The sequence below is a fragment of the Helianthus annuus genome, chromosome 2 (genome assembly GCF_002127325.2).
Source record: "Helianthus annuus cultivar XRQ/B chromosome 2, HanXRQr2.0-SUNRISE, whole genome shotgun sequence".
Taxonomy (NCBI): domain Eukaryota; kingdom Viridiplantae; phylum Streptophyta; class Magnoliopsida; order Asterales; family Asteraceae; genus Helianthus; species Helianthus annuus.
Window position 1 is genome coordinate 110,875,395 of NC_035434.2, and position 72,089 is coordinate 110,947,483.

Here is a 72,089-nt window from a genome sequence, read left to right on the forward strand (position 1 = left end):
TTTGCAAATTGCTTTACGGCTGTTTAAATACTTAAAGTTATCCCTGTGTAAAGGGGTTATGTTTAAAAAGCCAAGTGTGTTTAGTGTAAAAGGATATGTTGATTCTGACTGGGCTAAATGTTTAGCTACAAGAAAGTCAGTTACGGGTTTTGGTATATTTCTAGGAAACTCTTTAGTTTCCTGGAAAAGTAAAAAGCAGAGCATTGTGTCTCGATCCATAGCAGAGGCAGGGTATAGAGCTATGTGCTCTGCCACATGTGAAATAATGTGGATCTTGAACATTTTAAAGGAATTGAAAGTTAACTATGAATTGCCTGTTAAGTTATTTTGTGACAGTCAATCAGCTATTTCTATCGCTTTGAATCCAGTTTTTCATGAGCGAACTAAGCATTTTGAAATTGATCTTCATTTTTTGCGAGAAAAAATAGCTGATGGTATTGTTACACCTGAGAAAATTGCCACTGATCTTCAGTTGGCAGACTTGTTTACGAAAGGTCTGAGTTGTGTTCAACATGATTTGTTGTGTTCAGAGTTAGGGTTGGTTGACGTGTTCGCTGTTTGAATCAAGGGGGAATGTTAAAATAATGTGTTCAAACACGTACATGTCATCTGGGCTTTATGTTGTCTAGACTTATTCATTCTCAGTATTGGGCTGGTTATATGTAGGCTTATTGACAAGTGGCCCAGTTTTGTATTCTGATTAGTTTCAAAGTTGTTATGTTGTTACAGGTTGTTCAAGAGTTGTTAACTTCAAGGGGGCTATATGTAAATATACAAGGAGTGCGATCTTCTTGTGGAAGAGTTTTGGGCTTAAGTGTAAATCTAGATTCTTATCATATAAAAGAGTGACTTATGCGCAGATCTTTCTACACACACACAGATCTTTCTCTCACTTCTCTCTGGTAGTTTGGGCGAAACTAGGGTTTCGTAGTTGATATTGTTTTTGTATTGTTTGAAGATCATTCTGTTGAATCTCTCAGTTATTGTTTGAGAGATTGTTCTTCATGAGTTGATGATCATCAGCCGATGATCATCTAGGTATTTGTCTGTATTGTATCTTGTATAATTTCAGATCTCACATTTTGTGAGATCTAGGGTTTGGGGGGTGTTTTTCCGGTTTGGGTTAATAATGAAATTTTTGTCACCGGTTTTGTCGCTTCTTTGTTGTTCTGTGTTGTTGTTCGTTTCTGTATCCGATTCTGCATACCATTTTTACAATTTGGTTCTTTTTCTTAGCCTGATTCTAGGGGATATATTTGTTTTGGTACAACTCATTGCCAATTTTTCTTTCCTTCTTGCTTCTCGTAGATTGTGTTCCTCCTTGCTATCTACGTTTAACGATGAACTATATATACTATTCTTTCCTCTTTTCTAAAGCATCACTTATCAATTGCTCATGAGAGTCCTGTTGCCTTTGTAAACGAATCAAACGAATTGTTCATGAACACAATTTTTTGTTCATTTATTAAACGAATGAACATGAACACACGTTTTGTTCGTTCATTTATGTTCGTGAACGTCCCGTTTGTGTTCATTTATTTACATTGGTTTATGTTCATTTCAATTTAAATACATAAGTAGTTATATTTATATAAATATCAAACATAAAAGGAACTTTCTACCTACTTATATAAATATATAACTAATTGGTAATTAGGCTTTATAGTAATAAAAATGGGTTTTCCAATGGAATTTATCGTAACTAATCACTAATTTATATAAACAATTACCTTATGTGCGTTTATGTTTAGTAAATTATCTTCATTTGTGTTCATGTATGTTTTCTCAATTGTGTTCATTAGTGTTGTTTGTTAAATTATGGTGGTTGAGGTTTGTTTGTTTATGTTCGTTTATGTTCGTGAGAAACTCATTTAGGTTTGTTAAATTATATGTTCGTGTTTGATAAAAGTTAAATTAACGAACACTAACATGTATTCGTCAGTTTATTTACAAGCCTAAACGTTGGTTGACATCCATATTATAATAATTTTTTTCAATAATCTGACTATGTCGATTTATATTTGAAATCGAATTCTTCATTATCTAGTTACCACAAAAGTTGACATTATTTCAAGGGCATGGGCTCATTTGGATTCTACTCACCTTTGTAGATTCCAAGCGTTGTATTTTTTTTTTCTAGTTTTCCATCACTATCAAAATCATGATTTCGAAAAACTAGGTTTTTCCGCTATGTAATCTGGTTCTTCCAGTCTTTGTTGGAAATTTCGAATTAAAAGAGTTTCCTTTGCGTGCAAGACAAGGAACTATGGAGTGGATAATTATTAGAATATTTAAACGTGTTTGGGTTTAATTATTTAGTGATAATTATCATGTCCAAAATAGGTTTATTATCAATCCTAGTTATAGTCTAATAGGAGTGTTTAGATTATAAATACCATGCTTTGGGTATTAGTGATTGTAATTCAAGTTTTGAGTCAGTTTCTTGAATAATAATAAACGTTTGGGTGTTAGCCAAATACTTTGCAATTTCCGATTTCAATTTCCGTTCGATACCGATTCATCTTGAATTGGTATTAGAGCAAAACCTGGGATCTCTTATACCTGCGATCGAGTTAGGGGTCGGAGGAACCTTTCGCCGGTGGCCAGAACGAAGTGTCGGCAGGTTGGAAGCAACTTGAAGATTGCAGATTGTCCTCCTGTTTCGTTCACACAAGGCAGGAGCCGACGGGAAGTATTGAGTAGAATCGGAGTTGTAACCTTGTGAGTTTGGAGATATTTGTTGGACAGAAAAGGGAACAGCGGGTGAAGAAGCTGCTGTTGTTTTTGTCGACTGAACCAAAAAAGGAGGTAGCGACAAAGGGTTTTGTTTTGGACGTGTTCTAACTGGACCAGTTCCTGGATCAGATAGATTGTATTGGCCCAATTCAGAAATTTTGTTTCTGCTATTCTCGAAAAAGGCAACAAAGAGATATTTTTGATTAATCAAAAAGTCAACTACTTATATTATCTTGTTTTGAGAACAGTACAGTACACAAACAAAAGTTTTTTGTTTTGGATTTTTTAAGTTCAAGACAAATACAGCTTTATGTTTTCCGGGTTCGTGTTTGAAGTGGAACTAGGGAATTAAACGCGTAGACTGGAAGAAACTGAACCAGTTACACCGGGTTCATTTAATCTTACGTATAGTAGACGGAAGAAAAATATGGTTGGAAGCGATGGCGGTAGCGGCTCGAATACCGAGAAATCGGTTCCAAATTCAACAGCGCTTCAATGCCCGATGTTGAATAAGGTTAATTATACAATTTGGGCGTTGCGTATCCACGCGATTTATAACGTTCATGGCGTGTGGGAGGCCATTGAACCCGCAACTGAAACCGACGTGAAGAAAAACAATATGGCGATTGCCTTGTTGTTTCAATCCATACCGGAAGAACAGATCTTGCAAGTTGGTAATATGAAGACGACAAAAGAGATGTGGGATGCACTGAAAGCGCGCCATCTGGGGGCCCATCGGGTACGTGAAGCAAGACTACAGACACTCATGTCAGAATTTGAGGCGTTAAAGATGAAGGACTCTAGGACAGTTGATGAGTTTTCTAGCCAGTTAACAGGAATGTCCTCAAAAGCGGCGTCTCTCGGTTCTATAATAGAGGAACAAAGGATCGTGAAAAAGTTTCTCAGTGGTTTACCAAGGCGGTTCATCCATATGGTAGCCTTAGTTGAGCAACTTGTGGATCTAAAAACAGTTACATTCGATGATGTTGTGTTAGTGCACTACATCTGTTGATTGCGTCTAGGTGTCTAGGATCAGGTCTTACATTGTATTGTATAGCATAGGGCACGAAATACGAGAAAACAGGAGTCTGTATAGGTTTTATATGCTAGGTTCGCTCATAGGGACATGAGGATTATGGTTCGCTTATTTGGCATGATGGTCCGCTTATGTGGACTTGCCTGGTCCACTCTTATGGTCATGTGACACATAAGCGGACCCAACTGTCTATATATAGGGTAGTTTGAGCGATCCTCAGTAGTAGTTGTTGAAATTCCACGCCGAAGCTTTGCAGGTGTGACGATTGCTCTGTAAAACGTTTCAAATCAATAAAACAAGCAGTTAGAAGGAAGAATAAGCTATATCTACTTGCATTTCTTATTATTCCGCATCTGAAACGCAAGAGACAACCTCTGAACGACTCGTTCGGGTCAGCAAACGATCCTACAAGTGGTATCAGAGCTTGGGAGGAGGTTTTCTGCAGATTATAGCCGGATTTCATCATTTCTTCTCACTTCTACACCTTCTTTTCTCATTTTCGGGAGATTTCACGGTCGAATTTCGTTCAAAAGCTCACAGATTGTGTATAATCATACTTAGACAAACCCTTGAAAGTTTCAGGCAGAAATACAGCTTAAAAACAGGTCAAATCATGTTCGTTTTATGGTTCGCTCGTACTGACGTCATCATGAACCGCTCATAGATCACTGTCTGGTTTGCTCATTTGTACAACTTTGAGTCTGGTTCGCTCGAGTGTACACTTTTGCTTCTGGTTCGCTCAAGATTACACTTCAGGTCCGCTTTTTTGTCAACACTGGTTCGCTCCAAGGAAGTCTTCTGGGTTCGCTCCAAAGTACATGGTCGGTTTGCTTTTGTGACCAAATTTAGGTTCGCTCCAAAGTATGGTTCGCCCTTGTGAACATCTGGTTCGCTTATCTGATAGTTCGCTTTTCTGTCACTTGCTTTGAAAAACGTGCCGAGTCAATATGGATTCCGAGTTTTACAACGCGTTTGCATCATCGACTACTCCAGCCGCAATTGCTCAAGCTATGAATTTAGAAAACGAGACGGGAACGACTCAAAAGCCCCCTAGATTGATGAGCATTGAGGAGTATTATGGGTGGAAGGATCGTTTTGAAAACTGGGTTCAAGCAAACCATCTCAGATCGTGGGAGTGCATATTGAAGAAGTACACTTTGCCTCGAACAGATTTGCAAGTTATTAAAGAGATATCCGAGTTCACTGATCAAGAACGAGCGATGTATAGAGCCGAGAAAATGATGATCAGTTTGTTGCAGCAGGCTATAAAGGAAGATATATTCATCTTGTTACAGCACGACAAAACTGCTAAGTCGATATGGGATGCTCTTAAAGTTAAATTCGAGGGAAGTGAAAAAATGATCAAGAGCAAGAAAGCACTGTTAAAGAAAGAATTCGATTTGTTTAGCAGTTTGCCAGGAGAGGATACTAAAAAGCTAATCGAGAGATATTGTCACTTGGTGCGATCACTATCGATGTTGGGAGTTGAAAAAGGTCGTGAGGAATGGGTGGATAAATTAGCTGACGCGTCACCTCAGAAAGAGTGGGGAACGTATTTGATGATTTTAAAGAATACTGGTGTGTATGACGGGCTGACAATTTCACCGTTCATTGAGAAAATTGAGAGTCAGGATCTTGAGCAGCAAAAGATCGCAAGAATGAACAGTCCGAGTGGTCAACAGGACGTGAAGATGTACTACCGGGGTAGTGTTCCAGTCACTGAGTCTGAAAGAAGTCCGAAGATTCAAACTGCGTTCAGTGCTGGTGATTCATCTGAGAAAGCTGATCAGGGTTCGAACAAGAGTAGCAGCGGGTTTTCATCATTTCCGAGTGTGAATCCGAAAGAGACTAACACAAGTTTTCAGTCTCAGAGTACAAAAACCGGAAATAGATACATAATTCAATGTAACATAGCTCTTAATCTTCCAGAAGGTCAAAGCTTCTCTGAAGACACTGCAAAAGACCACATGGCACTTCTTGGTTCCGTACTGTTATCTTATGAGGGTCTTGTTGCTGGTCGGATCGGAAATCCTATGCTTACCAAAGAGGATTACGATCAGATAGACGCCGAAGAGATGGAACTCATGGATATCAAATGGTGTCTCGCAAGTGTTCTTCGAAGAGCTGAGAAATTCAAAACCATTACCGGGAGAAATGACTTTCTTGATGCACATGTCTCTACTTTAGGTTTTGATAAATCTAAAGTTACTTGTTTTCGATGCAGGGAGAAAGGCCATTTCAAGCGGGAATGCAAAGGAAGAGAAGCTAGCGGAGCACAGAATCCATTCGGGAAAGATGATTATTATCGCAAAGCTATCTATCAGCAAGTTGGTCAATCCCAAGAACCGCAGACAGCTCACGGGAGAAAGATTGAAGATTCGAAAAGAGCATGTTTGGTAGATTTCAGCTGGAGTAATTACATATCATCTGAAGCCACAGCAGCACATATTATCGATCAAGATGATGAGAAACTACCAGAAGGTTTCAGTTGGGATATGTTTGTGGATGAGAAGGGAGTGTTTAAAGCTTTCATTGCCAAAATCGTCCGAGAGCCAGATTTGTTTGCTACTTGGATGAAATTTATTGGAGAGACTGTGAAAAGTGAAGATGAAAAGTCTGTGTCATCTGATGAAAGTTCAGATAGTACTGATAAACTTTCAGAACATTCTGGAGAAGTATCAGAAAGTTCAGATGAAAGTTTACAGGGTTTAAATGAAGATTTACAGAGTCCTGATAAAAGTGTACAAAATGAAAATGTTCAAGAAAAAGAAGTTGTTTTTGATAAAACACCATCTGACTCCGATGTATCATATGGTGATTCTGATAAGTCTGTAAAGTTTGATCAATCACTGATCATAGCAGCAGCGATGATGAGGAAGAAAACCATATAAATATTGCAAAAACTCATCTATCTCCTGAAAGTTTTCATTTTTATTTTTGCAGAAAGAATGGAGAAACTGAAGGAGAAACGAGCTGCTAAAGAACAACAAGCTGAATCTGAAGGTGATATTCAAAACGCTGAGAATGTTGCTGAGAAGATTACTGAGGTTGTGAAAGAAGAAGAAAAGGTGATTGAAGTAGAAAAAGTGGTTGAAGTAGTTAAAACAATCGAAGTTGAGAAGATTGTTGAAGTCGTCAAGCCGTGTGAGAAGTGCTTGGAAGCTTGCAAGAATCGTGCATCCAAAGACGACATCATAGCTGAGTACGAAAAGAAAAAGGAGCAGTTACTGTTCAATCTCAATTATGTGAAAGAATCATACGATGTCTTGAACAAAACGGTAACTGGTCTTCAAAAGACAAACTCAGAGAGAGAACAAGCACTGACGATGTTGAATGCAGTTTTAATGACAAAACAAAAAGCAATAAACTTTTACATCGAAGAGAGTGCTAAGTGGAAGCAAGAGTTGGAGACGGAAAAGATAGAGAATGAGAGAATTAGACGCTTATTGCAAAGTTATTCTAGTTCTGATTATCTCATTGATCGTATTTACCCAACTGTTGCAGGTATGGAAGCTTTCAAAGATGAGAAGCTAAAAGACAAGAAAGACTGTGGTAAGAAATCGACTGTTAGTTACAACAAATGTCCGCCTCCGATTTGGGATGGTTATTCACCTAGGAGACCAAATGAGGAGCAATTGGAAAAGGCAGTCAATATAAAGCTTAAAACCGACACAACTGACGTTTTACCAGATAACATAGATGTCACGTATACCTCATCCGATACTGATCATGAGTCTGAATTAATCAAAAAGGTGGTGGATCAGGTGTTGGATACTGATGAAGAGTCTGAGTCGAAATCTGGGTCTGAAAAGTCAAAGTCGTCTGTCAACAGTCAAAATTCGTCAGATAAACGGTTTTATAGTAAAGAATTTTTATTGTCAAAGGCAGATTTGAATGATGAAACATTCGAAGTTGTGTATACTTTGAATGGTTCGGACAAATTATATTACAATAAAGAGTTCCCAATAATGAGTATTAAAACGGAACTAATAAACAAAACTTTCAAACTAATATAAGTTAATATTCCAGAATTAAAAATTTTGAAAAGTTTTGAAAAATCTAAAAAATATACTTCTAGAGTTCAGCAACGTTTAAATAAGAAAAAGGGCAACAATCCTGGTTCTGGTTTTCAAAAGAAACCTAACCAGAATCGTAGCTACAAAAAGAAAGGTCTTGGTTTTGTTCCACCAGAAAATGATAAAAATATGAAAAATTCTAAAACAAAATCTGAATTTGTGTCAGGTGGAAGTGCTGAGGAGGAACAGCAAAAACCGTTCTGGAGACAGTCTAATAAAGAGTTTCTTGCTGAGAGAAAGAAGAATGGAGATGATATATGTTATCTAAGAGAGACTAGAACCTGTTATAGATGCAATGAAGATGGTCACATTGCATGGAATTGCTCAAAAAGTGTCCAATCAAAACAGGGAGTTTCTCAGAAATTGAAAGAGAAAGTTGTTGATGTTGAAACACCAACCAATAGACCTAAAATTTTTGAGAATTCAAAATTTGAGGTTGGTGAGTGTTCGGAAAAGAATTTTTTACAAAAAGAAAGGAAAAGACAACCAGATGTGGGTTGCGAAGAAAGGTGAAGTGAATGTCGACGATGAATCTGGTTCCACAAAGCCAGAAGAGCCACAGGTTGAGAAGAAGATTTCAGTGAATGATGAGGAGTTTCCATCATTGAAGTTTGAGGAAGTAAAGGAGAAAGTGGGAAAAACTGAGATTTCTAATCAGTTTTATAAAGAAAAAGATGAATTTGATGTCGAGAAAACATTCAACGGGAATGTTAAGAAGATATTTGGGAAAATGTTGAGTGGGAGAGCTAAGGGGGTAAAAGATTTTTACGCGACTAAAAAGGAAACATACAACCCTACGGCTCAAGAGCTGAAAGCCTTCAAGTCTGAAAAGACTTGGATGGAAGTCTGCTTCCCATGATAGTCGAAGGACTACACCGGAGATCCCAAGTTTATATCGTGGATCAGGAATCGGCATCTTTCTAGTGTTTGAACAGTTTGTTTTGAAAGATCTTGAATAGTGTTTTTAATGTTTTGCAGGATGAAGGACTACGCCGGAGCTTCCAGGTTAGTAAGTGCGAAGCAGGAATCGGCATCCTGATTGGTAAAATGGTGATGTAGACGTAACATTCCTACAAGTGGTAACCTTGATCTTACAAGTGGTATTTGTGATTATATTTTGAGATGTTTGTATTTTTACAAGTGGTACAGAAGGTTCTAAAATGCAAATGGTAAATCAGGGACATTAAATTGTACTTGATTTACTATTCATGGCAAAAGATAGACAAGATGATGAACCACATCCCCGTTTTTAAAATGATAGACCTACAAGTGGTTTTTATCAACACAAACTCATTTTCCGGAAAAATCATTTTGATTAAAACAAACTTAAGTGTTTTGAAATCTAAATGAGAAAATGGTTTGTGATAAGGGGAGTTCTGATTGTTTATGCTGAGTGAATGGCGATTTGAGGTGATTCGATGTCAGTTGTCAAGTTTCTGTACAGTTTGTGTTGTTTTCTATGTTTTCAAGTGGGTTAAGAGTCTAGTAGTTTTCAAATTTTCTTTGAAATGTGTTTGCATTTTAGGGGGGGTAGGGAAATTTTTAGAAAATCCAAAAACATTTGAAAATTTGAAAAAGCCAAAAACATGATAAAATTCAAAAATGAGTTTTGTTGTGAAAAGAGGAAATGATAGTACATCAGTGGATTATCACGGCACGCTAAAGAAATGTAAAGTAAACATGTGATAAACAATCTTACTGCGGATGTGTCAGTAGATTTTCGCACATTTAGTAAGTTGAAACGAGATATAAACCTAAATTCAAACTTGCTTGATTCGTGGGTAACTATTCTTGAATATATGGGTAACCCCCGAAATCTTGTTTGAAAGGTCCCATATTCTGAGATACTAGGTCTTTATGCTCAGTGATATCTGGGGTATTATCCCGGGACTTCTGCTGAATGGAAGTTCTGACCTAGTCCCCGGATAATACTTTCTGCTAAAGCTTTGAAACATAAGCTTCGCCCTCAGCATGCTGATGAAACAATAAAATTGATAGTCGCTGCTGTTGTAATCAAAAGATCCTCTAAAGGGGACCCACCAAAAGTCGAGCCGTCATCTCTCTGCTGAACGGAAGTTCTGACCTGAGCTCTCACGGTTTCGCACCTAACCCCTTTACAGATATCAGCTGTGGTATACTCACCTGTAAGACTGAATATTTGGGATCTGGACACGGGAGTATATTCAAGTGGAGTGATACACAATTAAGTTTAAGTCTCTAAAACATTAATATCATATCTCGAATCAATTGAAATTTGTGTTGAGAATTTAAGAGGATAAACATACTGACAATCTAGGTAAATTGTTTAAAGCTTAAAATGTAATCAAGCTTAACGGTGTTGGTGATTTGTCTCATAAACTGATATGATCCTCTTATACGAACTCACAAAAATATTGTTTGTAAATATTACATTTCTGTATGTTTGTGTTTACTAGTAGTGTCAGATAATATCTCTCAGAAAAATCCAAAAAGATTTTAGTGTGTTTTAGCTAAATTTTGAAAAAGTCAAAAAGATTTTCGACAGCTGACGTTGGAAAACTGATTTTCAAAATTCCAAGTGCTAAACATGATGAGCAGCATTTGAGGGGGAGTGTTTGTGTAAATCTAACTGTTGTCGTTAAATCTAACCTTCTTCAAGTGGTTCATCATAGATATTTGAGAGAAAGTCTGAGTTAATGTGATTATATGTTTGTTTAGTGGATATGAGAGTCAAATGTTGGTGCAGAGTTATTTGAAACATTTGTGAAAGAAATTTATTTCAGGGTTGAGATTGTGCAGGTAGCCAGGTTTCGATTCCTGAAGATCTCTGATGGAAGAGAGCCAAGTTTCGATCCTGGAAATCAATTCTGAAAGAATGAGTAGAGTCAGATTCTGATCCTGAAGATCACGTCTATCGTTGATGCTGATGAACTTAAGGAATCAAGAGATCTGATCAAGAGAATTAAAGTGTTTTAAAGCCAGACAACGATCCTGAAGATGTTACTGAAGAACAAAAGAATGCCAGTAAATCGAGAGGAGGAGTCTGAAGATAAAGAGAAAGAAAAGCCCAGAGACTGATCTAGACTAAAGAGTTGAAGACACAGTTTTGCTGTCAGGGTGTATTGGCGACTCCATCAACATCTGAGGGGGAGTCTGTTAGTGCACTACATCTGTTGATTGCGTCTAGGTGTCTAGGATCAGGTCTTACATTGTATTGTATAGCATAGGGCACGAAATACGAGAAAACAGGAGTCTGTATAGGTTTTATATGCTAGGTTCGCTCATAGGGACATGAGGATTATGGTTCGCTTATTTGGCATGATGGTCCGCTTATATGGACTTGCCTGGTCCGCTCTTATGGTCATGTGACACATAAGCGGACCCAACTGTCTATATATAGGGTAGTTTGAGCAATCCTCAGTAGTAGTTGTTGAAATTCCACGCCGAAGCTCTGCCGGTGTGACGATTGCTCTGTAAAACGTTTCAAATCAATAAAACAAGCAGTTAGAAGGAAGAACAAGCTATATCTACTTGCATTTCTTATTATTCCGCATCTGAAACGCAAGAGACAACCTCTGAACGACTCGTTCGGGTCAGCAAACGATCCTACAAGTGGTATCAGAGCTTGGGAGGAGGTTTTCTGCAGATTATAGCCGGATTTCATCATTTCTTCTCACTTCTACACCTTCTTTTCTCATTTTTGGGAGATTTCACGGTCGAATTTCGTTCAAAAGCTCACAGATTGTGTATAATCATACTTAGACAAACCCTTGAAAGTTTCAGGCAGAAATACAGCTTAAAAACAGGTCAAATCATGTTCGTTTTATGGTTCGCTCGTACTGACGAATAAAGGCGTATGAAGAACGCATAAAGGATCCTACATGTTGTTGGTCGAATAAAGGCGTATGAAGAACGCATAAAAGATGAAGAATTGCAGTCGGATAATCAAGGTACTCAAACGAAACTAATGTTTAATAATTCTAATGCCTCTTCAAGTTCTAGACAGACTTCACGCGATTCGAGTAAGGGACGCGGGAAAGGCTCGAACCGTGGACGTGGTGGTGGACGCGGTCGAAACCAATTTGGTCAAAATCGCGGGTCACAAAACGGGTCCAACGAAGGGGATAAACAACAAGGAAAGAAGGATTATTCGAAGGTTCAATGCTTTCGATGCGACAAGTTCGGTCACTTTGTTTCGAGATGTCCAGAGCGAAAGAAAGAGAAACAAGCAAACTTGATCGATGCGGAAGAAATTGGCCCGTCTTTGTTTACGGTGCAAGATGTTCAAGAAATCGTTTACTTGAATGAAGAAAAGGTCATTCCAAAAAATTACGAGAGCGGTTCGGAAGAAAAAGACTTGTGGTATTTGGATAATGGCGCGAGTAACCATATGACGGGTAATATATCTTTTTTCTCTGAATTAAATAAGTGTGTTGGTGGCAAAGTTAAATTCGGGGATGGGTCTCAAGTCGAAATATGCGGGAAAAGGTCTATATTACTATTGGGTAAAACGGGGGAGCAAAGGTTAATGACCGATATTTATTATATTCCTAGTTTACGTAGTAATATAATTAGTCTCGGTCAAGCAATGGAGTGTGGATGTGATATTCGTATGAAAGACGATTATTTATTAATGCATGACGCTCAAGGCAAGGTATTAATGAATGTTACTCGATCTAAAAAATCGTCTTTATACGATTAAATTAAAAGTTGGAAAACCCGTTTGTTTGAAAGCTCGGATTGATAATGAAAACTGGTTATGGCACGCGAGACTTGGTCACCTAAATTTCGAGTCCATGAAACAAATGGTGAATAAAGATATGGTCATGGGGATGCCAAAAATCAATCATGAAAATCAAATATGTGATTCGTGCTTAGTCGGGAAGCATACGAGACAATCTTTTCCGAAGACGGCGTCGTTTCGGGCAACGCGTGCCTTGGAACTTATTCATGGAGACTTATGCGGTCCAATTTCTCCGAGCACAATAGCGGGAAATAGGTATGTATTTATCTTAGTTGATGATTTTTCACGTTTCATGTGACTTTTCTTTTGAAGGAAAAAAGTGATGCGTTTGAAACTTTCAAAAAGTTTAAAGTCATGGTGGAAGTGGAAGTTAGTAGAAAAATCAAGACTTTCGAACCGATCGAGGGGGAGAATTTACGTCTCAAGAGTTCAATCGGTTCTGTGAAAACGAAGGGATCATTCGACACTTAACCGCTCCATATTCACCTCAACAAAACAGGGTGGTGGAGAGGCGAAACCATACCTTAATGGAGATGACTCGAAGTATATTAAAAGCGCGACAAGTTCCTAATTTTATGTGGGGGAGGCGGTGAGGCACTCAACCAATTTAATAAATAAAACTCCAACACGAGCGTTACACGAAGACAAAACACCGTACGAGATGTTAAAAGGAAAGAAACCGGATCTTCAATTTCTTAAGGTTTTCGGATGTGAGGCTTATTTGAAAATTGTTGGCGGGCATCTTCCAAAATTAGACGATCGTTCGACTCGTTTAGTTTATCTTGGAAGCGAAAAAGGTTCGAGGGCGTATCGCTTATACAATCCAACGACTCGAAGAATTGTTGTGGGTCGAGACGGGGATACGGAGTTTGATGAAATGCGTGGTTGGAATTGGGGAAAAATATTGTTTTTAATAACGATGAGTCTCGCGAATCGGGTATGTTTTGGGTAGACTTTGGTGGCGTAATTAACACCGGAGATGGAACCGTAAATACAAAATTAAGGGGTCCACTTCTGAAATAAATGGTGACGCTGAAGATACAAGTCATGATAATATTGGTTCTTCGACCACTACTTCAAGTTCAACAAATAACTTTGAAGCTGCTTCATCTGGCCCACAAAGTAGAAGCCCAGTTGATGTGAATTATAAGGATTTGCCAAATCATGAAAAGGCTACTGTTATTCATGCTCAAAGCCATCAAACTCCAAAAAATGCAAGTATTATTTCACAAAAGTCAAATTTAAATGGTGGTCAAAACCAAACCCAAGATGGCGTGAACAGTAACAATGTTGAAAAAAATGTTTTTTGTTAGTCCTGAGCCGGTTTTACGAAGATCTAACCGTGCAACGGTTACCCCGGTACATTTTAACGGTTATGTTTTAAACTCGTGCACTATTGATGAAGATTATTTATTGCTTGCGGATGACGAACCGGCTTATTTTAATGATGCCAAAAATAAACCGGAGTGGATGAAAGCAATGCGCGCAGAAATTGAATCAATTAATAAAAATAATACTTGGTCGTTAACCGAGTTACCGCACGGTGCAAAAGCGATTGGTTTGAAGTGGGTTTTCAAGGTTAAGCGAAACGCGGATGGCTCACTAAATAAACGCAAGGCTAGACTTGTGGCGAAGGGTTATGTTCAGCAACCCGGAGTCGATTTTGACGAAGTGTTCGCGCCAGTTGCTCGACTTGAAACAGTTCGGTTACTTTTATCTCTCGCAGTGAATGAAGGGTGGGAATTACATCATCTAGATGTTAAATCCACATTCCTACATGGCGAATTAAAAGAAGAAGTTTATGTCGTTCAACCGGAAGGGTTCATTAAAAAAGGCGAAGAACATAAAGTCTATAAATTATTGAAGGCGTTATACGGGTTAAGGCAAGCTCCACGTGCGTGGAATACGAAATTAAATAATATTTTATTAGATATGAAATTTCACCGGTGCTTGCAAGAACAAGCCGTATACCGAAGAACCGTTGGAACAGACGTCTTATTAATCGGCGTGTACGTGGACGATTTAATTGTGACGGGTTCAAATTTGAAACTTATTATGGAGTTTAAGCGCGGGATAGCTAAAAACTTTGAAATGTCGGATTTGGGTTACTTATTATCTTGGAATTGAAGTGTCGCAGAGCAAGAACGGGATAAAAATTAAGCAAGAGGCGTATGCAAAGAAAATACTGACCGAAGCCGGTATGATTAACTGCAATCCTACTAGTGTTCCCATAGACCTGAACGTGGAAGTTTCTAAATTTGAAGACAAAGAAGATTTTGATGCAACGAGATATCGAAAGATTGTCGGGTGTCTCCGGTACCTTTTAAAGACTCGACCAGATTTGGCGTTTTCGGTCGGAGTAGCCAGTCGGTACATGCAAAGCCCGAAGCAATCTCTTGCAGCTCTCATCAAGCAAATTCTTAGCTACTTAAAAGGTTCTTTTAGTTATGGAATTACCTATACTCGAGGAGAAAATATGTTGGTCGGTTACAGCGATAGTAGTCACAACATAAATCCGGACGATGGAAGAAGTACTACGGGACACGTGTTTTATTTTGGGTCTTCCCCAATTACTTGGTGTTCTCAAAAGCAAAGTACAGTTGCTTTATCATCGTGTGAAGCAGAGTATATGGCGGAAAGTGCAGCCGCGTGTCAGGCGGTTTGGCTAAAAGAATTAATTGGTGAATTACTCGACAAGAAAATTCAAGCGGCGGTGTTACATGTTGATAATACATCGGCAATAGCTCTCGTGAGGAACCCAGTTTTCCATGGAAGAAGCAAACACATAAAATCCCGGTTTCACTACATTCGGGAATGTGTTGATCGTGAAGATATCGTGGTCGAGCATGTTAGTGGCATTGATCAAAAGGCGGATATTTTGATGAAGGCTCTTGGGAAGATCAAGTTTAAGGAGATGACTGAAAACCTTGGAGTTGAAGACTTGTCAGATACGAGTTCGAAATTCTGGGGGTGATTGTTGGAAATTTCGAATTAAAAGAGTTTCCTTTGCGTGCAAGGCAAGGAACTATGGAGTGGATAATTATTAGAATATTTAAACGTGTTTGGGTTTAATTATTTAGTGATAATTATCATGTCCAAAATAATAGGTTTATTAGCAATCCTAGTTATAGTCTAATAGGAGTGTTTAGATTATAAATACCATGCTTTGGGTGCAAGGCAAGGAACTATGGAGTGGATAATTATTAGAATATTTAAACGTGTTTGGGTTTAATTATTTAGTGATAATTATCATGTCCAAAATAATAGGTTTATTAGCAATCCTAGTTATAGTCTAATAGGAGTGTTTAGATTATAAATACCATGCTTTGGATATTAGTGATTATAATTCAAATTTTGAGTCAGTTTCTTGAATAATAATAAACGTTTGGATGTTAGCCAAATACTTTGCAATTTCCGATTTAAATTTCCGTTCGATACCGATTCATCTTGAGTCTTATGGTTAAAACTATATTCATTCGGATTAGGATTAATTGGTTGAATAAGTAATAACCAACTTTGAAGAATTCCTTGGGCGGAAGCTTCTAGATGATCAAGTTAAGCATCGGACTTTTGGTTTTTACCTAAGATGACTAACGTCTAAGTTGTTTAAGTAGAACTAGAGCACTCGCTAAGTAAAGATTTACCAAGTTGGCTGACACACGATCGACGTATAGGTGTCCACGTTAATGACTCCCAAAACCGACTAAGTGAAACTTCTCTAAGGTAACTAACATGCATTTATCTTCTACAAACTTTGAAAAATTTACTAAGTATGTACATCGACCAAAACGTAGTCAGTGTAACTAATATTTTCTAAAGTATACATAACTCATCATGAAATCTAATATAAACAAAGTTGGACTCACGTATATATTTCATAATCTCACATTGTTGGTTTGGTTTGGTTGGATTTTGACCTAAATCCTTGATGTATACGGTGGCTTGAATAAAAAAAATGTTTACCAAAGCATTATAATTAGGGACTAAGCATTATTTGGTTGATTAAAAGTCCCAAGAATCATATTAGAAAAAGTTGGAACTTTGAGTATGATTGTATAAAAGTTGGAAGCGTTTGAGACGAATTAGGGGTGTTTGGACCCAAAAAGAAGAGTGAAAAGAGGTAATTGACCTGTGACCTTGAAATTGCCATAAAGAGGTCCAAAGTTATGGACCCAATGATATTTTAATATTTTAGATTGGTTATCCGTTTTTGTTATGGACCCAAAATTTGAATATTTTATATTTAGATTTTTCCTTATAGATTATTATTGTAAGGGCCTTAAATGGTTTTAAGCTTTTTCCTTATAGAATATTATTGTAAGGGCCTTAAATGTAAGCTAATGCATGAAGTTTAACTGTTCAAGTATTATATATGCATTGTTCTATAGACACATGTTGACTTTAATATACATGATTAAGCATATCTTTGTGTTCTTTGTATAAAAGGGGGCCTACACAACAAGTAAAATGAAAACACGTAACTACATAAAAGTATAACATGTGCTTTATTTATCCATTCGATCGATGATTAAAAAAGATATGGCCATATAAGAATTTTCTTTGTCCACTCAATTAATGTGTGAGATACGCCCACAATCAAACCCGAGATATTATATTATTTTTTGAACGTTCAATAAATCTTTCAAATGGACTACTCGTGAAATTCATCACATCGGGATATACTCGCCTCCGAACCGAGGAACACCCTCACCTAGGACCGAAGCCGTGAACACTCGCTCGAAGGCACGACATTGCGGTGAGGTAAAACACGCTCATTTCAAGGATCGAACTAGCGATCTCCACCTATTCGCCTAGTCTCCCATCATCACCAAGTGCCGCAAAAAATAATGGGGAGGGCAGAAATCTAACATGAGTCCCTTAAAATACCAAGTATCTCCTTTACCACTCCACCACCTCCACCTAATTGGCGAGATATTATATTATTACTTCTATTTATCAGATTAAGGTAAGAATCAACTTACCCTCTTAAGGTTTGTGCCTTCAATCACTTGTCATATCTACACCAACATCAAACCTTTCTAGCAACAAAAAAGTGTTCACGATTCAAAAGTTTTTGGGTATAACTTTTGTACATGTTGAACGATAAAAACTAATTTTACTTGGTTGTTAAAGAGCTTTTGTACATTTTGGTTGTAAATATTTTGATTCTACTTTAAAATTGACATTTATTTAGTTTAATGAGATATTATTATAAAAAAAAAAATCATCTGCTGGACATTACATCTTATAAATTGAACAAATAACATATTCTTAATATTATGAATGACAATTATGGCAGTTAAGGCAAAGAGGAAATCGTATAAGCATGGGTTTGAACTTTAAAGTTCATAATAATCAAAACTAACATAAATGCTATCAACCTTAAAAGTCAAAGTTTGACATTCTCAATTCTCATTCTCATTGTCATTCTCAACATATACAATAGGAAGTTAGGGGAATAGTGCCACACACGTGCATGGCACTCCCCTATTGGACCACCGGTTTTATTATTTTATATTCGTTTAAAATTACGATTTCGTCCTTAATTTAAAATAAAATTATGTTTTCGCCCCCACTTCAAAATAAAATTACGTTTTTGTCACTCGCTCAAAATTACGATTTTGCCCTCCGTTCAAAATTATATTTTTTTTCCCCAGATTACAACTACAATTTTTGCCCAGTTCAAAATAAATTTTTGCTTTTGCCCAAACTAAAAATGATGATTTCGCATTTTCGCCCATTTCAAAAATTATTATTTCGCCTTAAGTTTAAAATTATGTTTTTGACTGGTTCAAAATAAAAGTATGCTTTTGCCCCCCAATTCAAATTACGATTTTGCCATCATTCCAAAATTTTGATTTTGCCCGAGTTAAAATTAAAAATATAGTTTTGTCCCCAGCTTAAAATTACGATTTTATCCTTAGTGCATAGTTATATTACGATTTTGTCTCCGGTTCAAATTTATAGTATTGCCATCACTTTAACTTTTCGCAAATTACGATTTTACCCAAGTCAACAAATACAACTTTGCCCTCAGTTCAAATTACAGTATTGCTATCGTTTTAGTTTTTTTAGCAAAACTATAAAAGTGTTTTTTTTAATTGGTTGACTGGATTTAATTTTTTCCCATGTCAAAGAGTTGCCTAACACTCGCTCATTATTCCTGACAAACTACAGTTTACCCCTTAGCTCTGAACTACGGTCTTGTCATCATTTTAGTTTTTTTTCCTAACAAAACTATAATAGTGTTTTTTTAATTGATTGAGAAGTATTCGGCCATCGCCCCGCAACGTGGGCGGGGCATCAACTAGTTTGTTGACAAATAGTAAAAAGTTCTACAGTAATTGAATTGGCACACACATAAGGACACAAAAATTCGACACAAGGTTGCTTTGTTGTTAAATAAATTATCGTTTCTTGCCCGCCTAATACATCAACAAGTGGTGATGACCCTTGGGGAGAGGCACGCTTGCAAGGATTCGAACTCGGGAGCTTGGGGATTTAACTAAAAGGTTTAACTGGTGATATATCCGTTCAAAAAAATCAACAAGCGGCGAAAAATATCGCTTGAATTGCCTTCTCATGATTGGGAGTTAAGCAAGATTGTTTGGTAATATCCAATATGATTAAGATATTGTCATATTTCTTATTGACATTTATTTAGCTTTATGGGACTTGGGATGTTATGGTCAAAAATAAATTAGCTGTTACAGTTTTTTTATTTTTAAATTTTTTTTTTCAATATATATTTGCAATAAATGGTTAGAACAAATTACAAATCATGGGTTGGTAGACGGGCAACAAGCTGCGCCGCCACCCCCTTTTGAATTGCAAATCCTACTCGGCTAAACACATAACTATGGCCTACAGACACTGTCGCATGCGCAAGTGCTGCCTTTTGAACCCGCTTCAAGAAACCGGACGCCACAGGGGCCAGACAACCAAAGGTATCGAACGCGAAAAGAAGGAAGGCATGTTGATTATCTATGCAGGCCTGCTCGTGCTTGGATATTTTCCCCGCCTCAGCCTTCCGCGTCGCTTGCCCTGGAACAAAACCAGAGCTTGTTTTTAAATAGAACTTGTTTTTAGTTTCTTTTATAAATCTTCATCGAATCATAATTTGTTGTCATTAACGTCTTCGATAGCAAACACCAGAGCTGTTCCTACGTTTTCGGAGGCCCTAATCGAACTACGAAGTGGTGGCCCTTTTGCAAAATTATCATTTTCAACATATTTAGTAACAAAACCCTCCTTCTTTATCCGGGCTTGGGACCGGCAATTATAAACTAAAAAGTTTATAATTGGCGTAGTTAAATTTTTTTTTGAAAGTCATATGTTTTCTATAATTATAGTATATGTTTAAATAAAATCTACTTTTCTAGCTTTAACCGAGGCAAATTGTTTGATGAAATTATCGTAATCAAGTTCTTCAAAAAAATATTTTTCAATTGACATAATAGCTAAACTGTTTAATCTTTCTTGTGACATTGTAGATCTTAAGTAATTTATTATTAGTTTTAATTTGGAAAAGCTACGTTCTGCAGTAGCAACGGTTACATGAATGGTTAACACAATTCTATAGGCGATATATGCATTTGGAAAAGAATTAAAATTTTTAATATAAGTTAATATATTAGTAAGTGTGCCAGATTCTACATGTATAATTTCTCTTAGCATTTTTAGTTCTTCAAATAAATCTAAACCATCAATATCAATATGATTATCATAGTTCCAAAACTTTTTCAGATAAATGCACTTCTCTTTTAAAATTTTTTGATCTAAAGATTTTAACTTTTTTATACTAAACAAAAAACCAAAAATTTGTTCGAACTCTTTAAACTGAGCAAATCTACTTCCGAATGAAACACTAGCTTGATCTACTATGTATAAAAAGTAATCCGTTCTAAAACAATCAATAGGAGTTTTCAAAGTCTCATTATCAACATTTTCATCAAATCTTCTATTTCTACGAATAACACGTTTTTCACGAAAACTAGGTTCAATGCCCATCTTTAAAGCAAGTTCTTTAGCCTCAATCATAGCATTTTCAAACCCTTCATCCCTAAAGTTTTTAAAATAAATAATAAGTCCATCTAGTTGTTTTATAGCAATATTAATACCCATATCTTTTGATTGTAAGTTTTTACTAACTACATTAATAGCATGTAAAACCTCATACCAAATAACCATCGCTAATAAAAATTCAAATTTTTCCAACTCATTTTCAACTAATGATTTAGCCTCGCTTTTAACATTAGCCTCAGTACTATCACGATACAAATCCATTAATGCATCTCTTAGTTTTGGAGCTTGAAACCTAATTGCTTTAACACTTTCTAATCGACTTTCCCAACGTGTTTGTGATAATGATTTAAGAGTTAAATATGGTATATTATCTTGTACAATTTTCCATATTTTAGTGGATGATGCAAAAATAGAATAAATACGTTGTATGGTTCCAAAAAAATCTTGAACTTTGTCACAAGCGCTAGCCATATCAGAAATAATTAAATTTAAACTATGACAACAACATAGAGCATAAAAGGCTCTAGGATTAACTTCTAACAATCTTTTTTGTACTCCCTTATGTTTTCCTTTCATATTTGAACCATTATCATAACATTGACCTCTAAGGTCATCCACATTAAGTCCTATTCTATTAAGTTCCTCACTAATAGAATTAAAAAGACCTTTAACAGTTGTATCATTCACTATTAAAAATTCTAAAAAGTATTCTTTAATTTCTATTGAAGTTGGCGAAATATCTAAACATCGTAAGATAATGGACATTTGTTCTTTGTGGCTTATATCGGGTGTGCAATCAAGAATAATTGAAAAATATTTAGCTTCTTTAACCTTTTTAATAATTTTTGTTTTGACCTCATTTGATAATAAATGTATTAGTTTATTTTGCATTCTGGGTCCAAGATAATGATTATGAATTTCTTTATTTTGTATGCGTCTAACATGTTCTTGCATTATCGGGTCAAATTCTGCAATCATCTCAATACCGGCTAAAAATAAACCATTGTTTTCTTCATACAATTGTTCATTTGTCCCACGAAATGCTAAATTATGTGTACCAAGACTCTTTACAAGGGCAATAATTCTTTTTAGCACATTTCTCCAATGTTCTTTTTCTTTATTTATTTAATTTTGATTTTGTTTATCGATTGTCTTATTTTTCGCCAATCTTATTTCTAATTCCATCCATGTTCTCATATTGTTAATATGTACTTTAATTTTTTCATGTTCTTTTAATTTACTACTAATATTTTTCCAATCGTTATTACCTTCTTTAACTAAGCTACTAATACATTGATTCACGTTAAACAATTTACAACAAAAACAAAATGCTCTATCTAAATCTATAGAATAAATCAACCATTTTCTTTCTAGCGTTTCACCATTTGGTAATGTTCGCATATAGTGAGATGTATTAAAGCTTCTTGAGTGTTCATCTTGTGGAAAATCGTAATCATGAATTTTAATCGGGCCTTTTTCTACGAGTATATCTCTTAGATCAATATTAATATTATTCCATTGACTTGGATCAACAAAATTTATAGGTATTTCATCGGTGTAAATTCATCATTTGTAGGTTTTTCGTCGTTTGTAGGTTCATTATTTGTAGGTGTATCACTATCGTTTGTAGGTTGACTTGTTGTAGGCATACAAAATTTTAGAAGTGCTCCCTTTTGTGATTCAATTAAAGCTTCTTGTTTACGTTTTTTTTTTTTTTTTTTTTTTTTTTTGCCTTTTTGAATGATCGGATTCAAAAGTTCGAATTCGATTTGACATTGCTAAAATATAAATCTATTTAAGAGATGGATAATGAGCCCTAATTCCCTAAACAACAACTTTTTCAGAAAATTCGCAAATTATGAAAGAAGAATAAGCCCTAATTCCCTAAACAACAACTTGATTCAGGAAAAAAGCAAATTATGAAAGAAGAATAAGCCCTAATTCCCTAAACAACAACTTGATTCAGGAAAAAAGTCAAATATCTAACCTGTGCCACTGACTTCCGAGTTCCGAGAATCTGAGTGTCTAAGACTCTATGCCACCGAGTTCCGAGAACTGATAATCCATGTCTGCCACAAATCAAGATTCCGAGAACGGATATCAATCGAGAACCGAGCACTGAGGGTTTGTAAGTTTGTTAATTTGTTTGATGACTGACAAAACTGAATGGAGAAGAATATATAGACGTTAATACCTGTAACCAATCGACGATTCAGGCGACGACATCGTGAATTCCAACCTGCAAAGCCGCCACCGTTCATTATGTCCTCTCTGTGCGACGTTTCAGGCGACGATTCGTGAATGTTGTGGGAGACCGAGACAGCAGCTACTTTCAATGTCTCAGAAGTTCAGGCGACGATTTGGGCCTTTTAGTTTCTTCTCAATAGCCGATTCAGGCCTTTTCTGTGAGCTTCTTATTTATGTTTAGTATAAAATAAAAAAAAATGGGCCTAGTATATAAAGAACCATCAAAAAATTTGGAGGCCTTTAATTTTGGGTGGCTCTAGGCCTGTGCCTAGGGTGGGAAGCCCATTGGGCCGGCTCTGGCAAACACACCCGTCAATAGTAACTCTCCATCAATAGCAAGTCTCTAAAAAGGGAACTAATCATTCTAGGAAGTAGACTTCAACCGTTTTTAATATCAATTCTAGCAATCAATGTCTCAACAGAATTTTTTTTTTGTCAAGAAGGATGAGCATACGTAAGACAGTTATCACTTAAGACTGAGTCGATCCAGTATTGATCGTTAACTTCAACTGGAGATCGACTTTTTGTCATTTCCTTCTGAACAAAATCTTCATTACAAATTCTAACTAACTGAAGCTTATCTAAGCTAACCAACACTTATACAACTTCTACTTTTTAGAAATAACATATAATGTGGCCTATAGATCATTTAAGTTAACTTTACCAATATGACATAACTGGTCCCTAATAATTACTTGATGGAAATAATTGTGAATGTTTATAAATTAAGGGACGATTATGATTTCCCTTTAGATGCTTTTAATATAGAGAATGCTAAGAGTTTTGAGTAACTTATAAATGGATAATCATCTTATGATTTCAGTGGTTCATTCATACTAAAACAGTCGTAAAACTCTTAAACCAACAAAATAATGAATTCTCTTTAAGTCTCCATCACTCAAATGCATCATAATGGGAATCATGACATCATCATCATCATCATCATTATCATCATCTGCGGAGAAGATAACCATTCCCACAAGTAAGTGCCTCTCATTTTATGTTTATGCTTTAACTTGATATACATGATTAGAGTTTTATGTATGTATGAGATATAATTAACATGTGGTATCAGAGCATCTCACTTTCACAATTTTGTTTGGTGATTCGTGATCGTCTCTTGCGTTTCATTATGACTGCTTGAACGAAACCACAAACAAAACTTTTTTTGGTTCACTCATTTCGTTCATAATACTTGAATTTTGGTCAAATCCAAAGCGAAGCCAAAATTCAGACAGAACATTAACTTGGTTTTTATTTATGTATGTTCATATCACATTAATTTTGGTCAGAGCCAAAGCGAAGCCAAAGTTCATGTAGAACAATAAGTTAATCGATTATGTATGTTCATAATACACGAATCTTGGTCAAAAGCTAAAGTGAAGCCAAAGTTTGTGTAGAGAAATAAGACAATCTGTTATTTATGTATCTTCATAATGGCTGAATTTTGGTCAAAGTCAAAGCGAAGCCAAAATTCATGTAAAACCTTAAGTTAGTATGTTATTTACTTATTTTGGTGTTATAGTAGACTATATCTTCAATATAATATTTTTTGTTTGCCTTACGTGATTACCCCATAATGTAAATCACTCCAAGTTTCTTCTTTAAGTTTGAATCCCATCTATTTCATCAATTCTAGTTTAAAAAACCTAAGATGTTTTGCTTACAAAGAGTTTCTACAAAATTTGCTCTTATTGGATTGTTGATAATCTTTTAAGACATGACAATCCTACTGCTCTTTTCTGATAAACATATTATGGAAGAAAATTAGTGTCACGGCCCCCGACCCAGTTTAACCCGTTTCAGGAGCCGCGGGACAAAAATCCCGTGATATTTGTTTATGTGATTTTAGCAGCGGAATTCTTTAACATCAAGATCGTTATAAAGCTAAAAACTTTTCCCGATTATTTTATTTCACAATTCGGGCTAAAACCCCGATAATTTACAATAATAAGATTTTTCTGATAAATCTTTATTTCAAAACATATTTCTTTATTTTATACTGAGCCACTATCTTAAGCTTGGAATGCTCTCCAGCACTTTTCCTGAATTACAGTAGATCACCTGAAACATGTTTGAAAAAGGTTTTTGTCAGCGGGGAAATACTGAGTGAATCATTCATTTTACTAAAAACGACACATTTGTTATAATTCACAGTATTAAGATCTTTTACATATGTTTCTGATATCAACCAATTACCCACAGTATTTGTCACTCGACCGGATCTGTGACAGTGGTCATATCACCATTGGCTGCCCCAATGAATGACGTATCACTAAATTTTAGGTTCGTCCACCTAAAGTGATAAAAACAGTAGTAATGTGCACAATACTCCGCATACTGGCTGTAATTTGGTGATTACATAAACTTAATCACTGTAATTATAACTTTGAAAATAATTTGGAGTATTGTAAAACAGTTGATAAAAAGAGAATGACTCACATTGCAGATTTAATACGGACAGAATATGATTTAGCCTGGTTAACCTAATTTCAATAATAATGCACACAAAACTGGGTTAGTGATCAATACAGCAGTCACGATAACTCACGAAATCAAATTCTCACAATGAACGACAAAGTGCAATACTTAAACATTCATCGATTTAACGACGAACGACAAAGTATAACCCAATGTGGGCAGCACTTAAACATTCTTTGGATATATTGATCTCGGAAAATGAATCGTAATAGCGATCGAGTGATTACCCTGTTTTGCGGCAGAAATTCTTTCTTAAATCTTGGTACATCTTATTGTTTCCTGGGTGTATAGTATACCTAGATTTATGAGCTTCCTCTAAAATCTTTGATCTTAAATTTCCCTGCTTAGGTACCCAAATTCTGCTTTTGTGGAACTTCCAAATTCCATCATTTCCTTGTTCCAATTCTTTTAAGTAACCTTTCATTCCTTCGGCATCGTCCTTGATTGCCGTTTCTTGAATTTCTTTCAATTGTTCCATTAAATCTACTTGTAGATTTATTCTAAGAGCACGGACTCGCCTTTGCTTCTCATGATACTTACGACTTAAGGCGTCTGCGACTACGTTTGCCTTTCCTTCGTGATATTGAATATCACAGTCGTAATCACTCAGGATTTCCATCCATCTTCTTTGCCTCATGTTTAACTCTTTTTGCCCAAATATATACCTTAAACTCTTATGATCTGTATAAACAGTAAACTTACTTCCATACAGATAATGTCTCCATATTTTAAGGGCAAAAACTATAGCTCCTAATTCTAAATCATGAGTCGTATAGTTTTCTTCGTGCTTTTTCAATTGTCTGGAAGCATACGCAATTACCTTCTTGCGTTGCATCAACACACATCCGTATCCTAATTTTGAAGCATCACAATATACCTCAAAATCTTCTGTTCCTTCTGGTAAGGCTAAGATTGGAGCATTGGTTAATTTCTGCTTTAAAATTCTGAAGGCCTTTTCTTGTTTAGGTCCCCACTCAAACTTAGTGGCTTTACAGGTTAGCTTAGTTAATGGTACAGCTATCTTGGAAAAATCCTTAATAAACCGTCTATAATACCCGGCTAAACCCATAAAACTTCTAATTTCCATTGCAGTTTGCGGAACCTTCCAATTGGTAATTGCTTCTATCTTAGCAGGATCTACGTGAATACCTTCGTGATTCACCATGTGTCCTAAAAATTGCACTTCTTGTAGCCAAAATTCACACTTCGAGAATTTGGCATATAACTTTTCTTTTCTTAACAAAGTTAAGAGTGCATGCAAGTGTTGACAATGTTCAACCTGACTTTTTGAATAAATAAATATATCGTCTATGAAAACAATTACAAATTTATCCAGATATGGTTTACAGATCCTGTTCATCATGTCCATAAATGCTGCAGGTGCATTAGTTAACCCAAAGGGCATAACTGTAAACTCATAATGTCCATACCTAGTTCTAAAAGCAGTTTTAGGTATGTCTTCTTCTTGAACCTTTAATTGATGATATCCGGAGCGCAAATCTATCTTAGAAAAATATTTAGCGCCTTGTAATTGATCGAAAAGATCATCAATCCTAGGTAATGGGTATCGATTCTTAATTGTAACCTTATTTAACTCTCTATAATCGATACACATTCTCATTGATCCATCTTTCTTTTTCACAAACAACACTGGTGCACCCCAAGGGGATGAACTAGGTTGTATAAATCTTTTGCTTAGTAATTCATCTAATTGCTTCTTTAATTCTAGCATTTCAGTAGGAGCTAATCGATAGGGTGCCTTGGCTATCGGTGTAGTTCCTGGAATTAGATGAATCCTAAATTCTACCTCCCTATCTGGTGGTAACCCAGGTAAATCTTCCGGAAATACCTCTGGGTATTCTGAGACTACAGGAATTTCCTTAAGTTCTTTTCCTTTAGTACGAATGATTACTGAAATCATATATACTATTCCTTGTTTCCGTTCATAATTAGCAACTTTCGTCACTGACATGAACTTGAGCGGCTTTCGAGGTTTATCTCCTGTAATCATGATTACTTTCCCAGTAGGTGATGGAATTTCTATAGAGTTCCTATCACAAATGATTTGAGCATGGTTGGCTATTAACCAATCCATTCCTAACACAACATCAAATTCAGCTAATTTCATAGGCAATAGGTTTGCAGTAAATTTATGACCTGAGAGTTCTATTTCTACTTTTTGCAAAACCTGATTGATTTTTACTGAATTCCCATCTGCAGTTTCGACTGTAAAAATTTGCCTAACGGTAGTTAAGGGTAACTTAAGAGCTTGACAGAATGAAGTATTTATAAAACTTTGGTTTGCACCAGAGTCAAATAATACTTTTGCATAAACGTTGTGAACTAAAAACGTACCGGCATTCTTCTTAGTAGCTCCTTCGGTCGCTTTGGGTTTGTTGTCTACGGGTTTGACTAACTTAGGACATTCTGTTTTGAAATGTCCGGCTTCTCCACAATTGTAACAAATTATGGATTTCTTCCTGCAGTTTTCTTCACGATGTCCTATCGTTTTGCAAAAATTGCAAAGTTTATTACATCTTCCAAAATGATTCTTTTTGCAAATTTTGCAGAATGGCAAAGTTGAGGATTGCCTTGTTCCTTTCTTTTTGAAATTACTATTATTACCCACCCTAAATCCTTGGGTAATTTTCTGGGCTAGTTCCTTCTTCCTATCTTCATCTCTTGTGCGTATCAGTTCATTAGTTAGGGTGTTAGCTAATTCTACTGCATCGTCAATAGTGCGAGGTCTCGCAGCCTTAACGATATTTCGAATTTCGCTAATTAATCCCCAAATATAGCGAGATATGAGTACCGGTTCTGGCGAAGCCAGGTTAGGTACCACTCTAGCATATTCGAAGAATGTCGAAGTATAACCATGACAATCCACACCTAACATCCGATGAGTTAGGAACTTATTTGCCATTTGTTCCTTTTCATATTCAGGACAGAATTTTCTTTCTACCAGACTCTTAAATTCTTCCCAAGTCATAGCATAAGCCCTATCTCTTCCTTTAGCTTGTAACACAGTGTTCCACCATTCGAGTGCTCCTTCTTTAAACAGATTTGATGCGTACATGACTTGATCATCTTTGGCACACTTACTTATTGCAATTACTGCTTCGGTTTTCTCTAACCAACGCAGTGATGCAGTTGCCCCTTCATTGCCTGCAAATTCAGTGGGTTTACAAGCAAGGAATTCTTTTAAAGTGCAACCAGGTGTTGCAGCATTCTGTTTCTTAGGGAGCGGCGTGTGCTGGGATTCATTATCATGATTAACATGATTATTGCCCCCGTTTATACTATTACTGAAGTTATCCTCAATAGTATGTTTACTAGGAATGATTTGCTGCGGTTCGATTGGACTTTTTTCAGCAGCAACAAATGCTGGAATAGCATTGGCTATCCCTTGAGCAACAATATTTTCAATATCTTGTCTAGTCATATATTGATCCCCTGGATGTTGTTCCGACTGATTAACTTCATTTACCGGTTCATTACCACTATTTGCCATCTGATAATATATATAATATTTTTATTAGTATCTGATAATTAGTAATCATACATAAACAATCAGACAATTTACAATACACGTATAGTCAAAACTGTCGATTTCTCGATTCCATTTCATATCCGTTATAGTATGCATCACTACACACAGATCTTTTACAAAGTTTTATTCGGAGTTATGTTACAGACTGATTTCACTATTTACTATACTATTACGCAACTATAGTTTTACCATCTTCCTATCCCTCACCATTTGTTGTTCTAAAAACGCATTTCCCTTTCATCATATTTTCAGGCAATCTGTCCCCCTATCTCCCTGATTCTATTCCCTGCATCCATCAACTCTTCACCGAAATGGCGAAGTTCAGCCATATTCTCAGTGCTCATTGGTGGATTAGGTAGGGGTTCTGGATCGAATTGCGGAAGGAAGGAATAAGGGTCGTTGACAATATTTTGAAATTGCCAATCATTCGTCCACCATTCTTCCATTTCTATAGGTTGAGCGTGGACTATTGGTTCTGGGATTGCTGGTGCAAAATTCATAGGGATTGGATTTTCGATAGGATAGGTAAAAATATTCGTATTGACAGGCTGAATAGTCTCACAGCTTTCTAATAGAAAATCTATTTCATCTTGAAAAGTTGTTCCCTGATTTCGATTGGAGCTCTCTCCGATCTCTATCTGAGTTGGTCTAGAACCTTGTCCTACTTCCATTTCTATTTCCTTAGAATATTCCTCAAACTGTATCTCCATTTGCCTAGAATCTTTCTTAACTTCAATTTCCATTTCCGGCTGTTTACCAGTTTCTTTTGCTATTTCTAAAGGATTGTTTATTTTAGGAAGTTTCGGGACTGGCTTTTTCCTACGGATACGATGTCCCCATACGTAATTCTTCTTTTTCTTTCGTTTTGGCTTTGTCAAAGGTGGAGCATGGAATTCTACAGGTTGGTCCACATCAGCGAAGTATCCAGTAAACTCTTGGGAAACTTCTATATTCACCGGGTAAAGATTGAGGTTCTGAAAAGCTTCAGATATCTCGCTCATGCTGTGTAGCATATATGCAAAATGCACAGAAATGCTAAGTTAAAACTTTGGAACAAAGTTTAACAAATAAACATCGAAGTTTTATTGCACACTATTTGTACAAAATAACAGGAAAGAACACACTCAGATTTATTTATTTATTTACTGAGAAGTGTTATTACTAGACTTAGGGTATTTTAAAGATTTGCATGTTCTGCTACAGTGGCTAGCATATATAAATTTGCCCATTTCTCATCTAGCTTATCTTCCCAAGGTGATTTATTGATTAACTCCTGGGTTTCCTTTTTAATCCTCTTTTCTCGGATTTGCTCTTTACTTTCTTAATAATCATACTCCTTTTTCTAGGAGAAAGCGGTTTCTCATATTGTGCTTTTCGCACAAATATTCCTTCTTCAGGAATTGTAGGGAGCTTTGAAAATTTAGTTTTGGATGAACTTCCCTTTTCGTAGACTGATCTATCTAATTTAAGATAGATATCTTGCAACTTTTGCTTACCCATACTGTAACTAACAAATAGTCAGTTTAATAAAACACATAATCACATAATAGTAATCAGGAAAAATTAAGTATCTTTTAAATACTTAATTAGCTTAACTCAGTGGCTCTGATACCACCTTATTTCTGTCACGGCCCCCGACCCGGTTTGACCCGTTTCAGGAGCCGCGGGACAGAAATCCCGTGATATTTGTTTATGTGATTTTAGCAGCGGAATTCTTTAACATCAGGATCGTTATAAAGCTAAAAACTTTTCCCGATTATTTTATTTCACAATTCGGTCTAAAACCCCGATAATTTACAATAATAAGATTTTTCTGATAAATCTTTATTTCAAAACATATTTCTTTATTTTATACTGAGCCACTATCTTAAGCTTGGAATGCTCTCCGGCACTTTTCCTGAATTACAGTAGATCACCTGAAACATGTTTGAAAAAGGTTTTTGTCAGCGGGGAAATACTGAGTGAATCATTCATTTTACTAAAAACGACACATTTGTTATAATTCACAGTATTAAGATCTTTTACATATGTTTCTGATATCAACCAACTACCCACAGTATTTGTCACTCGACCGGATCTGTGACAGTGGTCATATCATCATTGGCTGCCCCAATGAATGACGTATCACTAAATTTTAGGTTCGCCTACCTAAAGTGATAAAAACAGTAGTAATGTGCACAATACCCCACATACTGGCTGTAATTTGATGATTACATAAACTTAATCACTGTAATTATAACTTTGAAAATAATTTGGAGTATTGTAAAACAGTTGATAAAAAGAGAATGACTCACATTGCAGATTTAATACGGACAGAATATGATTTAGCCTGGTTAACCTAATTTCAATAATAATGCACACATTACTGGGTTAGTGATCAATACAGCAGTCACGATAACTCACGAAATCAAATTCTCACAATGAACGACAAAGTGCAATACTTAAACATTCATCGATTTAACGACGAACGACAAAGTATAACCCAATGTGGGCGGCACTTAAACATTCTTTGGATATATTGATCTCGGAAAATGAATCGTAATAGCGATCGAGTGATTACCCTGTTTTGCGGCAGAAACTCGAAAGCAGTGTGTGTTTAATTGTAGTATAACGACTGTAACTCAACGTACAGACAGCAACTTTACGTCGTTTTCATTTCCAATTTCAAGTCCCAAGGTCGGCTATTTATAGTGAATTTTGGGACTCCCTTACGGACCGTATGGCTTTTCCCTTTACGGTCTGTAAAGGGTGCAGTCTATATACCTAAGCTAGCTGAGTTCGGGACTAGCTTTGCTGATTCATTAAAAATTCGAATTTCAATCTGTACAGCAAACTTTAGGGATAATTATCACTATGGTTTAACCCCCCCTGAGTTTTAGGGGCCCTGATCCTAATTCCGATTGTTCCGAAAATTTTAGGGTTAGTGCAGAATTATTTGGGTGTCTCAATTAGGGTTTCCTTATTGACTAGTTATCATTCTAATTATAAATTTTAATGAGAGTTGTTACAATTAGAGCATGACCAGTGGGATAAGTCAACCATTATATATCTAATGATAATAAAAAAAAACTCATTAAATTATTGCTATCATGGTAGCTATTTCAAATTCTGAATTTCCTAAGACTAATCTGTTTTCTTTGGAAGAATCAAAATAACTCCTAATACGCATGCATTTACTCTAGATTCTAGCCATAAAGGTTCGCTGGCATCTATGAATACATCATGATGTACAATACCATGACCCATAATTTAAGGGTTTACACATGGAAATCAGTACACTTTTATGTGCATTACTGTTTTGGTCAAAAATCACCCTAAGGATAATGTAACCAAATTTGTTTGTAAGATAGAGTGCTTGTATGAATATAATTATTGTAAAACTGGAAATGTAAACGAAACACAAAGATTTATACGAGGAGAAGCCCTTAATCACTAGTAGATCGTCGGCATAGAAACCTCGGGTGGTGAAAACTATCGACCACTAAGTATATTAGCTAGCAAACTTCAATACAACTTTGGAAGTTGATCAAGTGTGGTACAATGATGAATGTATGTTCGTCGAGAGTGTTGAGTGATGTTAGCTTTATGTGTAGATCCCAATATCAATCCGGATCACAGTGGTTGGTTGTTTTAGCCCAAAACACCTATTGATTAAGTGTTTGAACTATAAAAGGTTAAGAATGATCAAAGATGAAGGTGAAGCTAATGGATTAATGAATACAACAAGTGTTGTATTGAATCCAAACAATAGTGTAAATCAATAGAGCACCTTGGATATCAGATTAGAGCACAAGAACAATGATTGAATGTAAACAACACCAATATTCATTAAGAGAGCAAAAAGCTTAAAATGGTTACAATACAAGGGCTATATATAGTGTTCCTGACTAGCCAGCAAATTTATAAATTTGCTGGAATCTTAACTACACTAAGTCAGGATTCCTAATTCTAGAGAATTACAAAATAAGCCCCTATACTATTAAATTAGCTACAAACGACTATAAAACTAATCCAGCACAAGTATAAACGATCTCAAAAGTTCCAACAATATCCCCCCTAGATCGTTGCATACTTATCTTTTCATTCTTCAGGTGTTTCCGCTGGATTCTTTGTTGCTGACTTTTCAGGCTCTTTGGGATTGTCTTGGTTAGTTGTCATTTCGGGTGGTGCTTGAGTTTCGATTGATGCAGCCGGAGTTTCTTGAGTAGTAACAGCTTCACTGATTGGTTGATCCTCCATAGTGGCCTCATATGTGGATGAGGCCGGAGCTGATGATGTTGTGGTGGGTTCAGTTGTTGAGGCAGAGGTCTTTTCTTTCTTTCGTTCATGCTTCTTTTTCTTCCTTGCCTCCTTCTTCTTTTCCTCTGTTTCTTTTCGTTCCTCAATTTTGTCTACAATATCCAGCATTTCTCTCTTTAACTTCCAGGCTCTTTCGACCGCTCTCTGAAATAGCATAGCCTCCTCAGGATTTGCATTACCAGCTCCCATGTTTATGCGGCTTGCATTCAACACCGTTAGATCGGAGAGCCCAAACATAAACACGTCCATAGGATCCAAGATTCGAATATCCACGTTTTCGTTGGATTTGATCACAGCTTCACCAGTTTTGCTGTCATAGAACCATTTCTTGAAATCTTTGAGGGCAACAGGAATTTCTTCAGGAAGTTTGATTCTCGTGACAACTTTAGCAGGGTTGATCACCCACGTCACCTTTCCTTTCCCTGTCATTGGATCTATGGTTGTTTTCGAAACTCTCCGTCTTGGACGCTGAGACCTGTGATTAGGGAAACCCTTGTTGCATTCTTTAGGGATCAGGCCTTCAAAGTCTCTGCCAATGCCTCTTTCTTTTGGATTTAGAAGGTCCAGACGGCCAAGCTCACGTAAATCCCACCTAGGAAGTGTAAAGAGATCAAATCCAGTCTGAAAGTACTGGATCACGCCACCTCGTCTTTTAACCACAAAATTTCCTCTCAGATTGTTGTACATCCAGCTAATGATTCTGTCGGTAGCTTCACTCTTTTCGACAGTTATCACCTGATAAAAATCAGGGAGTCTTTCTCTTTCTTTCTTGAACCATTCTGGATGCTGGGGAGAGAAAGTTTTTCCATCTTCTTACTCATACAATACTTCTTCTGCTAGACCCCGTTCAATGAATCTGGCTGGCATATCATCTCTATCAAATTCTTCCTCATCACTTTCATCTCCTTCAGTTACCCTCTCGACCGATTCCATGCGTCTTTTCTTAGCTTCAGCTTCTTTCTCCTTTCTGGCAGTTTCTTCCTCTATGAAAGTTTCAAAGTCGAAGATTTCATCAAAGGAAAACATGGGCTTTATTTTCATCTGCTCGCACATATTTCTCATCATTCTATATAATTTCTCTAACCCCATCTGCTGGAATCTGATAAACTTTGATTGCTTGGCCATGTAGGCGTTCATCTCTTTGTTCTTCTTACGCTGATCTTTAATCTTCTCTCTCAGGATGTTTGTGTCGTTTACTTGGTTTTTGAGAAGGCAGATTTCCTTAGCCACAGATGGACCGGTGTCTTTAATGAGTTTATCGTAAAGCTCTTGAAAGGGACGAACCCTTTGTGGCAGGACTGGTGGCCTTGAAAACCTCGTCGGCTTTACAGGAGATACTTTGGAAGATCTTTCATCTGTCGTTTTCTTGCTCACTGAGGCTTCATCAGGATCGACTATCAAAGTATCAACGAAGTCATTTAGTGACTGAACTTCTTCTGTAACGACCTCTGGTCTTTCGGAAGCAGACATCTCTTTTCTCTTGAGTTTCTTCTCCCTCTTTTCTTTTTCTTGCAGGGCATGAATTTCTTTCATATCTCTGATATGTTGGCGCTGTTCTTCAGATTCGGCCGCTCTGAAGCTTGTACCCATCAGTCTTTCAGGATTTTCAGATGCCTTCTTTTTCTTAGGTGGCTCATCTTCAGCAGCATGTTTTCCCTTCAAACGCTCTTCTTTTTCAGCAGTTTCTGCTTGAGCTTGTGGAGCTCTTTGTTGTTTTTCTTTAAGTGCCTCTCTGTATTTTCTATATGCTTCTTTCACCAGTGGCAATCTTTTAGCTGGATACATCCAGTCGTGCAGCATTACCCATTCATTTGTCTTGATTTCTGTATACTGGCGACTTGTAGGAACGTGAAATGTGTAGAGATCTCCATCGTTTGGAGGATTCTTGTATTGATCATTGATTAACATTTGGATGAACCTTGGATACATCGCCCAAGTCGGCCCACTGACATTTTCTAGCATGTTGTTGAAGATTAAACCAGAGATGTTGAACTTTTGATTCACACATAAATTTAACATAGCTGCCGATCATTCCAAATTTAATCCGTCGAACCCACCTTTGCGATGAACTAAACTCATAGCAAATACGTGAACAATGAACCTCCAGTCCCTTGTGAGTCCACCTTTTTTAATCTCATTCTTTTGCCAAAAGTCTCCTACATACCCCATTCCCCGAAATCCGTCCAAGATATCATCTTTTCTCAACAAAATTGGATCGTTTGCGTTGTCTTGCAGCTTTAAAACTTTGCGAATTCTTTCTTCAGTCACCTCTATTCGTTTGTTGCACACAGTTGAAGACATCCCTCTGGCGTTATTGATAGTTTCAGGCTTCGCGTTTTCCCAGAACTCTCGAATGTGGGTTTTGTATACTTTAACAGCTGTTTCGACCGCGTAGCCGATTCTGCTTGATCGAACCCATCTAGCTGCATCCTCAAAGTCCTGTGGAACCTGCTCCAGATTGATGCTTTGATTGTGTTTTGACGTTTTATCCCATTCAATGTTCTTCACCATCCTGCTTTGGACATGAAAAACGAAGCAAGTTAGAGAAATTTTGAAATATAGAGATATTTACAGGAAAAGCTGAAGACAATATTTACAAAAAAATTTTGAATTTTAAAACAATTTAAATTGAATTTGATTAATTAAAACAATTAAGAAAATTAGTTTGTGTATAATTTCGCTGCTAGGTCATTGATTGTCTTTGCCGGTACTTGTGGTCGAGATCCGGAGATTTCATCGGCAACACAATGATTGGTCTTTAATAATTCCGCTAGCGAACTTGGCGGTGATCGAGATTAGATCCCGAAATGACCCATCAGCGAAGACAATTTTACACCGGAAACAGAAGAGATTTGATCTCGGATACGATCTGTCAGCGAAGACAGTCCATTCACGATAACGACAGTGTTTTGATCTCGGAAACGATCTACTAGCGAAGACATTAGTCTAGACCGCTTCACTAGCGAAATAGACTAATTCGCTGGTTGCTCGAACTCGCGTTCGAGACTTTTGAGATTCCATGTTAAATTCGCTGTGTTCATGTCTAATTCGCTGTCATCATCGATTTCTTATAAAACCCTTTTTAAAACCCTAACAGTTATTATCCGATTGATCAGACATGTATTTTAAACAGATCAAGACATGTGCGGGCATTTTAATATCAGCTTTACCTGGTTTCATGCTCATAACATACTTCACCAATAACCCTAACTGATTTGAGATTTAAGGACAATGAGTAATGGATTAAAGCATGAACAATTAGAACAGCTAACCGGAATTATAAGACAAAGAATGCAAGGGTTGAGATCGTTGAACATCAATCCGAAGATTACCTGATGAGCTTTGAATGTCACTGAATCTTGTGAAAGTTTAAAGTAACGTTGATTCTGATCTTGTAAAAGTTTAATGTGATGTTGATTCGGTTTTAGAGAGAAGATGATGAAGGATTTTGAGAAGATTTTAAAAAAAATGACGGTTAAGGATATTTATAGAGAAAATTAGATATTCAGCGAAATAGTTATTTCGCTGGTATCTTAATTTCGCCGCCATAGGTCAGATTTCAAAACAATTTTAATTTCGCTCGTGAATTTCAAACTTTCTCGTAAAACATGCCCAGTTTTGGTTAAAATATTTTAAATTACGTAATATTCACAAACTTGCTAAAATTTAGGCCATTTTGACTCCGAACTTCGAATTTCCAGCTCTGGGAGGTTCCATTTGATGCAGATTTTCTTGAAATATTCAACACTCGCCGACTTACCTGCAGAAGATCATATTGCCAACACTTGCCAATTTCTTTATTTATTATTATTATTATTTACTAACCAGGACACAAGAAAAACTGCCAGTATGTTTGTCCGTTTAAATCCATGTATCCTTCTTTCAACGTGCCTTTGGAGAGCGCTTTTATCATGTTTTTGGTAATATTGACAAGTCTTCAATGGCCCCCACACAAGCTATTGAGAATAGAATCATTTAGCCCCCGTGAGTCCCACATCAGGACATACCCCCGCGATCAAGGTATGCGCAAAGATTCCTCATAACGGGTGAGTATATTGGTTTCATTCTCTTCAACGATAGAGCGGAGATCAGGTCTGTACTTTCATACAACAGAGATCCCAAGAACTATCGAGGGCTAAGACAGATAGTTTGGTGAACAGGTCAGTACTTCCGTACAGCAGAGTGACCAAACTATTCTATCTAAGGTTTTGGCCAAATTTGGCACTTATTATGAAAAGGGTTTGGCCCCTTTTTTTAAGGCACTTATTATTAAAAGGCTATCATAGCGTCTAGGTCAGCATGTATCTAGATGCAGCAGAAGAACAACTATGATATCCCCCGAATGAAATACCAATATAAACACCCGAAATCTCAGACTTTGGCAATATGTCAACACAAGATTCAAGACCATTAAGCCATATGCCGCAACGTGTTACCCACTGAGATGCGTAATGCCTGAGAAAAGCCAGAATTCTTGTGTAGACATTATGTTTTGCTCCCTAACAGCAGTTTACTCGTCGGTGTTGCTGAATCTACCGACACGTCGTTGCTTGGTACCCCGATTTCTTTTTGCTTTCTGTTTTTGCAAGAAATGACAAAGCTTTAGCAATTTTCTATCACTTCCTTTAGTAGGAGTCAGACATAAGCATATGTTTTTGAATTTTTGAATTTTTGAATTTTCTGAGCATATCCCCCCTAAAATCTTTATTTTCGTGAGTCCATTTGCCCGAAAATAAAATTTTAAACAGAAAATCTTTTTGGTGGGCGACGTTTTTCGTTACTTGTTTTACTCTCAACAAACGTTTTTTTTTAACAAAGGATAGTGTATTTACGGACAGTTTGGATCACAAGATTCATTTCCATTCAACGAAATTAACCATTTCCAACCAGGTTACCAGCTGGTTGAATCGAGTTTTATCAAAGGCTTTCGTGAAAATGTCGGCCCGCTGCTGTGTTGTATCCACTGGCACCACTTGAATATACCCCTTCTCGTAGGCATCTCGAATTGCGTGAATTCGAATTTCAATGTGCTTTGTTCTTGAGTGGTGTATGGGATTCTTCACAATTCCCAGACATGCTTCATTGTCGATGAATATAGGAGTCTTCATGATGTTGATTCCATAATCCAACAACTGATTTTGTATCCAGAGAACTTATGAACAGCAATTGTAGGCCGCGATGTATTCTGCCTGAGCTGTTGAGGTGGACACCGTTGTCTGCTTCTTGCTTTGCCATGAAATTAAACGATTTCCCAAGAATTGACATCCTCCTGATATGGACCTGCGATCTACTTGACAACCTGCATGATCACTGTCAGAATAGGCAATAAGATCAAAATTACTATCTTTAGGATACCAAAGACCTAGTTTCGGAGTTCCTTTGAGATAGCGAAAGATGCGCTTTACAGCAGTTTCGTGTGATTCCTTGGGATTTGTCTGAAATCGAGCACAAAGACAGACGACCCACATAATGTCCGGCCTGCTAGCCGTCAAGTACATCAGAGAACCGATCATCGAGCGATAAAAGGATTTGTTTACTGGTTTTCCTTGTGGATCTAGAGTAAGCTCTGTCTGAGAGGCGAACGGGGTGCTGGCAACTTTACAGTCGTTCATGTTGTACTTCGTGAGAATATCCCGAATGTACTTGGCCTGATGAATGAGAATCCCATCCTCCTTTTGCTTCACTTCTAGCCCTAAGAAGAAATTCAGCTCCCCTATCATGCTCATTTCGAATTTTGCCTTCATGACGGTCTTGAATTCTTTGCACAACTCCTCGTTAGTCGACCCGAAAATGATATCGTCGACGTAGATTTGAACCAGCATTACATCTTCCCCGATCTTCTTGGTAAAGAGAGTCATGTCGATCGTTCCTCTGGTGTACCCACAGTCTAACAGATAAGTTGACAAAGTCTCGTACCAAGCACGTGGAGCTTGGTGAAGACCATAGAGCGCTTTGTCCAACTTGAAATAACGACCTGGAAAATGAGGATCTTCAAACCCTGGAGGTTGACATACATAGACTTCTTCCTTTACCTTCCCGTAAAGAAAAGCACTCTTTACATCCATTTGAAAAACTTCGAAATTTCTGTATGATGCATATGCCAGGAATATTCTGATTGCTTCCAGTCGTGCAACTGGAGCGAAAACTTCTTTGTAGTCAATCCCTTCCTCCTGACGAAAACCTTGCACCACCAATCTGGCCTTGTTCTTAATTACCACTCCACGATTATCCATCTTGTTACGGAAGACCCATTTAGTACCAATTGGAAACTTTCCTTCAGGTAAGTCTACTAATTCCCAAACTTTAAGCTTGCGAAATTGAGATAGCTCCTCCTGCATGGCCTGGACCCAACTGAAGTCTTGAATAGCATCTTCGATGTCTCGTGGAATGGATTGCGAGAGAAAAGCTGCAAAGAGTCCTTTGTTGATGCTTGACGACTGCCCACGTGTACGCACTCCTTCTTCGACTGCACCTATGACGTTTTCAAGAGGATGATTTCGGTTTGTCTTGTATCCTGCATTTGTCAGAGACTCAATCTGCTGCGGAAGGTTGGTGAAGTGTTCGTCCACGTAAATCACTGGTGGATCATCTTCTTGAGTTGGTTCATCCACATTCGCCTGTGAAGAAGAAGCACCGTTTTCTTGAGTGTTCTCAGGCGAAGTGTCACCAGTTGCTTCATTCACAAAAAATATTGGGTCAGCAGTTGATGGAGATAGACGGGTGGTAAATGGAGTTAGACCAATGTCTGATGAATCAAACAGTGGTTCAACTTGAGTGTCTTCAATGGGTTCTGTTTCTGGAGCATCTTCCGGAATTTCAAAGGTGTTGAAAATCACACCCACATCATAGAACCAATCAGGAGTACTTCCGGTGTTGGTATAGTTTCCTTCTTGAAAGTCAACATAATATGATTCAATCACCATCTTCGTTCTTTTGTTGTAAACTCTGTAGGCCTTCTGTGTGGATGAATATCCCATGAAATAGCAGATATCACCCACTGCTTCAAATTTGATGAGATTTTCTTGAGTGTTCAGAAGAGTGCACGAACATCCAAATGGTCTGAAGAAGTCAATAAGCGGCTTTCTTTTGAAGAGAAGTTCATATGCCGTTTTTCCATGTGGTTTTACAATGAGGACCCTGTTCAGAACGTAGCATGTTGTATTTACTGCTTCTGCCCAAAAGATGATTGGAAGCTTTGAATCCACCAGCATGGTTCTTGCAGCTTCGATCAACGTTCTGTTCTTGCGTTCGGCGACTCCATTTTGCTGGGGAGTTCTGGCTGCACTGTATTGGAGATGAATTCCCTTTTTCTGCACAGAAGGATATGAAGGTCTGATTTTTGAACTCGGACCCATTATCACTTCTGATCGACTTCACTTTCAGTCTGGTCACGTTTTCAATCAGTGGGATGAACGATTTGAGAACTTCAGTTGTCTCGCCTTTTGCTTTAAGAAAATAGACCCATGAAAATCATGAGAAATCATCTGTAATCACCAAACAATAGGAACTTTTTAGCAAGACTTTTAACGCTAACTGGACCAAAAAGATCCATATGTATCAACTGAAGTGGTGCAGTAATCGTATTCACTGCATTGGACTTGTGCGACTTCTTGTGTTGCTTTCCCTGGGCGCATGCAATACATTTTTCAGAAAACGGAAATTCTTTTATCGGAAGTCCTCTTACTAGGTTTAACTTAGAGTGTTTATTCATATTTTTGAATTTACATGCCCCAATCGCCTGTGCCAAAGCAGTGACTCCGATTCTGAAGCCTTTGAAATCAAGCACGTCAAGTTGTCATTTGTCTTGGCATTTTTCATGTTGAGCACGTATGTATTGTTTTGTCTTGGAGCAGTGAGCATGATCATTTCTGCAGGAACGACATATCCAGGCTTGAGAAACAAGCATTCCATGTCATTTAAAAGCACCAATATTCCTTTATCACAGACTTGTGATACACTCATGAGATTGTAGCACAAATCTGGAACATAGTTGACATTTTCCAACGTGAGGGCTTCAGACACCACATCTCTTACTCCAACGATATTCCCTCCTTTCTCGTCTCCACCGAAAGACACGAAATCACCATCGATGAAGCGAAATTTCTTCAGAAGTTCCTTCAATCCAGTCATGTGTCTTGAGCATCCGCTGTCGACATGCCAGATGTACTCCATGAGCATACGAAGCCATTTCTGGAGTTTATTCTGATATACAAAAATATACACAAATTAGTTTGATTTGGGAACCTAGATTTGCTTCATTTTGAATCTATCGTGGTTTTGACCCACGTTGTCCTTTTTTGTTTCCAAAAATAGGTTGTCGACTCGACTAGATTTTTAACAGACTTCTTAAGAAAGTTAAGTCGATATGTGAAATTTGTGACAAAATCATGTTCTGGTTTAGAAAACTTCTTGGTTTTACAATGTTTCGCTGTATGTCCTAAGTGACCACAGCGAAAGCATAAGTGACCACAGCGAAAGCATCTTTTACGTCTGGGTCTTTTGGTGTTAGAAGATGATGTATGTGATGAGAGTCTTGAGCTTTTTGCTTTCTTCATTTTCTTGTCCACTCTGCTTTCATCTTCTGAACATTCTTCATCACTGTCCGAATCGGATGAACTTTCAGATGTGTTGTCCTCGCTTGAGCTTCGCTCTTCACTTGCTTTGTAACTTGACTCATTGTAGCTTTGATCTTCGCTTGAACTTTCTGAGTCTTAGTCTTCAATTGTTTCAACACTTGAACACTCGGAGCTTTCATCATTTGTATTCAGATCTTCACTTGAGGTTTTCGGGGTTTCTTCACTCAAGAATTCGAGACTTTCACCATCTGTTGTTTGATCTTCATTTAAGCTTTCTGATTTTTGTTTATCCTTTGAGGCAGTGATGCTTGAGTCTCCATTGAAGTGATCTTCAGTGACACTCTTTTCTGAATCTGTCATACCTGTTCGAGATGGAATAAATTCTGGAATTTCCTCTGTGAGGAATTTTCCAAAGCTATTCTTTTTCAATTCTGGCACAAATACAGAAGATTCACAAACAGCTTTATCATCACAAAATGCAGAATTTAAATCATGACATTCAGACACAATGTTCACGATCATGGGTCTCAAATGTAGGCACACGGCCCTTACAGTCATCCAAAGATTTAAATTTAGGCACACGGCCATTACAGTCATCCATCCTACTTAAATTATTACATTCATCCTGAGTATTGTTTCTCCTAGAACAGTTCCAAGCGAACCAGTTAACGGTGGAATAACTGTCGCCTGAATATCTGATTCCTATTTTTGAACCGCCGCAGTCTCCATCCTCATCGCACACATCTTCTTTACACACAATTAGATCTGTATTACTTTTAGAAAAGTTAGCGGTTGTTTCATTTTCACAATACTCATTTTGTTCAACAGAGGCCTTTTCATTTATGAGATCGTTTTCGGGATGAGGAGTTGGCATAGGCACATAGTTTTTGCTATGTGGTGGAAAGAAGAGTTTTCTTTCATTTCCGTGCCTATCCTTATATCCAATCCCGTCTTTCACAAACGTTGGTCGTTGGCAGTTTTTAATGTCAGTAAAGGCCTTTTGACTGACATTCCATTTGTCTATTATAATTTGTAATTTATTCTTTTTGTTCAAAGCTTTTTCTAATCTTTCTGTGAGATCGTTAATGATAAAATCTTTTCTAAACACAAATTCTTTTAGAGTTTGCATTTCAGCTAAAGTTGAATTCAACTTTCTCTGATATGCGGCCTCGTTCTGTTTAAGCTCGTCGTTAAATTTTAAAGCTTTGTCTTTTTGTCTCTCAAATTCTAGATTTAGAGACTTGTAATGTGCCACGACATCAACGCATGCAGGTGTGCATAATTTTACTTTAAAACTATGTGGAATACTGTTTACCAAGTCTTTGTCAGCTTTTTCTTTTGAAGATTCTGTTTTCATAGCTGCAACTGGGACCTTTTCTTTTCCCTTCTTCTGATCAGATGCCTCTTCAGACACATGCTCCTTTGCTTCTCCAGACTCCTTTTCTTTCTCAGGCTCCATGGAGGTGAGAATGCTTTTCAGACCTTTGTCAGCCGTATTGTCTCCTTTTGGAATTCCAGCTGGCTGTTTCTCGAACTGCTTCGATGAGGACTCGCTCGAAATCTTTGCCATGAGAGCTTTGTTGACTTGCTCCTTAGCTTCAGCAATTTCTTCACTCCAATCATAGTCTTCGACGACTAAAGCTTTTGGCATGCTAGGAGACGCGTTGTTCTTATTTTCTTCAACGGTGATTTGTTTTACAGCATGGGTTGATTCAATGTTTCCTTCTTTCAACAAGGGGCAGTCACGCTTGAAATGGCCTAGATTCTTACAGTTGTGGCATCTTAGTTTGGATTTATCAAAACCAGCTTTTCCAAGACCCAAACGCTTTCATGTTTTGTCTTGAAATTTCTTTAACCTCAAAGTGATCATGGCCATCTGCCATTTCAGATCCATTTCTTCCATGTCATCTGGATCAACCTGATACATGTCTTCAGCAGTGAACATCTCCTTCTTCAGTTCTCCAGACATCAAAGCTTCATAGCTGCTCAGAAACATGTTGAAAAGTGCCACGTTTTCAGTAGACACCTTCAACGCTTGTGTATCACCAACCGTGATAGTCTTCTCACTAGGTTGTGGAGCTTTTGATGCGCTTGCGGAAGCGTTGACATAGATTAAATCAGAAGCTTGTGGAGTGATGCCACCTGAAGCAAGAAATGCCACATTTTTCAATCCAGCAGAGGTTTGAGTTGACTTTGGTGGGTAACCAGCAGTGTTCATCTCTCGTTTGTTGACATCCATTTCGAAGGCTCTTAGGGTGTTAATCAAGTCGGACAGAGTGACAGGATTTGGATTGTTGAGGAAATCCTTCTTGATCATCATGCATTGAAGACTCCATTCCTTGGGGAGTGAATCTAGCAGCTTCTTTATTGCAGCACGGTTTGTGACAGGATTTCCCGCCTTCTTCATTTTGGTCATCATATTCAGAAAGCGACTGATGTGATCGGAAAGACTTTCTCCACGAACTCCACAAAACATGTCATATTGTTTCTGCACCATGTCTCTCTTGCTTTCGATCAGCTCTTCATTTCCCTCATAATACTCAATCAATGCATTCCAGAGTGCATTTGCAGTTCGGTGTTCTTCAAACATGTTACAGTCATCAGTTGACAGTGACATGGTTAAGGCAGCATGAGCACGACGATCACGTTGGATTAGAGCCTTGTCTTCATCAGTGAAGGTGGTTGCATCATTGTTAGCAACTACCGCATCTCCTCGAACCACCGTTGGAATGTGAGGTCCAGCGGTAACAGAGAGCCACAGATTGTAGTCTGTGTACTCGAAGAACGACTGAATGCGAGTCTTCCAAGTGCTGAAGTCTTCAGCCCCTTTCAGCTTTGGTGGCCTAGTAGTAGTTCCGGTCTCAAGTTCCGCTTGAGCAATTGGACTTAGTTGATTCAACGACATCTTGGCTTGATTTTCACAAAAGAGAGCTGATCAGAGGCTAAATTCGCTGACAGATCACTAAAGGCCGGTAACAGTATTAATTTCGCCGATAATTTGAGAAGCACGAACAATTTCGCTGAAAATCTTCACCGATCTGCTATCTTCGCTGGTACACAATGATGTCCTGCACGAGTGAACAAGCTAATTCCGCTGATACAAGCAACACAAACGTTAGTTTGACTAATTTTGCCGATTACCGTGATAGGAACGCTGTGGTTCAATATCACAGTTCTCGAAGTCACCTTCGATAATTTCGCTACAGGGTCACTGGACACTATTGTCACACCCCGATTTCCACGTGTCTCACTGGTGGGCCCGGTGGGGGATTACCATGACGTAGTTGGCAACAATATAGTCAAACCACACAATTATATGAATGCACAGCGGAAGCATAAAGATAAATATATTTCAACATTGAATGTAATATCAAAGTATCACCATTGTTGAAATAAAATCCACAGGGGATCAATATTAAGATAAAAATAATTGTTCAACAGACGTAGGCATCTTAAGCTTGCAAGACTCTTTATTGATGCTAAAGAGAAATATCCAGCCGATTACACTTAGTACCTGCATTTAGTCTTTTTGGGAAAATACGTCAGTTTACACTGGTAAATACGTTCAACCGACACTTTGGTAAAATGTTTAATAAAATTGATTTGAATGCACAAGGCACAAACTCTTTATAACTTGGGATAATTTATAATTAAATCTTGTAAAGAATTACATGTTTACTATGCGTTCGGTCGCCCGGGTCGTGCCGGGTTAAAGTTTAATAGACACACCACATAGCATAAAACCGTGGCGGGAAAGCCAACGGCTATACTTTTATAATTATGGACATAATGCCGGGTGTACGCCTACACCTGCATGTCATGGTCGTGGCCATTTCGTAAAATGCTGCCAAGGATATCCGGGACATGGTCATTAAGCCCCCAAAGGCGTAAAGCCAACAAAACAAATTTTTAAACGGGTCACATTGATAATACCCAACTACTAATGAGTTGGGGTCAATTGCCCGACCAAGCGGTATTTTAAATACCGTAACCCAAGCCCGTATTACGGAAAACAAGTTAAAAGTATTTACCTTTGCAAGTATAAATCCTTAATCGAATAAATGCAAATATCTTTTACTGGCCTCCTATTCTGGAACGAAGGTTTTAAAATAACCTATTAGAATCCTAACGGGTCTTTAATTTAGCCGTAGCTTAGACCGGTCAGTTTCAAAGGATAGTTACGGTTTAATCGCGTGAAAGGCGAAAACCGGGAAAGGAATGTGATTTGGACCCGACAAGTTTGAAGACTTGTTTTATATGGGTATAATGATCACACTCTGGATTTTGGGGTCAAAAAAATATAGTTTGACCCGTTTCGGCTAGTTTATGTAAACTAGTTACATAAGCCGAACCGTGCGCGCAAAAGGCGTAACGGGTAACCGTAAGAGTCCTACACAGGTTTCCTAAGTAAATATGCTTTTAAGAGGTTGTGGTATCAGTAGGATACCTTCCATAATGCCCGTAACGAGTTTAAGTTCATATTATGCCCCGTAAGAGTATTTCGGTCTTTTTAAAGATTATAAAAGAGGTTTCTGAGTTCTACAGGAAAATCTGAGTTTCCCGAACAGTTTATAAAGTCCAAAATACTTTATTTATCATTTAAAATCAGTAGCAACTGGAATCGGGTCAAAAGACCTTGTAGAACTCAAGTTATACCGAACCGTTGCCATAACCGCAGGTTATGAGCAGGTTAAAAATAATTAAAAATCTTTAAAAATCCCAAAATATTATTTTACATCGGTGTGTAAAAGGTTTGGTGTCGAATATGGGTTTAGATAGGCGTTATGCTAATTGCGCTATTTAATTATTAAAGTTTCCGTAATTTGCGCTATTTAGCATAACTCCTATTCTGGACCTCGGATTGACGTGAAATTTTAGGGACATGCTTAGAACTCAGTAACCAAGGTCATGGTCCTTTCACATGTCCGAAATTTTCGGTTTAAATTGAAAGGGCGTTACGGTCAACTTTTAAGCATTTAACGGAAATGTGTAAAAGACTCGGACAAACAACGAACCGGTCACAGAGGGTTATACCATCATGTAACCTGGTCCTAAGAGAGTCCTCAGGCATATCTAAATCATACTTTAACGGGTCAGAACTGAAGTCAAAGCAAAAGTCAAAGTTTTGCGGCTTTCGGCTCCGAACCGGGTCAAAACAGTAAATGGTCGGATCAAACAAGCTTAGACTAGTTAATATACTTATTATCATGTTTTATGAGTGTTAAAACAGGTTACACACCATCTACATTACTGATTATGCATAAAATCGCAAAATAGCATTTCTGTTGACTTTTTCTAAGCACGTTTGACTCGACATTCGGACTAGTTAGAGTGGGAATCAGTGGGTGCCCTTTTAGGGGTTTAAAGCCCACATGATTACCAACATATAACTACCTTTGATTCGACAAACCACTGGACCATTTGTGATTTATCACAAAGTCAATCGTTAATTACGACGGATTGACTTTTAAGCTAAACTATGCAAAAACTAAGCCACAAAGGGTTGGGCATACTTACAGAAGCATGGTGCACCACTAGAGGCGTTAGATGAATGCTTGAGAGCTTAAAAAATGATCAAGAAGGCAGGTTTGAGGTGTGTTAAACAATGGTGCACTACCTTGCCTTTTATAGTGAAAAATTGAGCTCAAGATCATTACAACTCAACCTACAATTGTTCATGGATGATCAGCAGGTGTCCTATAGTGCTAGGGGACATGTAGAGGGCGCCCATGCTTCAATTAATGCATCAATGATCGTTCACAAGCTCAAACAGTGAATCTGTCCAAGTTTTCTGCATCTGGGACTGTCACGCGGCCCGCATTAAGATTCAGGCAACTTGGACGCGGGCCGCCTAAATCCTCATGTCAGTAAACGGATCTTCATGTGGCGCGCGGCCCGCATTAGATTGCTTGTTTCCTTCACGCGGCCCGCCTGGGGCTTGATTTCCAAGATTTTCAAATCTTTTGTAATCATTATCCTGACCTTTCGGTTTCGAAGGGGTAACTTTGCGATTTGGCCCTCGATTATTTACAATTAAGGGCCTCGTGACTTTTACCCGCATTGTTAAGTCCCCGGTTAGTTTAATTACTATCCGAAAAGCCTTAACTTTCATTGTTGACGCTTTTAACCCCTCGCATACGAATTTGATCATAACTTTCTCATTTTAAAACGGAACTTCGCGAAATTTATATCGTATGTTCTAGTAAGCGTATTTTAATGTTACAAAGCCTCAGGTTCATCAAAGGGTCACTCAGAGGTATAAATTAAACATGTTGACACTTTTAACCCTTATAGTTTGTAATCTCTTACTTTCTTCCGCATTTCGCTCCGTACGATCCATAATTCATTCGTTTGAAGGTACGAGCATCATTTAGGGTTACTATACAGTATATTTACCCCTTGTTGACATTTTTAACCCTCGAATTTACATACTTTCAAGGTTTGTCAACTTTAGTCCTTTATTTAATGTTTAATACCACGCGTAAACTCATGACACGTGTCAACACATTATTGGACACAAAATTTCGAGGTGTTACATCCTCACCCCCTTAAAATAAATCTCGACCCGAGATTTACTGAAACAAATAAGGGTATTTTTCTTTCATCGTGGATTCAACCTCCCACGTGAATTCGGGACCTCTACGGGCATCCCATTTGACCTTCACAATAGGTACATGCTTCCTTCGAAGCTTCTTTACCTGTCGATCTTCAATCGACACAGGTTTTTCCACAAATCTTAAGCTCTCATCTATGTGCACATCTGTATGGGGTATTACCAGTGATTCATCGGTGAAGCACTTCTTCAGATTGTAGATGTGGAACACGTTGTGAATTCCATTGAGCTCTTCAGGTAAGTTCAACTTGTAGGCAACTGACCCGACACGTTCGATAACCTCGAAAGGTCCTATGTATCTCGGGCTTAGCTTGCCTTTCTTACCAAAACGCATCACTCCCTTCCAGGGTGATACTTTAAGCAACACTTTTTCACCTACTTCGAAGTGAAAATCTTTACGCTTTGGATCTGCGTAACTTTTCTGCCTATCTCGGGCAGCTTTGAGACGGTCTCGAATCTGGACAATCTTGTCCGTCGTTTCGAAGACTATCTCTGGTCCTGATAATTGGACATCTCCAACTTCCGCGCAACACACGGCGATCTACACTTTCTACCGTATAATGCCTCGAAGGGCGCATCCTTAATGCTGGTATGGTAGCTATTGTTGTAGGAGAATTCGATTAATGGTAGGTTCTTATCCCAACTACCACCCAAATCGATCGCACATGCACGTAGCATGTCTTCCAATGTCTGAATAGTACGCTCACTCTGACCGTCTGTCTGAGGATGGTAAGCCTTACTAAAATTCAAACGTGTGCCCAAAGATTGCTGGAAACTCTTCCAAAAATGCGACGTGTATCTAGTATCTCTGTCAGAGATAATAGTCACAGGTATGCCATGTAAGGCTACAATCTTATCAACGTATAACTGGGCTAACATATCGGAGCTATAAGTCTCCTTGATGGGTAAGAAATGTGCTGACTTAGTCAGTCTATCCACTATAACCCATATTGTATCATTTCCTTTCCTCGTCTTGGGTAACTTGGTAATAAAGTCCATAGTTACCATTTCCCACTTCCATTTGGGAAGTTCAGGCTGTTGTACCAAGCCTGATGGCTTTTGATGCTCAGCTTTGACTTACGCACAAGTCAAGCATTTGGCTACATAAGCGGCTACAGACTTTTTCAAGCCTATCCACCAATAATTTGCCTTTAGATCCTGGTACATTTTATCTGCTCCAGGATGGACGGAGTATTTAGAACTATGGGCTTCCTGGAGGATGACATCTCGAAGTCCTCCGTAAATTGGGACCCATATGCGTCCATTTAATCGTAAAATTCCGTCCTTGCTAAGAGTTAACTGCTCCTCGGTTACTCCTAACTTTTCTTTAGGATAGTTAGCTTCCAACACAGCTTCCCTCTGCGCAGCTAACAACCTTTCAATCAAATTATTCTTCACTTCAATGCTCTTGGCATTGATTCGGATGGGTTTCACCCTTTCCTTTCGACTTAAGGCATCAGCGACTACATTTGCCTTGCCGGGATGATATCTGATTTCACAATCATAATCATTTAAAGTCTCCATCCAACGGCGTTGCCTCATGTTTAACTCCTTCTGATTAAACAGGTGTTGAAGGCTCTTATGATCAGAATAGATCACAAACTTGATACCATATAGATAATGCCTCCACAGTTTTAGTGCGAACACAACGGCACCCAACTCCAAGTCATGGGTGGTGTAATTCTTTTCATGCACCTTTAACTGTCTTGAAGCATAGGCAATAACCTTGCCTTTCTGCATAAGTACACATCCCATGCCAGTGTGTGATGCGTCGCAGTAAACTACGAACTCTTCGGTACCTTCAGGTAATGTCAGCACAGGAGCGTTGCTCAACTTCTGTTTCAGAATATCAAAGGACTCTTGCTGCTTAGGGCCCCAAACGAACTTTACTTTCTTCTTGGTCAAGGAAGTTAAGGGCGCAGCAATCCTTGAAAAATTTTCAATGAAATGCCTGTAATATCCTGCTAACCCTAGGAAACTATGAATCTCTGTAGGCGTCTTTGGCTCTTGCAAATTCATGACAGCTTCTACTTTAGCGGGATCCACTTGGATACCACGCTCGCTGACAACATGTCCAAGGAATTGGACTTATCGAAGCCAGAATTCGCACTTAGAGAATTTGGCATAGAGTTTCTCATGATGCAGGAGTTTGAGAATACAGCGAAGGTGTTTCTCATGGTCAGCTTGGTTCTTATAGTAGATAAGAATGTTGTCGATGAAAACGATGATGAATTTGTCTAAGTACGGCTTGCAAACGCGATTCATGAGGTCCATGAACGCAACCGGTGCATTAGTGAGCCCAAAAGGCATCACCAGGAACTCATAGTGACCGTAACGAGTCCTAAATGCGGTTTTATGTACGTCTTCATCTCTGACCTTCAGTTGATGGTAGCCTGACCTAAAGTCAATCTTCGAGAAATAACTTGCCCCTTGTAACTGATCGAACAAATCGTCGATCCTCGGCAAAGGATACCTATTCTTTATCGTGACTTTATTAAGTTCGCGATAATCGATGCACAGACGCATCGATCAGTCCTTCTTCTTGACAAACAGGGCTGGTGCTCCCCATGGAGACGAACTAGGTTTAATGAAACCTTTGGCTAGTAGTTCATCTAGTTGTGTCCTTAACTCCTTCATTTCAGTTGGTGCTAACCTGTAAGGTGCTCTAGCAATAGGTGCTGCTCCGGGGATAATATCAATCCTGAATTCCACTTGTCTATCTGGTGGCAAACCAGGTAGATCTTCAGGGAAAATTTCTGGGTATTCAGAAATGACGGGGATGTCTTCTATCTTCGGCTTAGGCTCATCAATAATCACTTGTGCCATGTAGATGACACAACCCTTCTTTAAACATTTTGAAGCTTTGAGCATAGTCACTTGCTCAGGTAATCCATACTGGGTATCTCCCCGAATGGTAAGCGATTCACCAGACGGAGTTTTTATTACCACTTGCTTTCTGTTGCAGACGATTTGGGCCTGGTTGTGAGATAACCAATCCATACCCAATACTATGTCAAAACCGGCCAATTTAAAGGGAAGTAGAGATAGAGGAAAAGAGTGGTTCTTAATGGATACCACACATCCATCTAACACAGTGGAGACGGTTTCTATAGTGCCATCTGCTAACTCTACCTCATAGTTTATACTCAAGGCTTTGACAGGTATATTCAGCAATTTGCAAAATTTATGATCTACGAAAGACTTATCAGCGCCTGAATCAAAAAGTACTCTTGCAAAGACATCATTTACAAGGAAAGTACCTGTGATCACGTTATCGTCTAGCACGGCTTCTTTCGCATCCATCCTGAAGACTCTTGCATTGGTCTTCTTGGCCTCTTCAGGCTTCTAGGCGTATTTAGGGCAGTTGGTTTTAATGTGCCCCTTCTCATTGCAACTGTAGCAAGTTGCATCCTTTAGCTTTTTGCAATCCAAGGTCTTGTGGTCCTTGGACTTGCATATCCCGCAAGCAAATGACTTCGACTGAGTCTGCGAGTTCGATTCGAGTCTGCACTTTCCAAAGTGGTGTCTCTTGCAATTCTTGCACTTGGGCTTCTCACCAGACTGATGCCCATCCTTCCTTGACTCAGACCCTCTCTTGTTGTCACCGTTTCCACGGTGCTTCTTGCTCGACCTTCGTGAAGCATCATCTTCACGTTTTCTCTTCTCAGCTTCTTTGTTCCTCAGCGATCTTTGTCTGACCACATCCAGAGTGAGGGACAGAGTTATGTCGGCTACAGATCTAAAGGTCGCTGGCCGAGAGGCCTTCACGCTTGCCTTTATCTCGGGGGCTAAACCACCGATAAAACGAGCTATTCTCTTTGGCTCCGGGGTTACCAAATACGGAACCAACCGGGACATTGTGTTGAAGCTCGTGAGGTAAGCTTGACAGTCAAGGTTTGTCATAACCAATGATAGGAAGTCGGACTCGATCTTTTCAACCTCATGCCGAGGGCAGAAATTTTCCTTGATGAGAGAAATGAATTCCTCCCACGTCATGCTGTATAAAACAGCCTTCCCTGAGGCCTGAACCAGAGATCTCCACCATGCAAGGGCTTCACCCTTGAATGACTGCGAAACAAACTTTACCACATCTTTCTCTGCACAACCACTGATGTCCACCACGGTGTCCATCTCGTCGAACCAAGTCATGCAATCTACCGCGCCTTTCTCCCCAGTGAAATCTCGGGGTTTGCAAGATACGAAATACTTGTAGGTGCAACCCCTGGCGCGAGATGCATCAGTAAACACTTTTTCCTTAGGACGGGCACTGTTTTCATTAGATGAGTGCTCATCATCGTCCTTTTTAGGATTAGACGGAGTCGAGGGTGGTTTGCTGTGAGATTTTGAGCGGGTTTTCGGCTTTGAGTGTGGTTTAGATATGGTTCTGCTCCGGGACTCGGTGTACTCTTCGTATTGTCGATCCAAGGCTGCCTTAACAGCACCGTCGACAAGAGCTTTTAATTCCGCGCCCGTTAAATGAATCTGGGCGTTATCATTTTCGTCTTCTTTTGAATGACTATTCACTTCATTGGGATCAGCCATTGTAACTTGAATCTGCTACAGAAGATAATGACAAAGTTTTATTTAGGAGTTTATTATGGAATTGTCTTTTATGGCAATTCATTAACCATGGTAACATAGACCATATCTGGTTAATTTGTTACTCGCATTTAATTTAGGATTTGAATGTAACTTATCCTATTTATAAAATAATATTGTTAGTGGCACAAAAGCCTGGTCACAAGGACGTTTTTATAATATAAGCCAGGATTACAGAGAATCAAGGCATGGAGGTTCGAACCGTAGTCCTTTTACCTCTTCTGACAGGGAGTCATAGACTACCACTGCCTTTTGTCTTATATGACAATAAATATGGCCCGTAGGCATTACATCACTAATGGATGTTTAAATAGTTTGGCCCGCAGGCACAACATCACTAATGGATGTTTAATAAATGATCATCTTTATTGACGATTAAACCCATGATTTACAAATCATTAATTTGGGCTTTGGAATCCTTAAAAGGATTCTTATATAAGAATGACGCGTGCGATTTTAACGAATCACATCTGCCAAGAACGTTAACATGTTTACAGAGGTTAACAGGGAGTCTGAATCTTTTAATCAGGTCTTACCATCTTGGCTGGGTCTTATAATGACACCAGGCTAGGTTTCACCATTAAGATTCTTTGTTTAGGCAGATTTAAATTTAAAAGGAACGATTTTTGATCTATTTCATATATAATAACAAAAATGAAATTTATAACATAACATTCCATTAAATATAACAATGATTACACGCTGCCCTAAACGGGACTTTTTAAATAAATCAATACCTACGCAGAGGTTTACAGAAAACAAGTCCACGCAGGGACCAAATACATAGATAGATGTCCGCACAGGGACTAAAAGATAAGTCCACGCAGGGACTAGATTGTAATAGTAAATACAACAATACATAAGGAGACTAATGATCTCGTTTCTTCCTTCCTTTTAGTAGGTTTGCTAGGCCTTTGAGGAATCCACGATTACTCTTACGTTCTTGTTCGAAGTCTCGTTCCACTCGGTTTAGACGGTGGAGGATTTCTTCTTGCTCCGGTGGAGAAAAACGTGGTTGTTGCGACGGTTGCTGAACCGGAGGTCTAGGAGGTATTGGATACCCATGAGCTGAGTAATCTGGTCTCCAAGAGGTTCCATGGAGGGCATTGTAATTAGCCGCTACCACGTATGGATCGGCATCATAGTTATAGTTGTAGTGCGTGTGAGTCGGCTGCTCAAACGGATTGTATGCGGTGGAGCCGCCGTACGATGGTATCGGATTATCATATCCGAATGGTGGCGGAGGTGGTGCAACTGGTGCAGAATTCACCTCTGCAGGGTGACCCGAAGGTTCCCCTAATTGTGGTTCTTCAGGCATTGACGGAAAGTGACTCGCACTTGAGTGGCGAGGGGTGCTGAAATGGAATTCCCCTCCTCGGGTGGACATCCGCGCGCCTGATCTCCTTCGCCTTGGCAGATCTGGAATTACTGGTTGAGCTGGTGGCGGTGGAGGCGTAACTGCCACGAACCAGGAATCCTCAGAAGGATCCTGTTGCTGCTGTTGGTCATGAGGCGAGAAATGATGAGAAGGTGTGAAGTACCAATTACATTGGTCAAACCTCGCCTGGTAACTGTCGGGACCTTGATAGGGTGTTCCATGAAAGGACGACCCATCAGAGATCTCGATTGGATGATTGGGAGTACCTCTTGCAGGTTCTATGGGATCCGTGTCTTCATCCATATCTACCGCGTTGTCTTCAGAGAAGTGATCCTCTGGTCCCAAAGGGTTATAACCTATTGGTTCTTGGACATAATCCGCTGGGTTGAATTGTCCTACGAAGAAAGGAGAAGGATCGTGATGTGCGTTAGGTGTAATATATTTTTGATGTATATTTTGAGCCCTTTTTACACTTTTAGCCAAGTTTTAAGTTTATAAAACACGATATTTACTAACACTAAACACATATATGGGCAAGTGCACCCATCGTGGACGTAGTATAGTGTTGGTAAGATACCGAGGTCGTCCAAGGACACAAGAGCTTTTAGTACCGGTTTATCCTCAACGTCTAATCAAATCAAAAAGTTAGAAAAGATTTTTAAACTAAGAAAATAAAAACTAACTAAATGCTGAAAAATAAAAATAAAATAAAAACAGATAGACAAGATGAATCACTTGGATCCAACTCGTGTATTAGTATAACCTTTGATTATTTTCGCACTTTTGCACTTGTTTAAGAGATTATCTTAGTTATTGTAGTAGGCCCCTCTTTTGAAGGCGACGTTACCCTCAACCCAGTAGTTTGAGTCAGCAAGGATACAATCCTAAAGGGTTGGATTATTGGAAGATAATGAATTAAGTTATTAATGCAAATTATGGTAGGCCCCGCTTTTGGCGGTGACGTTACCCTCGACTAAGTAGTCTGAGTCAGCAGGGATACAGTCCTAAATAGCCGGGTTATAGTATTAATAGTAGTTAACTTATGAGGGGGTCAAAGAGTTTGGATCCCCGCCATCCAATACCTATGGGTATTGAAGGAGATCCTACTAATTTTGACCCAGGTCCCTTGCAGGACCTCTAAACGCTGAACAAGGGCAAGACCCTTACCAAACCGTTCCCTTAACCCCCGACCAGGTAGCCAACATACCTCCATATAGACCGTGGAGATATGAATGGTGAAAATCTTTTATTTTATATAGACAGCCCGGACAAACGATAAGGAAAGATCACCTTCAACATAAGTAACTAGTTATTAAAGTCATTAATACAAAACCAAATAAAAAGTGCAAAAGATTAAAAATAAAAAGTATTATACTAAACACTTGTCTTCACCAAGTGATGTAAGAGACTTAGGCAAACATGGCCTTGATTGTCAAGAACTCTTACGATCAATCTTGGATTCCGAGACGACTCACACACTCTATGATGGACAATGGATGATGGTGGTGGATGATGGTGTTGTGATGGTGGTGGGTGGTGGAAGAAGTGTGAGAGAGGTGGTGTGCTAAGGGATGAGTTGAAATGAAGCCAAGCACTCCTATTTATAGGCTGAATAGAAGGCTGGGCACGGCCCCGTGTCCGCTGGACACGCCCCCGTGCCCGTCTGACACTCTCTCTCTTCATTAATTGTAATTCGCAATTACAATTAATGCGCCTACTGTACTTTCTCCATGCCCCCGTGCTCACTGGACACGGCCCCGTGGTGGGCAATAGAAGCTTCTATAGGTTTGTCTTTTCTGCTGCTTCTTGGGCACGGCCCCGTGCTGGCTGAGCACGGGGCGTGTTCAGTCTTCTGCCTTCTCTATTTTGCTTGGGAGGATGCCGTTGAGGGGCCGGGCAATCCACTTTTGTTCCTTCTCTTGTATTTATGTTAGATTTAGCCGTCTTTTTGCTTCTTTTGTGAATTTGAGCTCATTTCATCCTGAAAATACAAAAGGAAGACAAAAACACTATTTTTCCAACATTAGTACTCAAAAAGGGTTAGTTTTATGCCTCATTTGATGTAATTTATATGTTGCATTTTACACACATCAAATACCCCCACACTTGAACTTTTGCTTGTCCTCAAGCAAAACTCTTTAATATGTGGCTTACACTCCCAAATGGAATGGGTAGAAGAGAAGGTTTTGGCTTGTCATAGAGTGTTGAGAATCCAAGATTTTTTTGGGTTTTATTTTTATTTATTTACAATCCTATTCGTTATGATTTATTTAGAACGTTTCATAGGATAAATTACTTATTTGGGCATAACATGCCTTTTTTAAAATTCCAATTGTATACAAGTTCACATACCTCACGGGAGAAATCACTCACACTCGGCCGAAGGTGTATTTTTAGTGAATCACTCGAGAGCGGCATAGAACTTATTCCTACCATAAGCTTGCCAAGCAATCAATCCTCCTCCTTTTTAACTTGTTACCTTTGTAAATATCAAGAGGACTTTTTGGGTATAGGCTTGGGCTAAAGGTGGGTGAATGGGTTAGTAGAAAAGGGCGAAAAGCGTAAAAAGCATCGGTTTTCATAAAACACTTTGTTTTAGTGACTTTTTATTTTGAAGTATTTTTCCAAACAAGCTTTTTGTTTTGAGAGCTTTGTTTGTTTATTTCTAACTTCATCATTCTTTTTTTTTTCGATCGTCACACGAAAACCGAGCTTGTTACTAAAATAAAGGGTAAAAATAAAAATGGGTTTTTGGTGGGTAAAAAGGTTTTAGGGTAAAGAAATGAAAGGTTTAGGCTCAAAGGGGTTAACTAGGGGGATTTTTGGGTAGGTGGTAAAAAAAATGAAAAATAATGGTGTAGAAAGAAAAATGGTTAGTCCTAATGCCTCCATCATTTACTTACTTGGGTTTAAGTTAGTAAGGACCGGGAATGAATCGTCGTGGAAAGTTCTAGAGTCGTAAGAACCAAGCGGCTATTCACACAAGAAATGAAAAATGAGCATTTAGTCTAAAGATGTAAATTTGTATGCTCAATAAAGGCTCAAAACTCACTTTTTGTGGGAATGGGTTTTTATGTGATCAAGTATATATAATCAAATTTTTAACTAAGCTTGTCATGCCGTTTCATAATTTTCTTATGTCGGTTCTTATTATCACGACGCTCTCGGTTGTAAATTTGTAAAAATATAACCTTATTAATCTTAGGATTCCTAACTTAAACTTTAGACAAGTAAAAAAAATGAAAATTTTTGAAAAAATTTGGGGTGTTTAGCGGTTCCAATAGAGTTTTGTGTAAGTCTTGTTATTAGGACTTGCAAAATTTCAAGATTTTAGCATCCCCCCCCCCACACTTAAATTACACATTGTCCTCAATGTGTCCCAAAAATAAATTTTTAGGTTGATTAAATGTGTAATATGGTGTTAAAAGCAAAGATTTATGTTACTGGCAGTCTGGACACGGCCCCGTGGGGACCGGACACGGCCCCGTGTTCAGGTGCCAGTAACGAAAACTAAAGAAAAGAAACAGAAGCCTGGACACGGGGGCGTGTCTGGTGAACACGGCCCGTGTCCAGTTACCTGAACTGGGCATTTTTCTGCAGGGGGTTCAGCACGGGGCCGTGTTGGTTGGACACGGCCCGTGTTGAACCTTCTGTATTGGAGAAATTGATGTCGATTGCCTTGTTCTTGTGCATGGGGTCATTTTTCTCGTTCCCCTTTTCATCCCTTACCACCACGAGTGTGTTTTACTTATTATGAACCATCCAATCCTTAAAACCATCGTTCCATTTAATCAATAGAGAAATACATATAATTCCTAAATAAAATAAAATTAAAACTTAACTAACTAGGTCAAGAGGTACACGAGGTTATCATAAAGGGTTCTACTTTTTTAAGAAAATTTCGAGAATAGTCTCCCGATATAGTAGGACCTTCGGCCGATGGTTCCCTAGATGTCGTTTAAAGCCATTCTTCTATATCCCTTGGAAGGAAGAAGGCGGCTTCATTTTCCTCAGCAACTTGTGGCTGAGGGGGAACATTCACCGGGATTCCTTGCACCACCCTTTTCGGACGCTCAGGGTGCATGGCGTACCATTCGGCCGGAATGATGACTTCGGGCACCACGTTCCACGCCCTTTGGGTTATCACAGGCACTAAGGGCGGGGAGGCGAAAAGGTTTAACCTCTGGTGCAAGAGGTTCACCTCTCGGAGACAACCCTCCAGTCCCACCATCAGATGGTTGATACGGTCCACCAACGCTTCCTCCACTCCCATCATTTCATCAATAGCCTCCCTTAGGGCGTAAACATAGTTTACAAGAGAGTCTTCTGCTGTTGATGATCTCCTCCCTTGTCGGTTACTTCTTGAAGATGATCCGCTTGTTCTGCTTGCCATTTTCTGTGAAAGAAACCGAAGAAAGCTAAATTTTCACAAAACAGTGCCTCGGACACGGCCCCGTGCTGACTGAGCACGGCCCCGTGTCCATTTGTCTGTAGGATTTTAGGCTAAGGAGTCTTGGAGTTTTAAATTATTTTCATGGTTTTTAACTATGTTTTAAGCTTAGAAAATTTAAAACAAAGTTATACAACTAACTTTAAACAAGAATCCTTAGCAAATAATCTTACAAACTTCACATAGAGGGTTGGAATCATGGAGTTTCCAAGCTTCCATGGAGGAAATGTTGAAAAAATTTTGAAAGAAGAGGAAATGAATAAAAGAGGAAGGGACAAGATGGTCCTTGGGAACCTTCTTTTAGCACTTGGATGGTATGAGTGAAGATCCCAGGAATCTCTGTCTATTGAAGTGGTCAAAAATGAGCAGGAATCAAGCTGCATTTAAAGAAAACGACAGCGCACTGGACACAGCCCCGTGTTCGCTGGACACGGCCCCGTGTGCAGAGGAAATCCTGACACATTTTGTCCGTATTCTGACAAAATCAGCAGAGAATCTTTTAGGTGAGCACGGGGGCGTGTTGACCTGGACACGGCCCCGTGTCTGGAGGCTGTCTTATGGAGTTTTGTTACTTCTAAGGATTTCGTTGATATCGGGTGGTTCCTTACTGGTTGGGACAACCCCAAAGTGCCTAAGATACCTTAATTGTCCTAGACTAAGGCGAGAACAAAAGAGGTTGTCGGTGAGGATAATTCCTATTTTCATTCTAGGTGGACAAGTCCAACCCTTTCCCGGGCTCTCATTAAAGAAGGTGTATGCTGAATCGCTAAGGTCTATGTATGCACCGAACGAAGTCGATGAAGAGTCCTTCACGGCACAATCGACACAGGGACGACTATCATCCAAGTCTTCGCTAGGTATGAAGGTATTTTTTGGAGCAACGAGGTTGTCGGAATGCGGTTCCAACATTTCTTCATGGTCATCGTCGTGGGGCGGATCAATAAAGTCCTTCCTAAGCTCTTTTGACCAATTTAGAATTAGCTCTTCTAGTTGAAATAACTCGTCAAGGAGCATTTCCCCTAGAATATCTGGTTGGGCGCATTCGAGGGAGAGATAGTGCTTATTTTTACTTTCGCCCCTCTTAAGGTTATAAGGAATCGGTGGGTCTATGTAGTGGGGCCTATAATTTAGAAAGTAACATTCTAATTCTTTATGTTCGCCTCCACATAATTGACACCACGTACCATAAGAGTGCCGAAAGTAAAAAGAATTACTATCACTCATGTGTATGTCAGAAATTACCAACCGCCGGGATCTAACGGTTCTGTTTTCAGTAAGTGAATCTTGGGCACGGGGGCGTGTTGAGTGAGCACGGCCCCGTGTTCAGCTTACTGTCTGACTTAAAACAGGATTGCCAGTTCCAATAATTGAGCACGAGGGCGTGTTCAGCGGGCACGGCCCGTGCTGAGCTCTGCAGAAGCTGAAAAACTAAGAAAATCCTAAAAAATTAAAAAGAAAAATAAAAAGATGATTAGGCCGTTGATTCCTAACTTTCTTAAAATCCTTGTGTCCCCGGCAACGGTGCCAAAAACTTGATGTGCGTTAGGTGTAATATATTTTTGATGTATATTTTGAGCCCTTTTTACACTTTTAGCCAAGTTTTAATGTTGGAACCTGAAGGTTTATACATGTAGGTTTATATAGTTTAAGGGTTGTTTATGTCTTTTGTTAGTTTACATGTATGGGCCGATTTGTATGGGTTGGGTTAGTTTGATGTGTGTCGCAATGGGCCTAGGGTTTGGCCTAGGTGTTTTGTATTTAAACAAACCTCAACCTTATGGTTGAGGTTGTTCGTTTGTTTGGAGGTTGCGACTCAAGGGGAACCGAGTTCAGTCAAGAATCTTGTATCAGTCATTGTTTAACTTTGAATGCAAGATTTCTGGTTTGTGTTTTATTCATATCATTGTCTATTTATTGTTATTTGTTCTTGAATCAACTTGTGATTGTTTTCCGCACCTTCACAAGTTAAGATTGATATCATTGAAAGATCCTGAACGGGTTTTACAATTGGTATCAGAGCCAAGAAACCATTCTTGGTTCGGTTTTGATATCAATCAGATTCAAGAACATCAGTTGTTACTAATACGGTTTTGGTGTCTGTTTTGCAGTGAAAAGTGTCACATATTCAAACTGTTCTTGGTGAAATTGTTGAAAAATATTACTGATTTTGGATTGTGTGATTTCAGAAAATCTGTTAGCTGATTTCTCGGAGTTGGTGATCAAAGAAAATTCAAAGATTTCGATATCTTTGAATTTAGAAAGTGCTGAAAATCAGGGATTACGAGTCAACAGTGTTTATCTCATATCTGTTTTGCAGGTCTCGACTCGCAACAAACAGAGGTCTCGACTTGCGCTGCGTTGGTCTCGACTCGAAATCAACAGAGGTCTCGACTTGTGCTGCTTTGGTCTCGACTCGCAATCATCAACAGTCTCGACTCGCAATCCTCAACAGTCTCGATTTGTTTTTGCTCCGGTCTCGACTCGCAACCATCGTCGTCTCGACTTGTGTGGATTTGGTCTCGACTCGCAACAAACTAGGTCTCGAGTTGTCTGGTTCTTAGTCACAACTCGCAATTGTGGTCTCGACTCGCAACGTTACTTGGACCTGGACTTTTGAACTGTTTGGATTTTTTGGACTTAAAAATATAATTAATTAATCACCTAATTAATTAATTACCTTTAAGAAAACATGTCTTCTGGTAATCAAGTTAATGACTTAGCTGTCACAAATGCTCAACAAGAATTAGACTCCAAGATCAGAACTAGTTCTCGCATTCCAAGGTTGTTGGATGCAAATGATTTTCCAGAATGGAAGTGGCGTTTTGAGCAGCATGTGAAGTTTAAGGAACCTAAACTTTGGAGGTGTATTGAAAGAGGTCCTAGAGAAATTATGTATGAGAAGGAAACAAACCCTGGAGTCAAGGTCAAGAAACCTCGTGCTGAATATACTGATGAAGACTATGCTATTGAAGAGGAAGATAATCGGGCAACATCATACTTGACCATGGGACTAGGGTCAGACATTGCTATGGGATTTCGCACTTGCAAATCAGCCAAAGAAATGTGGGAAGCACTGATTGATGTTTACGAAGGGAATGAAGACATGAGGGAAAGCAGAAGGAATTTGTTGAGGCAGAATTTTAATAATTTCAATTACATCTATGGAGAAACTATTGAGAATCAGATTCAGCGTTTCTCAAAAATTGTCACTCAAATGGATCTAGAAGAAATCCTTCCTTCTAAAGCTGCGCAGAATCGACAACTTCTAAATGCTTTGCCAAAGAGCTGGGATAATCACGTTGCAATGATTAAGCGGACCAAAGATCTTGCAAGATGTACCTTGACTGAAATGATTTCTCACATCAAGGCATGTGAGCTGGATGACAAGCAAAGGGAAAATAATCATAAGTCCAGCATGCTGGCAGCAGGTATTTCTGTTTCTTCTACCAATTCGAGCAACGACAACGCTGCACTGATTTCTCAAAATGGATCGAAAAACACCTCTTCTGGTTCTACAACAACTGTGCATTACTCTAGCTCAAGTCCTTCGTCGACAGCAACAAAAATTGCCACAACTCCTTCAGCAAAAGCCGAGCTGATTGCTTTCTTTACTCAGCAATCCAAAGAAAATCTGGAGATCGCCGCTTCCGTTGTCAATTGTTTAAATGCTTTTGTCGCAGGTAAAATACAACCCCCTAGCTGGTTGTTGAATGATCTATATCAGTATCATCCTGATGATGTGGAGGAGATGGATATCACATGGCAAATGGCAATGGCAGCGTTCAGAGCACAAAAATTTGCTAATAAGACTGGCAGAAATAGATGGGGTTCTCCTTATTCAAACTCTGCAACTGTTCCGCTTAAACTACGCTGCTACAACTGTCATGAACCAGGACATTTGGCATGGAACTGTACTAAGCTGAATAACAACAAAGATCAAACACCTGCGCATCCTGCTCCTCCAAATCCTGAAAGGGCTCTTGTAACGACAAATGATTCTTCAACTGTTGCTGGTGAAGGCACTCAGAGTTCAGCCCTTGTCGTTCAACAAAGTGCAGATTTTAATTGGGATGATGAAATTCAACGCTTAAACATCTCTCCACCAGAAATCAAGAGTGTCACTGAAAACATAGCTTTCATGACGTCAGATAACAAAGATTCTTCGCCTGATGTTGAGCCTCCAGCTGAGAATCTGGCTTTTATGACCAAAATCTTGTCAGCTCCTGTTCATGGACTCACTTCTGAAGAGGTACGTTCTATTTTCTGTACTGTTGAATGCAGAGAAAGAGTTGAGGCTTATAGGGTACATAATGCTCAGCTTATTCAAGATTACCAAGATCTTAAAAATAAAAACTTTACTTTGGCCAAAAATGAAAAACTTTACAAAGAAAAAATTGAGGCCCAAAAAAAAGATATTGTTCAGTTAAAAGAAGACCTCAGTGCCAAAAATTGTAATTTTTTAGATGCTCTAGCTACAATCAGTGATCTGACCAAAGAACTAGAAGATTTAAAGGTCAAATATCAGGTAAATGAAATAAACATTAAAAAATTTGATACTTCTAGTAATTTGGTCAAGAACATATGTGATATACAACTAGAGTACAAAGAAAAAAAGGGGCTGGTTTGGGATACACAAAAGCTCCTCCTCCTTACAATCACAATTATACTTATTTGCCTTTCACGGAAGAGGAGCTAATTAATGAGGGTAAAATGACTTATGGACCAAAAATTGATAAGTCATCTGTCAAGAATGAATCTGCTAGCAATAAAAAGTCAGCCCCATCAATGAACTTTGTTTCTAAAGGCAATGTTGATCCTAACCAGTCGTTTGCATGTGCAGAAAAGGTTGACTTGAAATGTGAAGATACTCTTGGGGGAGAACAAGTTTTAAATTCTGATTTACAAAAACCTTGTTTTGATGAAAATAATCCTGATCTTGTTTTGGGACAAAATATTTTTAGCATGTTTCTTTCTTTAGCTTCTAATGGGCCTGATGTTTTGGGCAAGACTGATGATGGTTGTGTTGAATATGTGAACATTATTTCTAGTGATGAATTTTCTTCAGTTAATAATTGTGAATGTGATGGTTCTAATCTGTCAGATGATGATAGTGTTGCAGGTGAGGTCCCTCAGGATACATTCAGTGAAACCACTGAAACTACTTCTCAAGAAAATCAAGAATATCCTGATTCTTCTTCTGAATCGGTCTCAGTGGGAGTCCCTAATGTTGAATCTAGTGGGACCCCATTGGAAACCGTTGATGCACATGTTGAAGAAACATGTGTTAGTGAAATTTCAACCACTTCTGAAATTGAAACCGAATCAAAATCCATTGACAAAGAATCGAATGTTGAAATGAATATAAAATCGTCAACATATGTTTTACCAAATAAAACTGAACTCAAATCATCAGCTTTTCAAAATAATGATGATCACGGTAAGAAGGCTGCGTCTCAATCTCAACCTACATCACATGCTTCTGCAAATTCCAATCAGCTGGATCCAGGTTGCTCAAAACGAAAGCCAGCTAAATTCGCTAAATCTGTAAAGCAAATCAGGAACGATTTTAAGAAAAACCCGAATCTCCACACATTGAAACGACAAACATGTTTCAACTGTGGGATTGCAGGACACATCGCACGAAACTGTGTCCATCTCCCAAGAATGTCATCTGAGCATAAGAGCTTTAACAATCAGAAGACTAAGTCTAATCGAACATGTTGTTCAAAGCCAGTGAAAGTTACAAAGACTGAGGCAATGAAGAACAACAGTCGTAGGACCAAGCCCTCTGATTTTGACTGGAATTCAGCCAAACAAAGAAACCAACAATATCACAGAAATTTTCAAAGACACCAACATAATGTTTTTGATAACTATAATTTCAAGTGGTCAAATCAACATTGGAAACCAAAAATTAAGGCTGCTCAGTCAAACATGTGTGCGAACCCCTTTGTCAACAAAGACAAATCGAGATTTTTGAATAAAGATAATCTAGTTTGGCAAAAAGTAACGTACATTGATGCACAAGGAAAACCCAGATCCACCATGGGCTGGGTTCCCAAATCTAACTAATCTTGCAAATCGTGCAGGAACAGCTATGGAGGACTACCGTGCGCCTCTGGTACATGGATAGTGGCTGTTCCAGGCATATGACGGGAGACTTGTCTCAGCTGGTCAATGTTAAAGAATTTGACGGGGGATATGTCTCTTTTGCGGGAGGAGAATCTGGAAGAATCACATTGAAGGGAACAGTGAAAAACGGCGTTTTAAGCTTCGAAAATGTGAATTATGTTCCTGAACTGAAACACAATTTGTTGAGCATTTCACAAATTTGTGACCGAGGAAATTCAGTGCATTTTACAAAGAAAGGATGCTATGTATTGAAGCCAGGGATCGTCATTCCTGAAGATTGGTTTTTAATGACTGCTGAGAGACGAGGAAACGCTTATGTCATCGATATGAACAAGAAGCCATGTGAAGAGATTACTTGTCTATTTTCGAAGATATCCGAACATGATGGTTTATTATGGCATCGTCGTCTTGGACATGTGAATATGAAAAATTTAAATCGTCTTGCCAAAGGTCAACTGGTCCGTGATCTGCCAATCAAAGACTTTATGTTGGTAGAAAAATGCGTTGCTTGTGCTAAAGGAAAAGCTCATCGGAAGCCCCATAAATCCAAGCCTACACCCTCAACCAAAGCTGTGCTTGAATTACTTCATATGGATCTATTTGGTCCCGTGAATGTGTTAAGTATTGGCAAGAAGGCGTACTGTCTCGTGATAGTCGATGACTACTCACGTTATACCTGGGTGTACTTTCTAAGTCACAAGAGTGAGGCTGCAGGTTTGATCAAACAATTTATCACTTTGGTGGAAAATCAAGCTAGTACGAAAGTGAAGGCTATTCGATCAGATAATGGGACGGAGTTCAAAAATGTTACCATGAATACTTTCTGTGCAGAAAAGGGAATTGATCAACAGTACAGTGCACTAGGGGTGTGCACAGTTCGGTTCGGTTCGGTTTTTGGGTAAAATCAAAACCGAAACCGAAATGTCGGTTTTCGGGTTTTAAAAACCGTTCAGTTTCGGTTTTTTTCGGTTTCGGTTTTTCGGTTTTTACGTCGGTTCGGTTCGGTTTTTCGGTTATTTCGGTTTTTGAAACAAAATTATGTAAGATTCAAAAAATAAAAAGTATAATTTATATTATAACAATCTTTTTACGTGCTTATATTTAAGTTATGATAGTTAAACTTTTTAATTAATATATTGTTTATATAAACCTAACCTTCTAATCTATCTTTATGTTTCTTCAAAGTTTTTATTAAATTTATTTTTTATATTAAATTTTGTTATATCTTATAGGTAATAATAAATCATTTCAGTTATAATGTTTTTATTATAAACACTTAACATTCAAGAATAACATTAACATTTTCTACTAGCATTGGGTTAAACACTTAAACATAAAAATATATGGATTGTAACTTATCGGTTCGGTTTGGTTTTTTTCGGTTATTAAAAAAGCTTATCCGAAAACCGAACCGAAATTTTCGGTTATTAAAAATCCGAAAACCGAACCGTCGGTTTTTGTTTCGGTTCGGTTTTTTCGGTTCGGTTATTTCGGTTATTCGGTTACGATTCGGTTATTTCGGTTTTCTTGCTCACCCCTACAGTGCACCTCGAACACCACAACAAAATGGAGTAGCTGAAAGGCGAAATCGTACTCTTATAGAGGCTGCGCGTACTATGCTGGCTGACTCAAGGCTTCCTAGTTTCTTCTGGGCTGAAGCTGTTAGCACGGCCTGTTATGTCCAGAATCATGCTTTAGTTAATAAACGTCATATGAAAACTCCTTATGAGATTCTGGAAGGACATAAACCTTCGGTTTCACACTTTCGTATCTTTGGTAGTCCATGTGTGTTACTGCTAATGGACACCAATGGAAAGTTTGAAGTCAAAGGAGACGACTGTTACTTTGTTGGATACGCTAAAGGCTCAGCTTATAGAGTATACAACAAAGTAACTAAAAAGGTCGTTGAGTCGTGCAACATTGAATGGCTAGAAGAAAATTCTACTAATGCTAGAGTTGGACCAGATTGGTTATATGATTATGCTACATTGTTTAAATCATTTAACATGTTATCAAGTGTCCCTACAGCTGCAGGTATGTCTACTCCACAACAACCGCTGTCATTTGGTTACTCTGATGAAGAGGAACAAGCTGAAGGAAAATCAAGAAGTCATACCATTGACCCCCCGGGAATGGTTTTCACTCCACATTCTTCGCCTCAGCAGATGTCCCATCGATCCCCTGAAGGTGCTTCAACAAGTGGTGCTGCACCTAATGGTTCAGGATCTTCACTTTTTCCTGAATCCATTCCTGAGGATTGCACTGTCGCCACTCCATTCGTTCATCATACTGCAGCACCAAATGAGGGGGAGACTAGCAACACCATTGCTGATAATCAAGATGCTGCTTCTGAAGACGAGACTGTACCAGACATGGCAATACCTACAAGTGTCCAATGAAATCACCCTATAGAGAATGTGATTGGTCCTGTGAATGCAGGAATTTTGACCAGGAGTCAATCAGGAACCATCAATACTTGCTTGTATTCTTGCTATCTTTCTCAAATCGAACCTAAAACTATTGATATCGCTTTGCAGGAACCAGGCTGGGTAGATGCTATGCACGAAGAGCTAAACCAGTTTGAGAAGCTTTGAGTATGGAAACTTGTCAAGTTGCCAGAGGGAAAGCGTAAACTTGGAACTAGATGGGTATTTCGAAACAAGCAAGATTCTGCAGGGGTTATTGTTCGAAATAAAGCAAGGCTGGTGGTTCAGGGATTTCGACAAATTGAAGGTCTGGATTATGATGAGGTATATGCTCCGGTTGCCCGACTTGAAGCCATCCGGATCTTCTTGGCTTACGCGTCGTACATGGGGTTCACTGTATATCAGATGGACGTCAAGACCGCGTTTCTATATGGAGATGTGAAGGAAGAAATCTTTGTTGAGCAGCCACCAGGATTTGTGCATCCAGACCATCCAGAATATGCCTACAAGCTAGACAAGGCATTGTATGGATTACACCAAGCTCCACGGGCTTGGTATGCCACATTAACTGAACATCTTTTGACTCATGGGTACACACGTGGCACGATAGACCAGACTCTGTTTATCAAGAAAGTGGGTAAGGATCAAATCTTAGTTCAGATCTATGTCGATGATATTATTTTCGGGTCTACCAGTGAGGATCTTTGCAAGGAGTTTGAGAGAGTTATGAAGAAGAAATTTGAAATGAGTGCTCTTGGGGAAATGACACTGTTTCTGGGTTTACAAGTCAAGCAGAATTCTCAAGGGATTCTTATCCATCAAGGGAAGTATGTGGATGACGTGCTCGCAAAATTCAAGTTTACGGACGCAAAGCCTGCTGAAACACCAATGGCAGAGAGACCGTTATTGATTGAAGATGAAGAAGGATCTCCTGTGGATCAACGTCAGTATAGGTCTATGCTCGGGTCGTTGATGTATCTGACAGCTAGCCGTCCGGATATCATGTTTGCTGTCTGCAACTGTGCACGATATCAGGCTAATCCTAAAACTTCTCATCTTATTGCTGTTAAAAGAATCTTTCGGTACCTTAAAGGCCGACCTCGGTTTGGTCTGTGGTATCCGAGGGATTCCAATTTTGACTTGTTTGCATTCTCTGACAGCAACTTTGGAGGTACTGACAGTGACAGGAAATCTACATCTGCGGGATGTCAATTTTTGGGCGACAGGCTCATTTCTTGGCAATGCAAGAAACAACAAACAGTGGCGATATCTACAGCTGAAGCTGAGTACGTTGCTGCTTCTGCATCTTGCTCTCAAGTGGTGTGGATGCAACATCAATTGCAGGACTACGGTTTGACTTATCTCAACACTACTATTTACTGCGATAATGATGCTGCAATTCAAATTGTTCGAAATCCTGTTTTTCACTCCAAAACCAAGCACATTGACATAAAAGTTCATTTCATTCGAGACTGCTTCGACAGAGGTCTTATTACCCTTGAACAAATCGACACAGATGCAAATGCTGCCGATTTGTTCACCAAGCCTGTCAGCAGCTCAAAATTCAAAGTGCTTGTGGATTTTCTGAAAATGATCCGTTTCACTGACTGAGCATGTTTGTGTTTTGTAGGTAAAATTTGTTCATAAAGTTTTCTATTTTTAGGTAGTTTTTCTTTATGCACAAATTTAGGGGGAGAAAAATACAAAAACAATAAAAAAAATTAGAAAAATACAAAAACAATAAAAATTTGAAAAATTCAAAAAGAGGTGTTGCATGACTGGGAAATGAAATAAATTTTCACATTATGGTCAAGGGCTGACTCATGTAAGACCAGTATCGAAACAGTTTGGTTCTAGTATTGATGTGTTGGTAGGCTCTATTCTTTAGACAGAAAACATTGGCTGTTTCTGTTTAGAACTAAAATAGTACATGACCCCAGGAAAGAAAATCACTTGGAATTAGTTCATATCTATTTGAATGTCTGTATGTTCTCCCGACACACACAATTTTGATCTGACTCTGAAATCATCTCTGAAAAAGTCGTGTACCTCCTCTGCTGCATCCAGATACATGCTGACCTGGAGGTGCTAGGCAACGCCAGCTGCTGCTGCATCCAAATACATGCTGACCTATCTGTATGTTGTCGCGCTGTAGATCTAATACACCCGAAAGAGGCCCTCTAGTGCCCAAAAGAAACCCCAAAGAAACCTATATCAAATTGAGAAAAACTCATTTGATCTGTATATTATATCATCTCTGCAAAAGATCTATTCTGTTCTCTTCTCAACCTACTCCCAGTTAAGCTTTCAGAGATCTGGATTGGACTTGTGAAATATGTGGTAGGGAAGCTACATACATGATAGAGTGTGTTGTTTATATTTCCGGGATTTGATTAGTATTTGCCTGGGTGTTCATTGTTAAGAAATCAAAACATGATAAAATGTGTTACAGGCAGTTGTATGGAACAGGTCTGGGAAGATGAGTTTAGGTGGAAAAATATACTAGCAATCGTCTAGACCATTCGGCAGTAGATCAGTGTTGATAAGTGAAGTCAAGCCCGAAACCTCGTGATTTGATCCCTGAGTATTCTCCGTTATTTTCCTAATTTATTTTTGTAAATAATAATTTTTATTATTATTTATTTTGTTTTTTTAGGTTTTTGCAAATTATGCTCGGAAAGTCTAATGGGTTATAATTGTTAACTGCTTGCTTAATGGATTTGATTAAAATGATTATAAAAATCTTTCAAAGAAAACCCAACTCTTATAAGCCCAAACAGTGTCCGGCCCAAGCCCAAACAGTGTCCGGCCCAAGCCCACTTGGTTGGGTTTAGGTATAAGTTCAGGGTCTCGAGTCGAGACCTCATTTCTCACTCGAGACCTTCAAGAAATTCTCTCAAAAATTCCGGCGAATTTTCTGTTCTTCGTATTTCCGACTTATTTCGACTTAAATCTCCGGTTTCGAGTCATTGATCTTGGTGTTTCCGGTCTCGATTAACTATTGATTCAAGGTATGATGATGATTTTCTTGAAGATTTGCAGGTGTTATGAAGATTCGATGAAATCCTGATGAAGATTTAAAGATGATTAAGAACCCTAATCTTGAATATATTTTGGTCTTCAAATAAATCAGATGATGTTATGGGTTTTGATCCAAAAAGTTCAGAAGACAAAGTGTTTTTGGGGTCTCGACTCAGACAACACATAAGGACTCGAGACCAGCTAATTGCGAGTCGCAACCTCAGGATTGTGACTCGAGATCTCTAGGTCTCGACTCAAGGTCTTGACTCGAGATCTCAGTTGTGATTCCTGATTGCGACTCGAGAACTTATGGTCTCGACTCACGGTTTCGAGTCAACAGTAACTGATCTCGAGTCAAGATTAGAAAATTCTGAGTTGTTGAAATCAAACATGTTGACTTTGAAATCTAAATTATTGTAAAAATATAAGTGTAAATGTTTGTAATGCACTTCTGTTTTGTGCAGACCATGGATTTGAAGTTCATTACAACACACAATCAGGCTGGATATTTAGCATCTCCTCCAGAGAAGCACCGGAGATTGTATACCTCATTAATGAAGGGTCTCAACAGCTGCCGCATCGTTCACGCATTACGAGATAATCCAGTTATCTGTGAAAGTATTATTCAAGAGTTCTGGAAGAATGCGAAAATTGAAGTAATTGAAGTAATTGAAGGAAAGGGAGTTATTGTCTCTGAAGTTCAAAAGAAGACGGTTACTGTGTCAGAGCAGATGATTCGAGAAGTGTTACAGTTCAATGATCAAGAATCAGATTCGATAGAGGTTCCAGCTGGCACAGTTGAAGCTATATTGCCTAGACTGAGTTATGAAGGAAGATATCCACCTTTGGTTAAGAAATTTGTGCATCCTTATTGGAGACTTCTGTTGCACATGTTTCTCTTGTGTATATCCGAGAACAGAGGGGGTACAGATCAGCTGAACAGTTCACAGGCTGCTGATTTGGTCTGTGTGATAACTAATGAACCGTTCAACTATTCGAAATACGTTTTGGAAGCTATGAAAAGGAATGTGCTAGGAGTCGGGAAAGACAAATTTCTCATGTATCCAAGGTTTTTACAAATGATTTTCAATGCGCGTTATCCAGAGTTGGTGAAATCTCGAAATACTTTGGAGTTGAAGCCGATGGGTCCTGCTTGTTTTGGTGCTCTTACTCCAAAGAAGGGTACTGAAAAGAAGTTTGAAGGATTAATTCCGTTGGAGAAGTTTGGTCAATTCTCAGAGACTGAAGATGCTGCTGCTGATCCTGTTATAGCTCAACCTGTTCAAGAAAATGTTGGGCCTGCAAATGCTATTGTCGCTGAAGAACATGATATTCAGAATGGTGTTGAAGATGAGCCTGAAACTGAGTTTGTGACAATTGACTCTGAAGATGAAGGCGTCGAAATTATGTGTGATTCTGATGAAGATGAAGAGCTTCCACCTGAAGCTGAAGTTGCTGCTGCTGTTACAACTATTCCACCTGTGATTTCTGCTGATAGTTTGGCTCTGTTATTAAAGTCTATAACTGAAAAGATGGGAAATCCTCCTTCTGATCTTTCGGTTCCTAATGAAGAGTCCTGTGAGAACCCAAAGGATCCTGATTCCCTACCCTTGAAGCGGAAAAGGAGGGATCCTCGGCTCGGAATGTATATTGAGAAAAGCAAAGATCAACTCGTGATTACTGATGAAGACGATGAAGGTCTTTATGACTTTGACTTTGAG

At 38.6% G+C, this 72,089-nt stretch overlaps 3 protein-coding genes across 3 annotated transcripts; all 3 read right to left on the minus strand.

The window, feature by feature from the left end:
* Positions 1–19,930: 19,930 nt before the first annotated feature.
* On the minus strand, positions 19,931–21,574 carry LOC110894206 (zinc finger MYM-type protein 1-like). The gene has a single exon (XM_022141401.1). It carries the CDS (start codon positions 21,572–21,574, stop codon positions 19,931–19,933), a length of 1,644 nt encoding a protein of 547 aa, XP_021997093.1.
* Positions 21,575–33,986: 12,412 nt separating this feature from the next.
* Positions 33,987–35,102, minus strand: LOC110894198 (golgin subfamily A member 6-like protein 22). The gene has a single exon (XM_022141390.1). The coding sequence runs from the start codon at positions 35,100–35,102 to the stop codon at positions 33,987–33,989; it is 1,116 nt and encodes a 371-aa protein (XP_021997082.1).
* A 5,551-nt stretch (positions 35,103–40,653) lies between these two features.
* On the minus strand, positions 40,654–44,654 carry LOC110894186. The gene is made up of 4 exons (XM_022141374.1): positions 43,668–44,654; positions 43,065–43,574; positions 40,899–41,375; positions 40,654–40,797 (listed from the first exon to the last, which is right to left on the minus strand). The coding sequence occupies exons 1-4, from the start codon at positions 44,652–44,654 to the stop codon at positions 40,654–40,656; spliced, it is 2,118 nt and encodes a 705-aa protein (XP_021997066.1).
* Positions 44,655–72,089: the final 27,435 nt, after the last annotated feature.

Coding starts and splice junctions, on each gene's coding strand:
- LOC110894198 (XM_022141390.1), bottom strand. CDS start 35,102: ATGTATCCAAGGTTCATCCAAATGTTAATCAATGATCAATACAAGAAT.
- LOC110894186 (XM_022141374.1), bottom strand. CDS start 44,654: ATGTCGTTGAATCAACTAAGTCCAATTGCTCAAGCGGAACTTGAGACC. Junction 41,376..43,064: donor AAAAAGCTGACAAAGACTTG/GTAAACAGTATT, acceptor TTTGTATATCAG/AATAAACTCCAGAAATGGCT. Junction 40,798..40,898: donor GGCACAGGCGATTGGGGCAT/GTAAATTCAAAA, acceptor GCATGCGCCCAG/GGAAAGCAACACAAGAAGTC.
- LOC110894206 (XM_022141401.1), bottom strand. CDS start 21,574: ATGATTGCAGAATTTGACCCGATAATGCAAGAACATGTTAGACGCATA.